Source organism: Haemaphysalis longicornis, unplaced genomic scaffold (assembly GCF_048455015.1).
Source record: "Haemaphysalis longicornis isolate Haplotype H1 unplaced genomic scaffold, Haemaphysalis longicornis Haplotype H1 scaffold_13, whole genome shotgun sequence".
Classification (NCBI taxonomy): Eukaryota; Metazoa; Arthropoda; class Arachnida; order Ixodida; family Ixodidae; genus Haemaphysalis; species Haemaphysalis longicornis.
Window position 1 is genome coordinate 53,466,704 of NW_027526233.1, and position 72,089 is coordinate 53,538,792.

General features: G+C 46.7%; 1 protein-coding gene across 1 annotated transcript; it reads left to right on the top strand.

Annotated features, from left to right (window-relative positions):
• The first annotated feature begins 4,692 nt into the window (after positions 1 to 4,692).
• Positions 4,693 to 53,832, top strand: LOC144163833 (uncharacterized). The gene is made up of 5 exons (XM_077694524.1): positions 4,693 to 4,858; positions 51,150 to 51,313; positions 51,797 to 51,920; positions 52,560 to 52,714; positions 53,324 to 53,832. Exons 1-5 carry the CDS (start codon positions 4,693 to 4,695, stop codon positions 53,783 to 53,785), a joined length of 1,071 nt encoding a protein of 356 aa, XP_077550650.1. The 3' UTR covers positions 53,786 to 53,832.
• Positions 53,833 to 72,089: the final 18,257 nt, after the last annotated feature.

Sequence of the window (72,089 nt, forward strand, 5' to 3'; positions counted from 1 at the left end):
TTCATTAGCGCAGACAAATTGAATACGTGCGGTTAAAAAAACGTGTATCCAGTCCAGTAGTAGCGGATCTATGTTAAGAACACTAATTTTATATAGATGTACAGATTGGTCCACTCTGTCAAACGCTTTAGCAAAATCAAGGAATATGCAATCAGTTACACAGCCAATATCTAGGTTATTGGGCAGATTGCTAGTAACTGAAAAAAGTTGTGTTTCACAGGAGAAGCATTTTCTGATCCCGTGCTACGCGGGAGGGAAAAAACTATTATCTTCTAGAAATTTTGTGAGGTGTGTGAAAATAATATGCTCCATAATTGTGCAGCACACAGAAGTAAGAGATGTTGGCCTGTAATTAGAGGGTGTTCGAGAATCTCCTGATTTATATACTGGTGTTACTTTGTTTGTTGTCCAATCTCGTGGCAATGCGTGGAGATGGTAAGATTGCAAAAATATGCATTCTACTATCATCGAACAATATTCACGAGCGTTTTTTAGAATTTTTGAATTGATTTCGTCCACACTGCAAGAAGATTTTGGTTTCAAGTTTTTTTATGATGGCTGAAATCCCAGTTGCGTTGAAAATAATAGGATCCATCGGAAAGTAATTTTTTGACCGAAACTCGGGAGACTCAGGTAGGGTTCCTGAAGATAAAAATGCCGTGACAAACGTGTCGTTTATTACCGACGCCCACAGACGGCTGGGCACGGGGTCACCTTTAGAGGTAGTTAATGCAATGGTGCTCGTATTCTGTGTCCTAACGATATTCCAAAATTGCTTTGGGTTACTTTTTAGTAATGTAGGCAGAGTGGCATTAAAAAACGTGAACTTAGTGGATTTGAGGGCGGACGAATATCTCGAGTTCGCGGCTTTATATATTGACCAGTGCGTAGGATCGAAGGATCGTTTTGCTTTTTTAAAGAGTCTTCGTTCTGTTAGCAAGTCGTTTGAGATAGCAGTTATACGAGGGGGCGTTGCATTTAAAGAAAACTCGACGTAAAGGAATAAATTTGTTCACAAGATCCAGTAGCTTATTTTTAAACAGCCGCCAGTTATCCTCAACCTTTCTTTCAAGGTAATGAGGCAGAAAAGTTTCAATAAACAGGGAAAGTTCGTTATTTATTGCTTCATAATTACCTTTACTGTAGTCTCTAATTTTTTTCAAACGTTTGCGCAAGGATGTTTTCGGTACGGTCAGCTCAAAATGTAATCGTCATGATCGCTAAGACCGGGCAAGTGAAAAATTCTTGCCATAGTATCTGGTGATTGCGTAAGAACTAAATCTAAAAGAGATGACGATTGCTGTGTGACCCGCGTCGGCGAAGTTACAACTTGTGACAAACCAACGTCAGAACAAAGTGTAACAAAATGACTAGATTCAGTGGGTGAGGCGCAAGTTAGCGAGGATACGTGCAACCAGTCTATGCTAGAAAAATTGAAATCCCCTAAAAGAATAATACTTGCTCCAGGATACCGTACAGCTACCTGATTCAAGCAATCATGCAGCTACTCACAAAAAGATGCTGGGCTTGATGGTGATCGATAACACACGCCAACAACTATTTTTTTCAAGGTCACATTTAAACAAGACCATACTGATTCGAAATCAGAGACAACTGGCAAAAACGAACACTCGATACATTGATTATTAGCAAGTAGAACACCACCTCCGCATCTTTCAGCGCGGTCTTTACGAAACACATCATAGTGTTTGTCGCTGTAGAACAACTCTGAATTTTTCACTTTACTCGAAGCCAAGTTTCTGTTAGGGCAATAATATCGCAGTCACTATCATTGATTAGTGCACAAAAATTATCTCTATTGGGCATGAGGCTGCGTATGTTTGTTAAGCGAACAGAAAATTTCGACGCGTTTGCATTTTGACTACTACTCCTCACGTGGTCCTAGCTACTGTCTTTGTGCCTGACACGTACAGACCGGAGGGTTGAAGGAGATGTTTGATGTGCATTGCCGACGGGGACTTCGTAACAGCATCGTCATCCGCATTGTAAACATAATGCTTGCCGTTGACAACCAGCTTGTTGCGTGGAAGTTTGAATGGTACCTTCAGCTGCTTTCTATATTCGAATAATTTTTTCTGGCTTGGCGCGTCGCAGGACAGAAGTCCTGGCTCAAGTTAATGTCGCTATGATTAAGTTCAGATTTCTTAGAAAAGACCAGTTCTCTAGTTTTATAGTTAGCGAATTTGACGATCAATGGACGTTGCTTGGCTGGATTAAAGTGATCAATTCTATGCGCACGGGATATGCCTAACCAGATACTTTGGGCTTAAGCGTATTGTTAAGAACATGTAATTTTTTTTCTTCCGATTCGATCCCGGTTTCTGTTTTAGTATCCAGAATATTATAAAAGAGCAGGTTATCGCGGCGCGCACGATCTTCTGCTTCATCAAGCGTAGAACGAAGTGCGCATGTGTCAGTGTCGATTCGGGACGCTTGTTCACGTAATTCGTCTATCTCTTCTTTCCACCTGTCCAGTACTGAGGTTTGATTTTCGACTTTTGCTATTCTTTCATTCATTTCCGATATTTCCTTGGAATCATTTAGCTGCTGTTGCTTTAATTCTTCTATAGCAGAAGACACTTCATTCTCCTGCGATTCCATGCGGATTGTGCGTGCGTTTACCTTGCTGACCGTCTCCAAGACTTCTGAGAGTAGATCATCGTCAGGACCCGGGTTAGCTTCGACGTCACCGCATTGTATCAAACACAATAAGCAAAATGGTTCACACAATGCTTCAGGGCATGGAAGCACTCTAATGAACACATCATTTAATTTGAAACAATAACGTGGCAGCTTAGAGTAGTAACTGACCTGCATAACGAAGTAAATGGGGTGTGAGCGTCCCATCTGTACAGTGCATCCATGACCACTGATCGGTGCTCGTTGCAGACTCGGCTTTATGTGCTCTGCAACCGCCGTAATCGATGACGTCAGGGTCCCAGGAAGCCAGTCAGAAGTCACGCGCACCAGTTTCAGCATCGTTGGGCTTGCAAGCAAGTCCGGTGTTGGAGCACATACGCAGTTGGCAGTTGCGCAGACCCGGTCATGGCATTGCGTGTAGTCGGTGGCCTCGCTATGGTGATCCGCCGTAGCTGGGCTCATCCAAGTATTCGCCAAGCCACTGAAAAGCTGCATAATGAAGAAAATGGGGTGTGAGCGTCCCATCTTTTCAGTGCTTCCATGCCCAGTGATCGGTGCTCGTTGCAGAATCGGCTTTATGTGATCTGCAACCGCCGTAATCGATGACATTGAAACCAAGCTACAAGCGGCAGTAACGGAAATCGAGTTACAACTACAAGATACGGGCTTCGTATGCTCCCCATTCAATCGGAGCTGCTCGTCATACCTCCAAGACGGACCGCGCAAAGGCTTCGGCACCGGCTAACATCATCATACGCACGACGAACGGCAGCAGGATCCCCCACGTCAAGACTCGGCGAGTCCTGGGCCTGCTCCTCGACAGTCAACGAAGCAACTGCGCCACGGTCACCAAGATCACTACCAAGGTAGCGGCGGCCATGCGACTCATCAGACGAGTGTCCACCCGAGGGCAGGCATGAAGGAAGACAGTCTCACCAGACTCGTCCAGTCCTTCCCCGTTAGTCACATCGCCTATGTAGCAGCGTTTCACAACTGGACAGCCGCAGAACGCTCCAAGCTGGATGCGGCCATTCGGAAAGCCTACAAGGCAGCGCTCGGCTTGCTACAGTGTACAAGCACCGACAAGCTCTTCGAGCTAGGCATCCACCACACCTTGGAAGAGATTAGAGAAGCCCAGAATACAGCACAACACGAACGCTTTTCCCAAACACGCACCGAACGGTCTATCCTAAGAGCAATCGGCGCGACTCCCTTCGCCACCCTCCCAACAGACACCGTTCCACTACCACAGGCAACAACGAGACGGCTTACCGTAAGCCCGATCCCGAAGCAGATGCATCCGGAACACAAAAGTGAACGGCGGCTGCAAGGGCCCGAGCCCTCACGACCCTATACGCACACGACAACGGAGCCACATACGTCGACGCAGCGGTCTACCCACATCGACCAGAGACCTATGGAGCGGTAGTGGTGGATGCCATCACTAGCGACGCTCGCAGTGCGGGCAGCTTCACCGCAGAAGACTCAAACCAAGCAGAAGAAATGGCCATCGCCTTGGCCATAACAGGCCCCAAGTGTACTACAGTGATCAGTGATTCGCGAACCGTAGTGCTCCGTTACGCCAGAAACAAAGTGTGTGCCAGTGCAGTGAAAGTGATCTGTACCGCGAAATTTACGGACACCCCAGTAACTCTCCGATGGTTCCCCGCGCACATGGGGTCCCTACATCTTGGAACGAGTCTCGCCAAACGCAACGAGACGGCCGATGCCGCGGCGCGCGCGCTCATACACCGCGCGGCGGCCAACGCCTCGGCCACGTCCCGAGAACGGCACGAGCCTCCCGAGTGCACCCCCCTCACGAGCTAGGGGGACATTCTGCTGTGGTATAGAACTAGTCGAAGACGGCGACCCCCGCCTCATCCGAAACTCTCACGCGCGGAAGCGGTGATATATCGACAGTTACAGACAGGGTCCCTTCTAAGCCCGGTGCTAGGTGTACATTTGGGCCCCGAAGTACACTAGACAGATGTGTGCCGATTGTGCGCGAGTGCCAAAGCAACTACAGCCCACATGCTGTGGAACTGTGAACTGAACCCGCGGGAGGCTGCCACACAAACGCAGCTTCCCCCAATCATTACGAATGCGATGACCTCATCGGACGACAGCACCCAACACCTGGCCGTCCAGCAAGTGCAGGCGGCTCTCGAACGCCAGCTGCCTAGGATCGCACCCACGGGTACGGGACGCCTCCCGGAACTCGGGGCGTGCGGTCTGGCAGCTGCAGAAAGAGCACGCCAACACGACGTCGTGACTGCGTCTTAGAGGCTCGCCCCTACGGGGCTCGCTCCTAATGGCAGGCTTTCAATAAATGTTTTTCTCTCTCTCTCTTTCTCTCTTAGGCATTAACATTCAAACTTATTTTTTTTCCATCATCCGCCTTCAAGAACGAGCATTACGTATTATGACCCTTTCTAGCTTTTGTGTTCGCAGCTGTCGGTTATTCTCTAAGTTTCAAAAACTTCCATTCTTGTTTGTCCATGAAATGAAGGTCTGTTTATTGGTCAACAAAATTATTCTCCTTTGCCATCCTTTTTCAATAAAGGTTCTTCTGTGACCTACAAGGAACCCTACGGGTGCTCGTAACGCGAATTTTCAATATTAAGGAGCAAATATTACTTCAATATTACTTCAATATTAAGGAGCAAAAGTTAAAAACAAATTACCTATAGGAATAAAAAAAGCTAATAACTCTGTATTTACACTATAAAAGTACCATCTGTGTAACTTCACATGAACTCCGGTTCATTTTTTATTCTGTTCAATTTTGTGTAATTATTTGGTTTTCGTGCATTGTTTTGTAATCAGTATCTTCTGAGTCACCGGTTTGATGTTTGCTGATATACTTTGCAATTATGTAATGGACATAAAGTAGCTTCGGGTATATGCCCAAAAGTTTGTGTTATGTATTTTGAACATGTTGGTGAATAAAAAAAACAATTAAAACAAATAAATAAATAAATGTATCCAGCTAGCCTATGGTCATAAATGACACAAAATGCCGTACGTTCATATCCTTACCTTCTTGGAGTTATATTTGACCGATCGCTTTCTTGGGCCCCTCATAACCGTCACATTAGAGAACGACTGAACCTATTTATGCCCATATTTAAGTTGCTGAACGTAAAACATAGGGCGGCTAAGTGCCTTCACTATTGTGACTTTATAAGGCACTATTTCATGGCATTCTGCCGTACAGCCTTCAAGAGCTGATTGATTTTTCTAAGACAAACTTGGGAGTGCTAGAGTGTGCACAGGCTCAAGTTCTGCGCATCTGCCTAGACCTTCCCAAGTGCACATCTGCGAATTCAACTGTCTGCGATGCAAGGTGTATGTCAGCCCATACACTCCAAGCTCAACAGTTCCTCCGCACCAGCCTCCTCACGTAACATGGTGGGCTTACCATCCTCTAGCACAGATGTCTTATTCGCATCTACGGAGCCGCTTACTGGCCAACTTCGAATGCCCAAGCAAGCCTGCCTTTCAACCATGTAAAATTGTACCATGGGATATATGCCTCATCATACCAAGTATAGGCAAGAAATCCTCTCTGCCTGAGGCATGCTTGCAATACTACAGGCTGGAGCATATCAGCTCGCGTCATCTTGGCCCCGTTCAGCTATATACAGACAGGTTCTTGACGTCTGACTCGACAGCCATTTGGTTTTAGATTCCGTATGTGGGACTAACTGCGAAAGAGAAACTCTGTCACACGACGTCGTCCACCCTCACTATGTTAACTGCTGTCAGGCTGCACTCATTCACATCACCAATACTCGCGCTCAGCAATGGGTGATCTTTAACCAATCGCGACATTCCTTGTAAGAACTGATGAAGCCATCCCACTGCTGCAGCCAATATCTGCGTGAGGTACAGGCATTACACACACTAGGACTACGATATGGGCACCACATATCGCTTCAATGTCTTGGCACCCAGCGGAACGTCGTCGCTGACGCTGCAGTGAAAGAGGCGCATAGTCTGCTTGTATTTTGGAATTCCGTATTTCGGACAAGACGTAAGTACGGCCGTGAATGCATTAGGATGGGAACTGCAGTTGTCAGCTTGGCAGGGCCCTCTAATGATACCCTTGCCTCTGTACGCCCTTGACCCTCAGTGCAATTTCCAGCTTCCGCGAGGTCTACAAAGGCACACTAAGGTTGTCCTTCACCGACTACACCTAAATGTTCCCTTCACTGGTAATTTTTCTTTTAAAATAGGCTGCGCGGCCATTGTGCTGCGTGTGCTCTGTAAGAGAAGGCATAGGGCATGTGTTGTGTTACTGCCTGCAGCATACAACTCAACGTGAAACAGCGGAAAGAACTCTTGTGCGTCTGTTGCGCGAAAGCTCCTTAGAGTTCCATAACTTTCTTGGTTCATAGCAAATTCACACTAACGCGGCGAGAGACAAAGGCTCTCTTTATTCTTGGTCATACGCAGGAATTATTGAGATTCTTTACCTTTGGCATCCTCAAAAATTTTCTCTTTGTGTTGTTAATTTTTTTACGTTCCGAACTGATTCTATTTTCTTATTATTCATTGTTGCTGTCCAAGTCTTCCCTTTTCATTTCTTTTTCCCACGATTATGCTCATCCCTATCTGAAGTACGAAGCCCCGCCATTTGTCGGACTCAACTGTTGAGCATTTTTTAAAGCTTTCTCTCTCTCTCTTTCTAATGGTGGCCCTCTACCCAGCCGTCTCTGAGAGTGGGTGTTAAACAACACATTTGTTACGGCCTTTTTACTTTCATGAACTTTGCCTGTGTCTCAGGAACTTCGGTCAAAGGATTGTGTCTCAAGAATGCATGTCTCATAAAATTCGGTAATGAACTTCGGTCAAAGGAGAAAAATTGTTAAACTATCCCACTATAAAATGAAGGAAAACATTTTGAGCTGCGGTCGCATGCTTAAAGACGCAGACTTCACCATTAGGGAGGACATCACAGCTGCCACCCGCATTGCGCGGTCACAGCTGTTGCAGCTCATCCACCTCTAAAAATGCGCATCTAAACTGAGTCTCGACAGACTTCACGTAGACAAAAAGTGCTACATTGCGACAAAACAGATTGTGCGTGCCATAGCTGGTGAATCGTCAGGTGTGAGCAGCAAAACCACCGAATGATGCCTCTCTTTTCATTGTACATCTAACCATCGACCAAGTTGATCACCAACGCTGAATATAATTGTTTTCTTCACTAATATACAAAGCGTAGTGCCTAAACGCGAAAGACTACACAGTTTTATCGAAAATGTAGAAGCCGACATACCCGTGGTAACCGAAATGTGGTAACACGAAGATGTATTCGACAACGAAATCTTCCCGTCTAACATGGGCTTCACTTCATATCGCCATGGTTGCACTAATCGTCGGGGTGGAGGCATGCTCATAGCTATTAATACAATGTATCATGTTCTCTTATCACTCATGACGACACATTAGTATTAACCTGGGGGCGGGTGTCAAACGCTGCCTTAAGGTGATTCTGGCATCTGCTACCGGCCGCATTACTCTGAACCTGGCTTTTCCATCCTCCTTTCAAATTCACTCACCCGGACTAAAGACAAGTTCTGGGAAGCCCCTATTTTTTCGGTAATTGTATTTCCCTCAAATAAACTGGCTTTTACTCTCCACCCGTAGTGCATCCCCGTCTAACGAATCCAAGCATTTCCTAGTTCTGACGCTAATTTTAACCTACACCAAGCTATAACCTGCCCCACAAGATGCGAAAAACTTTAAATCTTCGCATAACATCAAGCCCGGACGACATAAAGCGCACAACAGTACTCCCCGAGTTCTGCGACCATAATCTTATCCACAACTGGATATCTCTACCTCTGATTAGAAGGTCGCCAACTGAAAAATTCATATCTGATTACAAACGAAGAAATATGGCGCTATCGTAGATTCACGTGGTTCTTTTTTTCACAGTTTTCGCGGATAATATCAAGCCCATTCAGTAAATGCAACCTGGCAGATATTCAAAAACACGATACTAAACTTTAAAAAAACAATACATTCGAACCATTTGCGTACAATTGGATTCCAATAATCATTGCTTCAACAAGCAGTTAAAAAGTCTTTTAAATAAGAAAAGACATCTTTACAGGACAACCAGTCATTGCAATAACCCTTTAACAGTAGAAAAATATCACCTGTGCACAAAATTATGTATTAAAAAAATACAAAATAACAAAGATCAATATTTTTATGTAACCTAATATCTATCCTCCGCTCAAATCCTACTAAATTCTGGCGGATGCTCTTTCACAAAAATTAAAGTACCAACATATATCTTTTAGAGCAAGACGGGGAATCAATAGACAGAAAACACGCTGCCACCGCCTTAAATGCCTATTTTCATCTGTATTTTCTAACCCTAACACTTCCCAGTCAACACCAATGCTTATAGAACCATGGTCAGTTTTAAAACTCTCCGCCTTCGACTAACCAGCAATACGGCGCCCAAGCGACCCACAGCGCCAGGTGGCGCCGCCGTCGCAACCAGCTCACTGCAGCCATTGTGGATGCACGAGCGAAAGTAGCGCGGGCCGCTGTTGTAGTGCCGTTGCGACCGTAATCGCGAAATATGCCGATCACCGTGTTTATACACTTTTATTTACTTCTGTAAGCGGTAAGTCTAGCCACATGTCACCAAAGATACGGAGCTCAGTCGGCGACAACAATTGCGAAGTGGCCGCTTGCACTTGCAAGGCTGCGACTTTGTGGCTGCACTTACGCATTTGTTTGGAGCATTGTCTGCTGTTCCCCATTATATAATTACGTTTCTTGCTGAGGCGGCTGCATATTCTAACCGCCGAGGCAGGGAACGTGACTGGTGCGCCACGTATAGACATAAATGAAGGCTGGCAAACATTGTCATCATTTCGTAAAAAAGCTTTATCGGTATAATGAAAGAACTAACAAGTGGATATTTTTGTTATTTACAAGCTACGGAGATATGGTCACGGGATGTCACTCTTTGCGAAGAATAGGCGGTCAACTATCAGCTTCGCGTGGGGATGAGGCTGAGAACGGATAAGAGGAAGACGGTGATCGCAGTGCGCCCGGCACAAACAGTATCTCTCTGTCTCCGCTGCAGTGCAAATACCACTGTTATAATCTCGTCTACTTTGTGTCATTACCTTGTATCGGTAAATCATATTATAGTAACGGTAGTTGCGCTATTGACAGAGCTTCTACGCACTGCAGCGGAGACAGCAGCTGACCGAAATTGTTAGTTCTTCCCGATTGAAACACTTTTAGACAAAAAGAAGCTATCTCTCTATTTTCTCAACAACAACAACAAACAAATACCGTAACTTCTATCGTAATCACTGCCAACAATCTATCGCCAGGTCGGCAATGGAAAACGAACTCCTTCCATAGTGCTCGCTGCAGCACGTCTAAATTTGCTGCACTTTCTTCGGCTGCACCATTAGCGCTTGTTTTGGCTTTGTGGGCAGACGACGTCTGTGCAGCAAGCTGCATGTCTCGGCGTAACAATTTCTTTCCATTTGTCGGCAGTTTGGGTAGCTAAATTAGTAAATATTTGCGTGACGGCTCCTTCGGCCATGCTCCTCTTTCCTCACTCAGTTTCTACTTTTTCACCGTTATTTAAGTGCCTATAGCCCTTTGCTATGCCCTCACGGTAAACATGCAGGTCCCACACGTGCCATTTGGCTCAGAGGTTTCGGTCGAGACACGCATTTGCGCGGCACAATCCTACACGAAGGCTGCGATAAATTAGAGCGCGAGAAAAGCGCTTTGGGTTTGGTTTTCCCTGTAACCGCCCGTGCAACGGGGGAAACCACACGCCGGCATGGTGCTTACCGAAACATCTACAGCTGGAGAGCACACCAGACGCACACGCACACGCACACACATACACGCACGCATGCACGCACGCACACACAGGCGCACGCACAGCGACGCTTGCCACACAACTGCAGGTGCATCCTTAGAACTTACTGATCTCAGCCACCCGGTGCCGGGTGCGACTGTAGCGCCATCAATGCGGTTTGGTGCGGCAGCGCTGGGAAACACGTTGGAGTTTTACAACTGACCTTGGTTCTATGAACGTTGGTCAACACGACTACCTACCCTTTCCCCCGGCGCTGTATCCCAACCAATAACAACCGATGAAGTGGTTTCCGTCATCCCGGTCGCTGTTGGTGCAGTCCCGCGAGATGTGGCCAAGCGTGCCACACAGGTAGCACTGGGGAAACATGCCCAAACCACTCGTTCACTCGCCTTTTTTTGCAGTCCATGGAGAGGTGGCCCTGCTTGTTGCAGATGTAGCATGTCTTATCTTTCTCCTTGCTCCCCCTTCCGCTTCCCCCCCTACTCGGGCGATGGGAGATCTTGATGTCCAGCCCCGACCTGTCGACGCAGCAAGAGCTCGCGTCCAGGGGCCAGGAGCTATTGGACTCATATGGGACTCGTGACTAGGGTTCCACCCTGTCTGACGCCTGCGAGCGTCACCTGAAATGGGCTCAGCGAAAGTTGTTTCTCTCTCTCTCTCTGACGCTTGATGTGGCCCATTTTGCTGCAGTTGTAGTAAGGCATCTCCTCCGGTCTGTGCTTGCAGTCCTTGGATATGTGGCCGGTGCCGTTGCACTTGTAACATCTGTCCTAAACTCAATGCAGTCCCTCACAAAGTGGTCTATCCGGTTGCACTTGTAAAACTTCTCTCAGATGTGTGGCGTGTAATTTAGGCGGCCACCACGGCAGCCTCCACCCCGTAACACGCCGCGTGAGCCCAGCTCCCTTCCCCAGCATCCTCTGTCGGTACCGTCTTAGAACCACTCGCGGGCAAAGTGTCCCATCTTGTGGCACTCCGTCGTCGTCGTGTTCCGCCACCGGCTTTGTCTGCTGGAAACTAGCTTAAATGGGGCTTAGAAAAGCACAGGCTCAAACAAGACGTATTCAGTCATGTTTTCTTGTACTTCCGCTTCTACCCTAGTCACTGGCATTGGCGGAAAACCAGTGCTAACAGCTGCTCACGCTCCGATGTTATATCTGTGTACCCCCAGTGTGGCAAACCCCCCGAAGACACGATTATCAAGAGCTCTTCAGCTTGCCCGCATCCGCAGCACGACACGTACGGGGAAAGCAAACATTGGTACATGTAAGCAGGACCAATTACAAGCTGTAGAACGTGTGGGAATGTCTTCACGCGGGATGCACCTAGGCTTTGGCGAAAATGTTATTTCGATAACAGCCTGGTGACGCGAGCCACATCCGACTATTCGTGGGAACCTTCTCAGAACCCTCACATCCAGAGGAACAAAACCAATCGGTTTTATCTTTGCTCCGTTGTACGCAAGCACAACATGGTGGCGCCTTCTTAGAACCCTCACTTCCAGAGGCACATAACCAATCGGTTGTATCTTTGCTCCATTGTAAGCAAGCAAGCATGTGGCGGGAGCGGACTGGATTAAGTAAAGAACATGGGTGACAGCAGAACGGTCCAAGATCTTTACGACCGCACCTTTGTCTAGGAAAGCCTTTAGTGATTGGCCCATTTCGCCAACGTCGATACATACGTAAGGTGTACCATGGGAATCCTTCGCCCGGACTGTGGCGTTGTCCGGCAATCCCGCAGCCAGATTGGGCGGAGACAAAGCTACATGGTTTAGCTTCTGTGTAGTTGTTTTGGTTGCTTTGGGCACTTCTGCACTTCGCACATCCAATTTCGTAGGGGTTGAAGACAACTCTGGCAACTGGCAAGGGGCTTGATAAGTTAGGCAGGTTCCGGCCCTCAATGGCCAGCGTTGGTGTTTCCCCGTCGACTACACAGAACATCTGCTTGGCGGTCACAATCAAACACTTAGTGACCAGAGCCACAACAAGGCTAACAGCCCCGGCGTGGAGGAGGCTGTTGATTCCAGCCTTAAGATACCCTAGAGTTGGAAGACAAAGAGCCGGCCTCCACTTGCTGTACTACAGGCAATTCCACAACTGAAGCTTCGAGCGGCAATCCAAGAGCCCCAAGCTCAGTCGTCGGCCGAGTAAGACGCACAAAACGCTGAAGGTTGGGGTTATTCAGGGTGTCAACAAATGCTCCGCTACCATGACATCTTTTGAGGCGTTCGGAGAAACCGCGAGTGCCTTGTGCGCAAGTCGCTTCACTCGATTTACGAGGTCTTCTAAAGTTATACGTTGCTGTCGCACACGCTTCAGCTCAACAAAATGTAGCTGCTAAAAGCGGGCCTCGGCAACGAGGTCTTCCATATCCCTCATAATGCTGGGTTAGTCTAGTCTCGTGTGCTCCAGCAGGTATTCCAGAACATCAGAGGCAGGAGGGCGCAGCTAAGCCACCCTAATACGAGCCTGGTCCGTAAGAGACTAGCCTATAGCTCTCAGAAACCGACACGAACTGAATACGGAAGGCTACCCACGAGGTGGAGCCATCACAAACATGTGGACGAAGTGGCACACACTGGTTTTGTGTTGCCAACTGCGGTGCAACAGGCGGGCGAGGTACAACAGGCACAGACAGGTCCTGGGCAACCGAACGGCACGACGATTACATGACTGCCATATACGATTGTACAGGTCAGCTAGGCGTATCCTTGCACAATCATTATCAGAGGCGCTGCGGACGGGGCATGGACGCGGGACATCCCCCCGAGCGAGAGATGCATCGCATCTAAAATTATATGGACAATTATTCGCAAGGACACATCGGTTAACAGGAACACAGTAACTGGTTTATTAACCCGCTTGAACCAGACACTCTCGCGATCTCCTTCTTCGTCTGCATCTTCCTCTTTCCCATCCCATCTCTGCCTAACTAGCTCGCAGCCCTAAGGAGATTGTCCGTCTTCTCAGGTTTCTGCATCGTTCATCCACAATATTAACATGGAAAACACACGATCGAGAGCCACCACTTCAAGAGAATACATCATAGTAAAAGGCATTCTGATTAGTGGTAAAACGCCCTTGTACACTTGAGCTAGATGAGATGCGTTTAAGGTAAAAACTTGCAATTACACTTCTAGGAAACAGGAACCAAAGAATGTGTCTTTTTATAATTTACGGAGGAATACAACCACCTATTCAGAATGATACAGTAAATGGCACGAGATGCATGCACTAAATTTTGGACTCTTGAATATATGTTATTTTCAAATACTCTTTTAGGGAACGAAGGTTTCAGTTGCGCCTGGACCAAGCATTAGCGATCCCAAAGGAAACAGTAAACACCACGGGAAAAAATGAGCCCGGGTCGACTTTGAACCGTTACGGTTTAAATGTGATGCAGGCGCAGAGTACCGACAACCGCAACGTGCCGACACCGTCATTCAGAACTCTAAGCACTATCGTGATCGGCAGAAGTAAATCAAAAACGGGCTTTCTAAGAATAAGTTACACCCTCTGTAACCGGACCGTCCAACAAAAGTGATGGCGAAGTTTTTTGACCATCAGACCAAAAAGACTCAAAGAACGACTTCATCCACCTTGTTTTACTCTTTGCTTAGAGGTTGGGTACACGGCACCAGAATTTGTCACCTGCATTACGGAAACAGGATATTCGGCCTTTCCGGGCCACGGCAACAGCTGCTTCCGAAAAAAATCAGTACAAAGTTCTGTGTTTCTTTTTAAATTAGGTATCGGTCATAAAAGCTGCTAAAGCATGACTTATAATTAGGGAACCCGGAATGAAAAGTTGCCCTGTGGACCGAAACGAGAAAGTAACTCTAAAGAAGACTACCTCATTAAACGCTCGCACAAGAGTCAAGTAACAACGAATGGTGTTTCCCGTCAATTTTTTCCGCTGAAATTGTTCAAAGCCTATGTGCAGCTAGGAGGCTACACGGAGGCCCCCTCCTGGCAAAATCTAAGACCCATTTCGGACACCGCCGAAAGAGGAGAGACGTAATATTGTTGGCGCTGTTGTTTGAAAGGTGCTTGACAATATGCAATTCACCTCGTGTACCATCCTGGCGGTGATGCCGGATAATGTAGTAACATAAAAAAATGACAGCGCTTTCAATATATCTAAGATGGCAGACTAGCGAACTGTATCTGTGAAGCATTATACTGATGCATGTATGCGGCCTGGCTCTATAAATGTATTGGTAGCTTGCGTAACAGTCTTCTGTGCAATTTCGTCGTTTTTAGAAAACACAGGAGCGCGTTTGTCGCCTTGTCCGTAGGTGACGGAGAAGTCCAGTGGCCCAGTGTTCTGTCCTCAGAAAACTGGCGCCGAGAGTCTAGCTTCCGTAGAGTCGAAGAGTGGACACTCGCATAGGTCATGTCATATGGTCTTTATTGTGTCGCAGGCTTCGCACGCTTCACTGGCTGCCATTCCAATCAAATATGAGTAAGCATTTGTGGATGCGACTCCAAGCCAGACACAACAAAGAATGGTTGCATCACATTGTGGGAGGGAAGGGTTCCCTAAAAATGCGAGACGAAGGCATGAATTCGAGCGGTTGTGGACTATTTGGTAGCTGATTTCGATATCGTAGTGTCCCCAGCAAGTTTGCGGATAGTCATAGCTGCGTCCGTCCTGGATAACGTAGTTAATATGGTCTCCGTTTTTTGATGTGCCAAGCGGGCGGCAGCGTCCATACTTTCGTTTCCGAAAATACCTAAATAACTGGGAAGCCACTGAAAGGCAATGTCGTGACCCGCGTAGGTAGCACCGCCATACACAAGTCTTATATCGGCAGCAGAGTTTCATGAGCACGGTACAGGGCTCACTGCAGCGATTGAAGCGTGAGCGTTGTTTCGCAGAAGGTCGTCCATCTTCAGCATAAACTTTGTTTATTGGTGTGAAGGGCTCAAAGTAGGGCGGTAAGTTCTGCAGCAGGGGAAGTGGTAAGATGGGTTATTTTCAATTCTGTAAAGGTGGGCATTCGTGGTATAACCACGAATGTTCTTGATATTGGTGTTGTTCTGCGGCTACGCGTTTTTCAATGCCTTCTGTTCCTGCAGAATTGGTGACCACGGACATTGTAACTTGCAGAGGACAATCACAATGCTTGGGATGCCCAGTTCGGAACAACCACTGCAGAAGACAGCCATCGAACATCCTCCGCCGATCAGGGTGACGTGGCTGCGCTTTCGCTGAAGCTTTACTGGCCTGATCACCCACAGCTCTGTCTCGCCCATACAACCGGTTCACCATAGCTCACATCCCGCCGCAGAGACAAAACTTAATCACTTCGTGTCTGCGCTGCCTCTTAATATCGCCACCGAGTTTGGCGACCTCATTCTTTCACCACCAGCGACCGAACCGTTTGACACCCTTGCCAGTGAAGACTTCACTCCGACGACAATGTTGGAACAGTGATGGTTGCAGCTTCTGCAATCTGAAGAACTCGGTGATGGCAAACTTTCACAGCTACTGCATCGCTTTCAACAGCTTCTTGGAGGAAAGGAAGCCACCTTCGATCAAACTTTGCTTCAGAGCTTTTTCAGCGCCTCCCCACCTCCGTCCGCATGGTTCTGGCGCGAGCAGTTTGTCCATTTCCTAGCTCGCCAAGCTTGCAGACTCCCTCATGAACGTTTTCAATCCTGTCGTTTTATCACTCCAGGAACGCTTCGGGCCCACTAAAGCAGCACCCACAACGCCGTCTCCACGTGCGCTGCAGAGCCTGCGCGAGGAATTCAATGGTGAGATCACCAAGCTATCAGGTGAAATCGCCGCTCTCTCAACCCGCCACCAGCACTCTCTTTTGCGCATCCGCTCCTTCTCGCAACGCTGTTCTGCAGGCAATTGAGAATAAACTGGTAAAACTAGGAGTATTTGTAGATTTTTCTAAAGCGTTCGATCGACTTAACCATGCCATATTACTAAAAAACTCGACCATTATGGGTGTAGAGGTGAATATCTCACTTTGCTAGAAAGCTACCTTAAATTCCGATGCCAGGCTGTGCTGAAAGCCAATGAAATATCTGATTATAAGGCAGTTAAATTAGGCGTACCCCAGGGGAGCATCCTCGGGCCACTATTATTCTTAATTTATAATAATGACTTGGTAAATATCCACAACTCTTGCAGGTTTGTTATTTGTGCAGATGACACCACCTTACTTATTTCTGGTAAAGATGCTACTAGATTGCTGTATGACGCAAACAATGTGCTACGTAAACTGGATAAATGGAGCACAGTTAATTCTTTAACGATGAACACTTCCAAAACAAAGGCAGTTCTCTTTAAACCAATAAATTCTAAAGCATGTATTAGAAACAGCCTATGCATTGGTACTTCCAGCATCGAAATTTTCCCTTTAGTGAAAAGCCTCGGCGTTTTTTTCGACGAACACTTAACATGAAACAAACACGTCGATAGTATTGCCAGCAAACTTGCACGCGTCGTTGGGGTCCTCACAAGGTTACGGTTCTTTCTCCCGCAGAAAATTAAATTGCTCATTAACTATTCTCTTTATTTCTCTCACCTTAACTACTGCCTCTTAGTCTGGGGACGTAGGACCGCTACTAATAATACTAAACTACATCTACTAAAAAAGAAAGCCGTGCGAGCCGTCTCTAATTTTGCTGATGATGCTCACACACAACCAATTTTCGTAAGCCTTGGGGTTCGCCCCATTCAAGGTCTGCATGAGGAAAAACTCTTTGAGAGCTACAATAGTGAAACAAGAACAAATTGTAATTTTATTAGAAAACTGTCGAACCTGACTCCACATCATAGCATTTATAACATACGACATCCAGAAGCATGGTTTGTGCCACGCCCACGTACAAATCACGGAAAACAATTATTGTGCTACACGGTACCATGTCTGTTGAATTCACGTAATCAATAATCAATGAACAATGTTGTGTTTGTATTTTCGGTTTTCGTAGTTCGTAATTAGCTTGATTGATTCTGTGCAAGCATCTTGTGTCAGTGTGTATTAAGTTTTGATTTATTATATTGCTGCCAAGGAATGTGAATTATCGTTTTACTACCCTGAGTTATGTATGTATTTTGGTTTGCATAAGTATACACAATTGTTTTATAAATACTTTGGGGTGCACGGACCCCGTCAAGCCGCTTCTGTTGGCTTTTTGTCCACGCTCCTGACATCTGAATATATGGTCCGTAGTAATATCTGTAGTTCGATGTCGAATAAACTTGACTTGACTTGACTTGATTTGTCTTCAAGGCAAGATGTATGCTGGCATCATCGCAAGTTTGGAAAAGCAGTGCGGAAGTGCGCAGCATCCTGCGCGTTTCAGAAAAACTCCCGGCGCACTGCTAGAGGTGTCAGTTCCAAAGTACGCCGCTTGTTGTTTGCGACGGACAAAACCACTGAACTGTGTTTACTCGTACACGCCGGTCCGAAGGTCAGCGCCATAACGTCTTCAGCCGTTTTCCGCAAGAGCAGGCGAACCACAAGCAGCTTACAAGCCACCAAAAAGATTTCCAACACCCCCTACGGAGACCAATCGCTGTCCTTCAACAGTGGCCTCGGAAGAACATTTCGATGAATTTTTCTAATCCCTGATGTAGCTTACTCCAAATTTAGCGCAGACTTTCGGTGTCACTACAACCTGTTAGTTGTCATGCACCGCAAGCGCATAACTGAGGCTATAAAACACCTCACTCTGCTTGGTATAGCATCAAAGAAACCACTCTTCTCGAGAAGCCTGGAATGCTCTCCCAAGTAATCGAAACTACTGGTTCAGAAGTACCGAAAATTGACCTAAGAAACGCCAAGGGAACATGAGATGATCACGCTCACCCTACAAAACAGACCCATTCCACCGGTGAACGCTACCAAAACATTAGGCCTCAGAATTCAAGAAAATGGCTGAAACACCGAAGCGGTCAACGTCCTGGAGAGAAACGTAAACCAAACCATCAGGCTCATATCCAGGGTAACCAATTGACACCACGGCCTCAAAGAAAGCAATATAATAAGACTCATACAAGTATTCATAACATCAAGAATTGCGTACACAACTCCCTTCCTGAAATTGAAAACCGAAGAAAAGACCAAGCTCAACAACCTGATTGAAAGAGCGTACAAAAGGGCCATAGGAACACCGATCAGCACCTCAAATGAGAAGCTGGAGGCCCTTGGCCTGCACAACACGCTGGATGAGATAATCGAAGCCAAAAAAATAGCAAAGCACGAGAGACTCTCAAGGAGCAAAACAGGCAGATACATCCTAGACAAACTAAACATCACAACCAGAACCAGGAGGGCCCCAAACAAGAAATGGACGCAAGAATCAGAGAAACGTTCATCATAGCCAGCATCCCAAGGAACATGCACCGAAATTACAACCAAGAAAGAAGACAGGAGAGAGCGAAGGCTCTCCACAAGAAATATGATAAACTAGAAGGTACCTTATACACAGATACGGAATTAAAATAAGGACTAAAAGAAAATTTATGCTCTGTGTAGTCGTTGACAATACGGGATCTTGGGTTCCAGCCTGAACGGTTGACCAAATACCCGCAGATCGGAGAGGAGGCGGCAATAGCCCTCGCCATGGCTACCGGAAAGGCAAAAAGAATAATTAGCAATTCGAAGACAGCAATCCTAAACTTCTCATGAGGCTACATCTCGACAACAGCATACAGTATTAATAAAGACATAAAACGAGACCCCGAAGCCAAAACCGCACTAATATGTACTCCAGCGCACTCCGTAATGCCGGGCAATGAAGTCGCACATGAGGCTGCTCGAGATCGAGTCTACCGAGCCCCCCAACCCCTTGCGGACACACTGCCAGGTGAAACAGCGGATATCAGAGACCCACTCACAACATATAGAGAAATCTTGTACCATTATAGATCATGCAGGACAAGTACCCAGAGGCACACGGCAATCCGAATACATCCCAGGCCACCGCTTGGGAACAAATACAGACAGGAACTTTCCCTAACCCACTTATGTATAGCTACTACTACCCTGGGACAGTCAGCGACCTTTGCAAAGCATGCGGCCAAAGGGCAGACCTCAAACACATAATATGGACATGCAGAGAAAAGCAAAAACGCACACAAAGAATAAACATCTTTAATGAGGAGCAATGAGATACGGCGCTGCTCAGCTCCAAAGAACTGCTACAGCAACTACCGATCTAAGAAGCTGAATAAGCCACCAGGGGTCAAGGACTCCTGGCCGACGACAGAAAAGAAGGGCAGGGAAATCCCACTCCTTCCCCAACTGGCTTTCTGGGAAAAAAATAAAGTTGTTTCCCTACCTCTCTCTCTTGTCACTGGTAAGCACCTCGTCGAAGTCGGTCTACGACAACCTTCTTCATGAATTTTCCTCTCTTCTGCGCCCTGCCAACTTCGTCTTTCGCGACCTACATGGCATCAAACACCACATTGTCACTACTGGCGCACCTATTGACGCTTGAACTCGTCGCTTATCGTGGGATCACTACATGATCACACGTGGCGAGTTTGAACATGTGCTTGAGCTCGGAATCGTTCGACCGTCGTCAAGCCCTTATGAATCCCGGCTGCACATGTTGCCAAAGCCATCACCGGGAGATTGGCATCCCTGCCGATACTACCGTTGCTTAACAACGTCAATGTTCCCGATCGTTTCCCCTTCCGCACACCGCAGACTTCTCAGCACCGCTTCATGGGGCCATGGTTTTCTCTGGGATCGACCTTGTTAAGACCTACCAACAGATTTCTGTGGAGCTGGCGGATATTCCGAAGACGGCAGTCATCACGCCATTCGAACTTTTGCAGTACGTGGTCATGCCTTTCGGCCTTCGCAATACTGCACGAACTTTCCAATGGTTCGTCGACACCATGACCGGGGGATAACCTTTCTCATTCGCTTACATCGATTACCTGCTTGTGTTTAGTAGCAATGCAGAACAACACCTCCAGCATATTCGCCAACTCGTCAGTCCCCTTGCAGAATACGGACTCATGATCCATAGAGCCAAGTGCGAATTCGGTACTCAAAGCAGGACTTCGTAGGCCACCGTGTAGACAATAATGGCATTGGCCCCTTGCATTAAAAGTACAGGCAATACAAAACTTTCCGCAGTCACCTTCCCTAGGCAAACTTCGCGAGTTTCTTGGCCGCCTAAATTTTTTCCAACGTTTCATCCCCAACTGCGCCGCCGTCCTTCGGCCGCTGACTGACATGCTCAAGGGAAGCAAATCAAACGTATCTTCACTAACTTGGTCTCCAGAAGCACTAACCGCTTTCGAGAATGTCAAGACCAAGCTGCCACAAGCAACCTTTCTCGTCCATCTGGGACCGGCAGTTTCGGTTTTCCTAATGACTGATGCATTTGACGCTGCAGTCGGAGCTGCCCTGCAACAGTTTGTGGACAAAGCCTGGCAACCTTTTTCTTTCGTTTCGCGCACGTTGTCACGGTTGGGGTCACGCTAAAGCTCTTTTGGACGATAACTCCGAGCAATGTACACGGCTGTACGTCACTCCCGGCACTTCTTCCAAGGTCGAGCCATCCATATCTAGACGGACCACAAACCTCTGACTATCACCAGCTGGTCAAACTCCACCAAATTATCCCCTCGTAAAGCCCGCCATCTGTCTTTGATCGCGCAAAGCACAACGAACCTACGGCACATGCAAGGGCAGGACAACGTTACTGCTGATGCGCTCTCATGTGTCGCCGCTTCAATCTCTAGCTCCTATAATTCTGTCGAGATCGACTTTACCGTACCCGCATAAGCGCAGGAAGGTGACGCCGAAAAATAGCCCTTCGCGAAAATTCTCGCGCGCTGCAGCTTCGTCAAGTAAAACGGTGAACTGAAGGGCTTGTTGGTACATCATATCGTTTGAAAACAGCGCGGAAGACGAGACTGAGCAAGTAATGTCGTCTGGTGTCGTCTATTACTTGCTCAGTCCCGTATTCCACGCTGTTTTCAAACGATTCGTCAAGTACCCCTTCCCTCCTGTGTTGTCCTGGTGCTTTGCGATGCTTCCACGCCCACTGCGCGTCCACTCGTACCGGTGAATCTCCGACGCAATGTTATAGATGTCTTTCCATACAACCCTGGAATACGAGCCACGCAACACCTGCTGAAGCAGTTGTTTCCTTTGGCGAGGCATCAACAAGGACGAATGCCAGTGGACTGGCTGCTGTCTCGTAAGCCAGCTGTGAAATGTTAACCGGCACACCACGGTCCCTTTAGGCTTGGTTACGGCACCAACTAAGAGTTTCGAGAAGGTTCACGTGCACATTTCACGGTTCTGGCCTCCTTCAAAAAAGAACACATACCTACTAACTTGCGTGGATCGGTTCACGCGTTGGCCAAAGGCGCTCCCTCTACCCGACATCCGCAGTGAAACCATCACCAAAGCATTCGCTGCAACCTTGGTTTGCTGCTATGGTGACCCATCAACTATCATCCCCGACCTAGATCGCCAGTTTTAGTCGGCACTCTTGAAGAACCTTCTGACTCTTCTTGACACTTCCCGCATGATCACCACAGCGTACCCCCAAATTGCCAACGGGCTCGTTGACCGTTTTTACCGCTACCTCAAGAGCATACTCATGGCACAGCCGGGCGCTACCGATTAGTCCACCTCCGTTCCGTTGGTTCTGCAGAGTCGTCGGGCTACATTGAAACAGCACCTGCTATGCACTCCCGCAGAGATGGCCTTTGGTGCACCGTCATGCCTGCCGGGAGAGTTTTTAGCTCATTCTGAATCGTCACCATCCCCTGACCCCACCGACACCATGACCAAACTACGAGGTTCGTTTCGCTGACTTCGTCAGTCCGCACCACGCTGCCAGAAGAGTGGGAATGCCCATGCATCCGTAGGGCTGGCGACGGCTTCCCTACATTTTAGTGCGCGTGACGCCATAAGGAAACCACTTCAGAGCCATTACGACAGAGACTACCGCGTCATTCATCATGGTGGTGAGATTTCCACCGTAGATTTTGAGGGGAGACAGGACACTATTTTTGTTGATCATGTCAAACCAGCCTTAATTGATGAGACGCTCTTTGCACATCCAGACGAATTCACAATACTTATTCCAGAGCACCCTCCCTAGGCGCTCCAGTCACAACAGACACCAAAACCCTCAAGACGGCCTATAAAAGTATCCTTCCGGCATATTCTTTGGCTCCGCCACGAGAGGGGCCCCCTATAGCAGCATTGACGAAGACGAAAAAGACGAAGCACCCCTCTGAGGCTCACTGCGCGAGCCTTGTGACGCAAGCGGTCAGTGATCCTAAGAACTCTGAGCGTTAGGCTGGGCTGTCAGCTGCTAACGTGTCCTTAATTATGTGTTGACTCGGCGTTTTCAGTGCCTGGTGTTGCAACACCTTCGATACAATCAGTGGTACAGCCACTTCCTCTAAGGGTAGCTTGTTCGTGGGCGGCCATTTTATTGACACCAGATTGAACGAAATTGTGCAACGTTTAAAGTTTTGTATGAGGTAACTAACAATGCCACTAAATAAAGTCACTTTAAGGAGAAAGGCTTTTGAAAGCCAATTGTCATTTAAATTTTCTGTGATAGTTTTGATAACTCCATAATTACAACCGTTATATGTCCTCTGCAGATAGACACGTACAGTCAACGGTCGAGCATTTTACAACGTGTACCGTCGCGCTGTAAACTAATCACTTTTTACACCTAAATGAAACTCAAAGTAATCATAAAGTCGCCTTAGCAAACCATTTCGGCACAGGATTTTCAACATATCTACTTTAAAATGTACTATACAGAGCATTTCGCTCTGGCTCTGCAACAAGCACATGCAACTATTTGTTGTCTCAGTCCGATTGACCAAGGCGATTTTGCTCGTAACCAAGCGCACGACATCCTCGCTGTAACTAATGCAAAGGGTATAAACACTTGCATCAATCAGCATAAGTGGATGACTCAAAGGTGATTTCGGTTTTATATTGAAAAAAATACGCTGGTATCAAATACGGCTCTGAGCGTGGAATAGGATTATCAACTGAGAACCAGTTGGGCTTGTTGGTACATAATTAAAATGGTTGCAGCGCAAAAGCGACGATGGATGAGTGAGGAACAAACGGGACGAGCGCTAACTTTCAACTACTTTATCTGAGAAAAAACACAAGACATATACACCGGTCAAGGAATGAAAAAACCCATAGGCAAGTAATCGCTAAAAGTGCACACACGCAAGTAAACAAAACACACGTAGCACTAGGTAATCATCGCCGACTGAAAAGTCATGCAGGAAGGCCAATTCTTTATGCGTCAGAGCCACTGAAGGCACACTTACACAGTGTTCCCTCAGCCTGGCTATCTCGGCAGCTTCAATAATCTCCCGAACCGTCTTGTCTTTATACCTGGCCAAAATGCGGGTCCATGTAAAATGGGGAAAGCGGCCACAATCACGGCAGTGGATACCGAGGTGGCCACTCACAGCACGAGTCACATTGTAATCATGCTCGCGGAGCCTGTCGTTAGTGCAGCGGCTCGTCTGGCCCACATACTCCTTATCGCAGACCACCGACCCCTTATCGCGGACCAAGGGTATCGAGTAGACGACGCCCTGGTTGCACTCGACAAACCTATTCTTGTGATTAAGAGAGCATGATTGGGGTTCCCTCGTGCCTCCATTGACGCGTTTGCATAGCGCCCCCAATTTGTTAGGCGCGGAGAACACTACGTTGACGTTCCCACGTCTTCCTACCTTTTTGAGGCGGTGGGACACGTCATAAATGTATGCGATGACCACTACCGTATTCCTATCTTTTTCGGTTAGGTCCCCCTGACTCGGCACTTTGCTCAAGTGCTTCTTCAAGCGCTCGGCAACAGACACGACCAGATTTGTAGGGTACCCCGCTGACGACAAGCGGTCCACTTGCTGATACAGGCTGGTACGCATAGCATGGTGGCAGGATTTTTTCAAAGCATTACCTAAACAGAAGTTAGCAACACCCCTCTTAACAAGTTTGGAGTGCGCAGACTTGTAAAGCAGTAACGGTTCGTTTGCCCTAGGCTCGTACTTCCAGCAGACGTGGCCTCTGCAAAACGTGAGCGTCAGATCCCGGAACCTAATCGAGCCATTCTCAGGCACATCGTGGGTAACCTCCAAAGGCTCAAGGCTCTGCCGAAAGCTCCTGAGCACATCAAGTACGATGTCATGTGGAGGGTGTAGCCCAGTGTCAGAGAATAAGATAGTCATCCAGGTAGCGAAACACTTTCCGAACATAAGTGCCCTCCAAAGTGCGCGCGAGAACTCTGTCCTCTGCTAGAAACAGGTCGCTCAAGACTGGCGCTAGGCATGAGCCGATGCAAACGCCTGTTTTCTGAGGGTAGACGCACCCATCATACATTACACACGTGGATTTCAGGTACAGGCCCAGCAGCTCCAGAAAGCCCTGGACTGACACACCGCACGCATTCTGGAAAGCGATTGCACCATATGAGTCGATGCTATTCTCGACGCACTCCAACAACTCTCGTTGAGGTATAGAGTAGTACAGATCTTTAGCGTCTATAGAGGCACCTACAAGGTCGAAATTAGGATTGTCACGCAAAACCTCAATTACTTCGTCAGAAGACCTCACCAGGAACGGATCGTCAATTGCCAGCAGCTTCAGTTTTCTTTGTAGGAAAAGAGCAATTGCCTTCTGATATGTACCGTTCTCCGAAATTATCACCCGAAAGGGGCACTCCGGTTAATGGGTCTTAGCAGTGAAGGAAATGTCGAGGTAAGGTTTCGTGCTAGACTGAATCGAACGAACAAGGGAATCAAGCCCTCACCTCGTACAAAGTTTCTTGGCGGCGGCTTTCGCCTTTGAAATGAAGGAATGGTCATGGCAATCAAATAGCGCGTGTACAGACTCCAGCGCCTTGGACTTGTGCAATTCAGCGGGAAGCACAACAAAGCCGCCCTCTTTATCAGCAGTGAGCAGTGAAAGTGAGTGGCTCCTCAAATACGATACAGCGCGACCTACTGGCAAAACACTCTGTCTGGCACGAAAACGCGACACACAATCAACACCCTCAGACACGCACCTGTCTCTTTCAGCGTCCGTCATTGGTTTAGCCACCTTATGCACCAGGGCTAGAAGTTCTGGAGCTGTCTTCTTTGGCTCAACGGCAAATTTTGGTCCGTAGCTAAGCACTTCTTGCACCGGCGGGGGTAGAGACTGCACTCCCAAGGTGTGCACACGGATTCGAGGAGCCTCGTCAAGAAGTGTTTAGCTAGGGACCAAAATTCGCCGTTGAGCCAAAGAAGACAGCCCCAGAACTTCTAGCCTTGGTGCATAAGGTGGCTAAACCAATGACGGACGCTGAAAGAGTCAGGTGCGTGTCTGAGGGTGTTGATTGTGTGTCGCGTTTTCGTGCCAGACAGAGTGTTTTGCCAGTAGGTCGCGCTGTATCGTATTCGAGGAGCCACTCACTTTCACTGCTCACTGCTGATAAAGAGGGCGGTTTTGTTGTGCTTCCCGCTGAATTGCACAAGTCCAAGGCGCTGGAGTCTGTACACGCGCTATTTGATTGCCATGACCGTTCCTTCATTTCAAAGGGGAAGGCCGCCGCCAAGAAACTTTGTACGAGGTTAGGGCTTGATTCCCTTGTTCGTCTATTCAGTCTAGCACGAAACCTTACCTCGACATTTTCTTCACTGCTAAGACCCATAAACCAGAGTGCCCCTTTCGGGTGATAATTTCGGAGAACGGTACATATCAGAAGGCAATTGCTCTTTTCCTACAAGGAAAACTGAAGCTCCTGGCAGTTGACGATCCGTTCCTGGTGAGGTCTTCGGACGAAGTAATTGAGTTTTTGGGTGACAATCCTAATTCCGACCTTGTAGGTGCCTCTATAGACGCTAAAGATCTGTACTACTCTATACCTCAACGAGAGTTGTTGGAGTGCGTCGAGAATAGCATCGAGTCATATGGTGCAATCGCTTTCCAGAATGCGTGCGGTGTGTCAGTCCAGGGCTTTCTGGAGCTGCTGGGCCTGTACCTGAAATCCACGTGTGTAATGTATGATGGGTGCGTCTACCTTGAGAAAACAGGCGTTTGCATCGGCTCATGCCTAGCGCCAGTCTTGAGCGACCTGTTTCTAGCAGAGAAGGACAGAGTTCTCGCGCGCACTTTGGAGGGCACTTATGTTCGCAAAGTGTTTCGCTACGTGGATGACTATCTTATTCTGTGTGACACCAGGCTACACCCTCCACATGACATCGTACTTGATGTTCTCAGGAGCTTTCAGCAGTGCCTTGAGCCTTTGTAGGTTACCCACGAGGTGCCTGAGAATGGCTCGATTAGGTTCCTGGATCTGACGCTCACGTTTTGCAGAGGCCACGTCTGCTGGAAGTACGAGCCTAGGGAAAACAAACCGTTACTGCCTTACAAGTCTGCGCACTCCAAACTTGTTAAGAGGGGTGTTGCTAACTTGTATTTAGGTAATGCTTTGAAGAAATCCTGCCACCATGCTATGCGTACCAGCCTGTATCAGCAAGTGGACCGCTTGTCGTCAGCGGGGTACCCTACAAATCTGGTCGTGTCTGTTGCCGAGCGCTTGAAGAAGCAGTTGAGCGAAGTGCCGAGTAAGGGGGACCTAACCGAAAAAGATAGGAATAATGTAGTGGTCATCCCATACATTCATGACGTGTCCCACCACCTCAAAAAGGTAGGAAGACGTGGGAACGTCAACGTAGTGTTCTCCGCGCCTAACAAATTGGGGGCGCTATGCAAACGCGTCAATGGAGGCACGAGGGAACCCCAATCATGCTCTGTTAATCACAAGAATAAGTTTGTCGAGTGCAACCAGGGCGTCGTCTACTCGATACCCTCGGTACGCGATAAGGGGTCTGTGGTCTGCGATAAGGAGTATGTGGGCCAGACGGGCCGCTGCACTAACGACAGGCTCCGCGAGGATGATTACAATGTGACTCGTGGTGTGAGTGGCCACCTCGGTATTCACTGCCGTGATTGTGGCCACTTTCCCCATTTTACACGGACCCGCATTTTGGCCAGGCATAAAGACAAGACGGTTCGGGAGATTATTGAAGCTGCCGAGATAGCCAGGCTGAAGGAACACTGTGTAAGTGTGCCTTCAGTGGCTCTGACGCATAAAGAATTGGCCTTCCTGCATGACTTTTCATGTCAGCGATGATTACCTAGTGCCACGTGTGTTTTGTGTACTTGCGTGTGTGCACTTTTAGCGATTTCTTGCCTATGGGTTTTTTCATTCCTTGACCGGTGTATATTTCTTGTGTGTTTTCTCAGATAAAGTAGTTGAAAGTTAGCGCTCGTCCCGTTTGTTCCTCACTCGTTCGTCGTCATTTTTGCGCTGCAACCAGTTTAAGGATTATCTAGGAAGGTTTAAGCAACAAGAATAGACCAAAATTGCAAAAGTAGTTGCTGTGGCTGCTTTGAAAGGGAGACTCGTAATGGTAGGCAGTGTCATTACTAGAAAAATTAACTTAAGGCATGAAAAAGAAAGATTTTATGCGCCTAGAAGAGCGACTGAAAAGTTTCATTCAGGCACATAAAGGGACAGATTACTGCAGTTTAGGCACGTGTACCCTAAATACTTGTTTACTCGAGTAGTGTGTTTATAAGAAATTTAAGATTTGTAAAAACAGTGGACATGCCTTGGCTGTGGCAAAGTTGTTTTACTTTCTTCGTGAAAATGGCCTGAAACGAGTTGTTATTTTAAAATATTTACGTGCAATGCTGCGTGATTCAACAACAAAATTGCTTAAAATATGGCAAAACAGACCCATCCCAAAGATATGCTTCTCAGTAGATAATTGTGGACAAAAAAAAACTGGTCTGCCGATGAAGACGACTAGCAACGCTGCGGTAATAACATCATTCAGTCATCTATACAGCGATTATCAATATTAGCACATTTAATTCTTTGCAACTATGTCCCTCATCGCCAGGTTTCAGAATACCATTAAAAATTACCCGGTAGGGAAAATGACGGATGTCACGACTGCAGTACTTTAAACGTTCTGAGATGGTCATTATTCTAAGCTTTGTTTCTCGTTCCTTCTTCATCCTACACGTGGTGGATCTTGCTGGTTAATAGGGTCCCTATAATCGGTGGATGGCTGGTACATGTAATCTGTGGATCACTATGCACGTGTTTGTGCCGTCACCTTAAAAGTTTACCGAGTCATATTTCCACATGATTTTTGTCTCGCAGCAGTCTCTATCGTTGGGTGTTTTTGCGCGGCTGTGTCGCGGTCATTTTCTTCGTTTCTTCTTTGCTATTCTGTTATCAGTTCCTAGGCCACATCGGTAAAAGTTGTTTGCCGCTGGTCCGCGTACAGAGAGCGTCAAAATGACACAGAACAAAGCAGGTCGTTTGGATAGGGGTGCCGTCGGTGGGGTTTGGCGGCGGCGTCGCTGCGTACATGCCTCTGGAGAATCAGCCAATGTGCTGATGTCGAGGTGGTGGCAGCTCATGCACGGCTTGCGTTTCACGGCGTGTTTGTCACGGCGCGCGCATTTTCCTCCCAACCGGCATGCGAGAAAAGCCCAGTTTCTGGCTTTTATAGCAAACCAAGTGCTTGCAGGAAATCGACTCGAAAACCCAGGAAAGGAACATATACCAACAAAAGGCGCTTCCGCTAAAAAGCCCCACATAGATCCACGTCGTCAACATTGGTGCTAAAAAGGCCTATAGTAAACACCAGCACTTATAGGCAAAATGACGTATTGCTTAAAGTGCTCCTCTTCTCTCAATTCATGCTTATATGTCAAAGAGGCGTGATTCGTACTCAAGGCAAAAATGTGCATCATGCCCAATGTTTGGGTCTCCGGTCATTACTTAACATAAAATATCATTTCAATTCTGTTTTTTTAAGACCTGCTTTCCTAACACGCCAGCGATTTGGTTTGCATAGATATTCGGGACAACCCGAGTAAGGTAATTATCTTGTTTCTCTGATTCTATGGGCATAGAGTCGTGCCCTTTATCATAGGTGGAACATATTTTCTCCAGCAGAGTCCTTCAAAAATATCAGTCGTATTGCGTACCCCATACAGAACTGCACGATATCATCCTTACCTACAGAAAAGTCGTCTAAAGGAGATTGTATTGAATTCGACTAAACCATGACATTTTACAGTGCTTCTGGCGGTGGTGGCAAATTAGATATGGTTCAAGCAAAAAATAACAATTTCCTTCTCTTCTTCGAGCATAATCGAAGCCGTAAGTAATGATTATGCTGCAAGTGTAGGGCGGATGATTGAAAACTAGGCCTCGTCATGACTCTTTAATGCAGGTCAAAACCTTCGAAAAAAATTACAATCGTAGTGCAAACTTTAAAATTATAATTTTGGGCGTCTATAGCTTAGGCAGTTAGAAACTCAAAAATGGTGAAAGTGTTAAAAAGTTTTAGCAAAAATTGATATGAGTCAACATGCGAAAAATATGCCTGTTCCGCAAGCAGCCATAACTACAAAATGGTACGTGCAATTCAAGCAGGACTTGGCTGGAACGTGAGGAGAACAATAGATGAAGAGGTTCATTTGTACATCGAAGCAGATACATAACATGCCTCGATGGAACTATGCATCGCGGCTACCAAATACACATTACGAAAGGAAAACACACACAAAAACAACAATCCAAAAGTGGCTGCCGCTGGCCTACATACAAGTTGTAACACTTTGTACAACGCAGGGTACAACAAGACAGTGAAAAGTTGAGTTGTCGACAAACACGAACGGTAGCTTCAGAGAACAATAACCTGTGCATCTAGCCTCCACGGTTAGTACTTAAGGTAAGTTGCGTAATCATAAAAAGAGTGAAAAATTTAATTTACGGGATGTTTTTGCACCGCGTAACATTTCATACGAAAACATTTACTACAACCAAATTTTCCACTGTTCGCGTGACTATAGGAGGCAAAAAGGGAAGCTTCGAAAAAAATGCCTTTAAAAGTTTAGACGAATTGTACATGTAATCAAAAACAATAAACGGGCATAACCTCTTCCAGACTCATAGCTTTTCCGCTCATTGGAACCGTCGCAACCTCCTTTTGAGCGACCTGAAGAGCACATTTTTTTGTTCCCAGTTTAGCTTCTTGCACTAGACTCACGTTCGGCCTTCGTCATAAGGTGCCAGTCACTGGTCAGGCCCACAATCTTCATACTATAACCAAAACTGCGGACAATAAAGTACTGTAACTATGTCATTGCAAGACTTGAAATAAAACCAAGAGCTCAAAATGGCGTAAAAATAGCACAAAAACGAAGCGCAAATGCTCGCAATGTAAAGAAGAAAGTTCCACTGTGGCCCACCACCGTCTAGTAGGAGTTTTGAAATAAATCGAATATTTATTGTCCCACAAAATGCGCCCAAAAGTTCCTGAATGTACCTAAATAAATTAGCTATACGTAATATATATACGTAGTGACATATATGATGATAAGGGAGAAGCTATGAATCGGAAACCTTCAGTTTTTTGTTTCGGATGCGTCGAGAAGGGGTCATAAAAATGATCACTGCTGAACCGAATGAAATACCAGCATACTTTTTTGCCAGACTTTCTTGCATATTGAGGATGTTGAAATGCTAAATTTAAAGAAGGTTTTTTTTTTCAAAACATGCGTTTTTTTGAAGGTGGTGACATACCTTAACCATCTCACACCAACACTTTGCTGGTGGCAATTCCCGACGTAGCTAAACCAAAATACAACAAGACGATAATCCCATGAGAAATGTAGTTGGAGAAACAGTGCCCTCTACGTAATCGGCAGAGTTCTTCGCAAGGAGGCACGTACCACCCATACGAACAAAATTCCTGGAGAATTTGTGCAGCACAGAATTTATAAACTTGTGCTGTTTTGTTTCTGGATGGGACAAGTGCACTAACACATAGGACAACTTTGCAATAGAAACAGTAGCCGCGTACCAACATTCATCAGAGTACATACGAACTTTTGCGATGCTGTAAGAGTGAGCGACCTTAACCCTTGCAGGTTCGATGTGTCGTGAACAGTGTTCACTATCAGTGTTAATAAAACACTGAGAAAAACCAACCTCCTTTAACGTTGTTGGAAGAATTTGGCACCTTCACTGGTTGGTTTATATGCATGCTGTCTCGAATATTTATTTATTTATTTATTTAGTTTACCCTTAAGGCCAGGGGCATTACAGAGGGGAGTGGGGGTTCATGTAGTGGGAGCAATACAACAAAGAAATAAAACAAAGTGCAGCAGCAACAACAACTAATTATATATACTTAACATCTGTAACATTGTTAATAATGCAGTGCGGAAGCGTTCGTTATCTTGAATGCCAGCAGTTGGTCCGGGAAGGTGGTTCCATTCGTTTGATGTACGAGGAATGAATGACTGAAAACAAGTGTTAGTGAGGCATGTCATAATGCCTACTTTGTGAGGGTGGTCAGTGCGGGACGAAACATACGAAGGTGGGGAAATAAGAGCGGTGCGTAAAATGGAGTTGTGGTAATAAATTTTATGGAAGAAGGAAAGTCTACTGTATTTGCGACGAGTAGCCAGATGAGGTAATTGCAAGGAATTTTTCATAGATGTAACTCTAGCTGTTCTGCTGTAATTGTGAAGAATGAAACGAGCGGCGTTGTTCTGGACTAGTTCTAAAGATTTAATGAGAGTTTCACAGCTGGGGCCCCAAATAGAAGCTGCGTACTCAAGTTTTGACCTAACTAATGTTTTGTATAAGTGTTTTTAATGAGACCGGTGCGGAACGAAAGTTGCGGCGTAAGTAGCCTAACATGCGATTAGCGCTATTAATAAAATTCTCAACATGCAAAGACCAGGTTAGATTATCACAAATATTAACACCTAAGTACCAATACGATGTAAAGTTTTCGAGCGGCGCGTTATTGAGGTAGTAAGCAGGGGGAGAAAGCGTCGACCGGGAAACATGCAAAACTTTGCATTTAGTAGTATTAAGTTCTATTCGCCACTTCAAGCACCAATCTGATATGGCAGCGATATCATTTTGCAATAGGTGAGTGTCGTTAACATCCTTTATTTCGCGAAAAATAACACAGTCATCAGCAAATAGGTGGATGTTAGAGGAAACACGGTCTGGCAAATCATTAATATATCTAAGAAAAAGAAGAGGACCAAGAACGGAACCTTGGGGAACACCAGATAAAACGGGACTAAGTGAAGATTCATGTTTATTGCACGTTACAAACTGTGAACGGTTAAGAAGAAACTGCTTCAACCAGGCGAAAAGATTGCGATCGAGGTTTAGTTTGCTAAGCTTGAAAAGTAGCAGTTTATGGTTTACCTTATCGAAAGCTTTTGCGAAGTCTAGAAAAATGCAATCGGCACGAGAACGACGATCCAAAATGACATGAAGTTGATGGGTGAAGGTTAGCAACTGTGTCTCACAGGAAAATGTTTTGCGAAAACCATGTTGTGCACGCGAAAAAAATGAGTTAGAATCAAGAAACCTTACAAAATGAGAAAACAATACATGCTCTAGAATTTTACATGGGACACTTGTCAATGAGATGGGCCGATAATTATAAGGAGACTCTTTACTTCCAGACTTGTGCAGAGCGACCACCTTCCCGACCTTCCAGTCAGACGGTAATTCATGAGTATCCAGTGACTGTTGATAAAGTGTAGACTATATTATTGATGAGTAATTAAAGGGGCACTGACACAAAATTTTGAAGGCGAGATAACTTCGGAGATAGATTGGTTGGAACACATTTACATCATCTGCAAAATATCAACGGCGAATACAGCCTAGAACATATTTAAAATCAATATTTAAGTGTGCGAAACGCTACCGAACAGCCAGTAGAGGACCACGCGCAATCGACATCCCGAGGATATTGAGTAAATAAACAACATTCAAACACGTCACGAGTTTGTGCTTGCCGCTTCCGCACTGCCAGCACCGCCGCTCCAATCGGAGGGCCGGAGGGCGGAGCTTCTGCTCTCGAGAACGAACGACCCGATCGTTGACGGCGGAGGCGCCGTGATTTCGTCAGCTCATCGGGCAGCTGGCCGCGACCAAAGTTCTACAGCGATTCCAGGCACTCTGTTTCTATTACTGTTTATTACCATTGGATGCGAAAACGCGCCGGAGGCACGAAAAGCCCACTTAGCTAGCCGCACGGTCGCTCTGCAGGCGCCGGTCACGGCCGCGTAGTGGCCCAGGCTGGCGCAGGTAGCTCGAGTGATAGCTTGTTACCGCTGCACGAAATTGTCCCCAAGTCTCGACCATGGTGGCTTACATGAAAAAGGAGTTAATGATGCGATGGCGGGTTGCTTTAAAAATTGTCATTTGCACCGCTTACGAGAGCGGCACTCGAATATCCGCCGCAGTGCTAAGCCGAACACATCTGTAGGCGGACCTGTAGGCAGACCGGCCGGCTGCTCCCAGCGCGCGCCTTGCCACCCACCGTCTCGAGCGTCGCGCGTCGTTCTTTAGCCGCGATAGCATTTGCACTCGCAGCGCATGCGTCACATCCACGGTCGCTTTTTAATTAAGCGCCTCACGAGATCAGTACGTGCGGGCATTCGCAGATGCTGCCGTAGATGCGGATTCGACAGTGCTACGGCGGCTCTGCTCTGTGATATCCCTCCGACGATCACGTGGTCAGCTTTGTTCACACAAAATCCACAAAATCCATCGTTTTGCGGCACTCGCTGAAACCGAAACTGCGACTGGCCGCATTGAAAATGCCTCTAATTAAACAACCGTCGCACGCTGAAGCAAATGAGGTTTCTACAGGTTATAAGTAGGTCACTAGCTACTTATCGCAACAAAAAAAAACAAGATGCATAATTTTTGTGTCAGTGCCCCTTTAAGATTGCTTTTCAAAAACTTTGTAGTGATTAGATCGCTCCCGGGACAACATGAAGGTTTTAATGATTCAATTATTTTGGCAATGCCAGCTGAATCAATCATAATAAGATCCATGGGTAAATTATTATAGGAGGCTTCACTGGGCAATAAAAAATCACAGGGCGCGACAAAGTTCCGGTTGAAAACACCATTTAACACATGAGGACACTCAGCATCAGGGACAACACAACCATTACAATCAACTAGGCGAATAGAAGTATCTTTGTTAGGTCTGACGACACGCCAAAATTTCTTTGGGTCAGTGATAAGCATAGAAGGTAAGGTGTGCTGAAGGAAATTAAGTTTAGCGCTTTTTAGTGCACTTACGTAGCGGGAGTTAGCAACTTTATATGAAGTAATACAATTTTCGAACGGAAACCGCTTCATCGCCCGGTAGAGTCGTTTTTTGCGATTGGACAGTCTCTTAAGGTTAATGTTAAACCATGGCGTGTTAAGGTTCGAAGACAGCTTGCGTAAAGGGATGTATTTGTTTATCAGTTCATGAATTTTCGATTTGAACAAATTCCAATTTACATCGACCGTGCCGTTATTGAATTTATTCAAGAAAAGACTAGGAAATCTCGACAGTTCGTTATTAATAGCGTCGAAGTTAGCTTTATTGTAATCCCGAATCAGCTTAGTGGTATTAGCTGATTTTGATACTGTAATGTTAATATCGAAAGAAAGTAGCAAATGGTCGCTTATGCCAGGTAGGTAAGAAACTTTTGGCACAAGCTCCGGAAGAGTAGTTCGAAAAAGGTCAAGAGTATTAACACTATCATTAGTAATTCTTGTTAGTTGAGTTACCATCTGCGACAAGGAAAAAATTGAACAAAGATCAAGAAATTCCTTGCCCTCGGAATAATGAGCGAGAGATAAAAGAGGGCCTTGAGACCAGCATATACTCGGGAAATTGAAATCGCCTGAGAGCAGAATAGGTGCGCATAGGTGTCGTGTAGAGACATGGTGAAGTGCATCATGTAGCTCGGATACATAGCTAGAAGGATAGGAGGGCGGGCGGTAACAAACACCAAATACAAATTTGCGGTGGCCAATCTCTACGCATGACCACACGGCTTCTAGTACACTTTAAAAATGAATAGCAGTGGATGGTATAGATTTCTTATTGGCAAGCAAGACACCACCCCCTTTGCGTTGGGTGCGATCACACCGGTAAATTTTGAAGCAGGAAAAGTTATCAAATATTTCGCTGTTGTGAATGTTAGAATGTAACCAGGTTTCAGACAGATCAACTACATCTGCACAACAGGCGTCGATGAAAGAATTGAGTAGTTCACGTTTGTTAATAACACTTCTGGTGTTGGCTAGCAAAAAAGATACATTCGACGTTGATAGCAATGGTTGCGCTAAAGAAGATACACCACTACCCCTCGCTGATTCCTATTTGTTCTCAATTGGATGCCACGCCTGGGCGAGAAGCGCTGAAGCCGTGCGCCTTATTTCATTGATCTTATCGTTCACAGCGTCATACATGTAACACATGCCATCAATATCTAGTTTATTGTGTTTTAGTTGATAGCGAAGAGACTGTGGCTGGCTTTTGGCAAATTCTAACAGCTTTTTCTTGCAAGCCTTGTTGCAGGAGAAAAATCTTCAGACACAGAGACGTCATTTTCCTTTAGTTTAGGACGTAGTGAAAGTATTTGTTCTTTTACTTTAAAGTTGTTAAGCTTCATGATGATTGATTGACTGATTGACTGTGGGGTTTAACGCGCCGACGCAACGAAGGCGATAAGGCGCGCCGTAGTGGAGGGCTCCGGATTAATTTTGGCCACCTGGGGATCTTTAACGTGCGCCGAAATCTCGTACACACGGGCGTTTTTGCTTTTTGCCTCCATCAGAAAAGCGGCCGCCGCAAGCTTCATGATGACAGGCCGGCATTTACCTTCAGAGAGGGCGCCGATTCGATGCGTACGTTCTACTGCATCCCGGAATGTGGAACTTGTTTTAACAAGACTTCTCGTAGATGGCGTAGTCGTCCAAAAAGAGCAGTGCTCGTGTTTCCAACAGAAATTTTCTTACCTCGGTAACAGAATAACCTCACAGCCTTTCGACAGCGACTGACAAGGTTGACGCACACATTGAGGTTCCAGCCCCCACTGAAAAGCAGCGTCTGAAGTCGCTCCGGCGTCTTCAACTTCTATGGCAAGTTCCATCTGAATCTAGCAGCGTTAGCGCCACCATTTTTCGGGATGCTACGTAAACCGCCTTGTGGTGCTGGGATGAGCGTTGCCACGATAGGTCTGCCATGATTAGAGCTTGCTACCTTCTCCGCCGTCTTGGGCTTACTACTACCAGTGTCAACCTTTGCAGCTATCACACGACGGATAGCAGTACGGTCAACGGAAAGCCGTTTCTCAAGGTTTGGATAATGGAAGCACAAAACCGTTTGCGTTGACATCGCGCACGTCGTTCGATACCGCAACAAATACATACGCCTTTGGAGAGAGCCCGTAACATTTCGCGTAACAAGTTTCCCTTCTATGTTTAGCGTCGCTCATTCACGTTGTTCACCGACCATAAACCATTTCAACAACTATTGGGCCCGAAAACCCTATTTACGAATATTGATTCCGGGTGTTTGCACGATAGGCCGTCGTGCTGTCGGATGACCGTTATTCGCTTATCTGGAAGACCAACCGAGAGCGGCGAAGATGATTACTGTTTGTGCCTCCCGCTGTTGGATGTGAAAGGAAGAACAAATAAATGTCGGGAAACTTTTTATTTATTGGGGTTTCAACAATTGGCAGTTTTAAGCAGGGCATTGTCAGAAAAACAGCTATGGACACTTTCTTTGCCAATGAAGGTATTGGTAAGCGTGGGGTGGTCATCACCTGTGTCTAAAAATATTTTATGTGTTTCTTCGACCGACGCAACAGTCTAACTCTTCACCAAGGCCGCAGGTTGTTTTCCAAGCGGCTGATCGTGCAGCAAAACCTTTGGAACTTCCTGCTGGACTAACTCCATGAGGGGGACCCAGGTATTGTGCGCAGCGAGCAACTGAGCGAAGGTACGTGTGCTGGCCGTCCGCCCAAGCGGGCCTCGACCATAGTGTTCACACCGGCGTAGGTTGTCAAAAGCACAGTTTCGAGCCATGCAAAGCCCTCTACATCCTTGGCACTTTTACAGCACCATGCCAGCGCGTTCATATAAATGATACTGTGCCGTTTTTGCATCCAATGCTTATTGTAATCGTGAACGCGAACAGCAAATTGGTGGGAGTGTTTATTATGCACTCAAATACTGAGGATTCGGCAGTGGGACAGTTTGAGGGAGCTGTTTGCGTGATTTGGTTTCAAAGGAGTCCTTATCACTTCACTTTCGAAGAATTTAAGCTTTGTGTAAAAAAATCCAGCTGTCGTTACGAGCTTATATCACCGTGTCATTCCAGCTCAGACGTCTCTGCAGAGCGTTTTAGTAATGCGCCCAAAAACTGACGAACGTACACTCACGTCCACGAACACTGCATCAAAAGCTTGAAAAGGTTTTGATTGCCCATCATAACTCAGCTAGCGTGGCAACAAATATGTGGAATTAGTTCCTAGCAAACTTGTTCCTAGGACGACGGCTGTGAAACCCACTTCATTATGCCAAGCCAGCGGTGACAGGAAGGCTTGCGTATAACCTGTTCAACCAAACCATGGCTCACCAGGTCGTGATCGCGGCCTAAGAGTCCTGGACATAATGATGGTTCGCAAATATTGAGGCAAACCATACTTTGCTCCCTGCGACGTTTGCAAGGCGATCCGGCCCTTTGTATTTGGCTGTTCGTGCTACCAGATGGCCGTCACAAAGACCAGCTGCTAACGCGGAAAATGGATGCGGACCGCGAGGAACCTGGCCACGAAGAAGACGAAGAAGACATATGAAGTCTCATATGTGAAGTGCCAAGCTCACCACACTCTCGCAGAAGCACACGAAGCACGGCTCTCAACAAGAAATGTCGCATCGAAAACAAGAGGCAGTAATTAACAGAAACCAGTTCAGATCAGCACAAGCGCCCTGGACACTAAGGCAACCACAGTAGCGTCATCGAATTGTACCATACAGCACAGCTGTACAGGCCTTCTGCAAATAAACTATCACAGAAACAATTCAAAAATTAAACTAAATAAAATGACAGTCTCCCCTCCTATCTGTAAGTACCTGAGGCTGGGTAGTAAGAACGCTTTCAAAGTACACACAAAACATAAACGAGTTCAGGTAAAACAGTTTATATTGACTTCCAAATTATGTAATATGCTTTCGCAACACAACCACTTTAATTTTCATTCCTATCTTCCCTGGCCCAAAGGGTACACATTGTACAAATACAAGAATAGTACAGATATTCATGACTATAAATAAGTCACACAGCGGAAAGTTTGACAAAAAATAGGAACAAAAGCAAACATGTACACCCAGGGTAGTAGCACAAGATTGTTATCCAACTTGAAATATCGCACAATAAAATAATTGGGCGAAAAACAACACAATAAAAGTGCGAAAACAAAGAAATGAGTGAACTGTGGTTTTAAAAACACAGCAAATTTACGGAACTAAATAGTTCACATGTAGTGAAAAGTTTGTGGAACAATAAAAAAACGCACCTAGGAAACACAGAAGTGCTGTTGAGTGGGGGTTGTGGGTGCCATTCAAATTCAAGCTACTTTAAACAAACCAACATCTAGGGAAATGGTTATGATCTAAAAAAACGGTGTGTATGAAGAAATGACTGCGGCGGTTACAAGAGCAGTAGAAATTTACGTGATGAACTGATTCACACTTAGTCAAATGGCAGGACAACAATAAAACAACAAAAATCTTTAGAAACAACTTATTGAATTCTGGTTAGGAAAATAAAAGGTTACACTATTTCAATATTTCACACAAAGTGATATGATTTTGGAACAAACAAAAAAACGGGGAACACGGAAATGATTGAATATTTGTTACAAGAAGACAGATTTACTTGACTACGTGATTCACACCAAGTGATACACTCAAAGAACAATCACACAAAATAAAAACGCATGGAAGCACGGAAATGATTGAATGGTGGTTCACTGGTACATGCCTCCATCATCAGTTATGGTAGGGATTCTTGCACAGTTTGCCTTCTTCGTTGTGGTGCCAGAAACTGCCAATAGAGTTGCAGACCGGATTGGTTGGAAAGTGAGTAAAAATTTTATGGTGCAAAGGCTGAAAGAAATTTAATACCGGCTCTAGCAATAAAAACTAAGAAGCCGCAGGTTTTCTACAAAGCTGATATTCGCGCAGGATGTGACTGACAATATATATCTGGGCCCTATACATTGTCTGGTGAAAGAATTTGATGTCTGTCACAACTCGAAGATATCTAGTTACACACAATGCAGTATGCCACTCGCAGGTGGAACAAAGCGTGTTCCCTGTTTCCCAAACCAGGAGAAGTCTTGCGCCAAGTTGACCGTCAACAGTAGCTTGACAAGGCGCCTTGTGCAGACTGTTGCAGTAGCACTTCCGTCGCAAGCCAGTCCATTCATCTAGGCATGGTTACAAGAAAATCTGTGCTGTTAGTACAGATTTTTAAGACTGGTATAATACAGAATGGCCGCTTACATTGTCCCTGAAAAAGACAGTGTATGACAGCTGCATCCTACCGGTACTCGCCTACGAGGCAGAAACTTCCAGGCTAACTAAAAGGGTCTAACTTAAATTAAGCACTACTGAGCAGGCAATAGAAGGCTAGAAGATGGGTGTAACATTAAGGGACAGGAAGAGAGCGGAGTGGATATACTTTAATATAAGCATTGGCACTACTAAGGCACCTTTAACACTAACTATGACAGGTATTGTGAGGTACCACTAAATATAAGAACTATATTTCGTGAATGGGGACTCTGAGGACATTTTAGCCAGCTACAGGTCTCATCTGAACTTGCAAAATATTTATTTGTGTCTATTCTAACCGCTTGGTGGATTGAAGTGACAACATATACACGGATGAAGCTATGTCCACAAAATGTGGCAAAAGGAAACATGCACAAACAAGGACTGCGTCACTGCCATGAACGTATACTTCGTGCAGCAGGATGGCGAAGTGGGCTAGCTAGTATATATGCATAACTAAACCTTCAGAAACCACATCACTGAAATACTCGTCATGTTGTCCTGTTCGCTTGTCCTGCTAGGCCTACATTTTTAGTTGATGTATACGTTGTACAGCGGGAAGCATCAAAGTTGTGCAAGAAATTTTTACAGCCTAATCACATTCACACATAGTCTAAGTAGCACCAGTCAGCAGCCTGCAACATGTAAGTTATTAGAAAACGACAGGCCACACACCAGAATCATACTCTGCCTTAAACCTGCGAAATCCCAAATGCTGTGTTACTCTGATCACCAAGTTGTGTTCCACACTAAATTCATTAAGCTGAAAATTCCATAAGTGACAGAAATTTAACAGCCATTTTTAGATATTTTTACTAGGGTCTGAAAGGTTAATTTATGTTTGCGATGCTGCAGTAAGAGTACGAAGCACAACCAGCGCTGCTCATACTACTGTACCAGTTACGACATGGGTATAGTTCTGACGCTACAAATAAATTCGGGTTGCATACACGTTGTTCATTCCAACATTTCACGACCAAACTGAATGTTCGAAAAGTTCGAACACTCAATCAAAACGCGAAAAAAGCATCCAGATGGCATTTTAATCTAATGCTGTACTCCCAGAATTAACTCGATTATTTATTTTATTTTAATGCTACACGCACGCAATCATTCAATTTATTGGGCACGTTTTTTTAACCGAAAACTATTTTGACGAAAAAGAAACGGCATCGGCAGAAACGAAACAAAAACCAGTATCACGCTAAAAGTACATAATGTGCGTGTAACCTATACACGCTTATATTCGCACACGCACCTATATTCTCACTCTCCAGGTTCCCTTATTTCATTTCATATCAAAACATTCGCCTAGCAAAACAAGACAGAACACAAACACTTCACCAAACACAGGGCTAGAAATTGCGCGAGAATTGATTCTGTTTACAAACGCAGCAGCCAGGTACAAAGGTCTACCGACAAATCTCCGCAACGCACAAAGCGAGTCCCTTAAATCGTTAGGGCTTACCGCTTACGGGTACCGAACCGCTTACGCGTTCGAGAGCAACTCTGCTACGATAAATACATATGACAAGAAAACAAGGCTCACTAGTACTCACTTACCTCCACTACTGGGCAGTATTTCTTCGTCCGGTAGATAAATCCATAGTAGTCAAATCACCGAAACAACGAAAGTTGAAGGCGTGCACACCCGTGCCGTCACCGGCCTGCAGCACGCGTATCGATACGGAGTGCCGTTAATACACTGTCGGACGTTCGGACTTGCCGCAGAGCGACTTCCTGTCTCGTGTTCATGCGAGGGAAAAACTAGTTCCTGAAAGACACCCACCTTGATAAAAACGAGTTCCGAAATATATGCCCAAGTTATTGGTAAATACGGATATTAGTTTCCAATTAAATACAAGAAACGCTTGAGCGTGGGTATCTCTTAATGAAAAAAGTAATTGTACCGGCAATCTAGATTACGGCATTTAAGTAAATTTCAGGGTCTGCGGTGGAAATACAGCTGCCGTGGGGTTGTGGGCGACGTAAATTTACGGTTTATTCTGAGGCCGCAACCACTTGCAGCGTATTTTCCGCGCTTTCGTGCGTCGACTTCGCCCCGCGTTTGCGGCGTCGGCAAAATGCACTGCGACGTGAACTGACGCGGGAGGAGGACGAGAAAGGAGAAAACTTTATTGAACAGGTAGATCGAGCTTGGAAGTGGGCGGGGTAATCAGTCCAAGACTCCGTTGGTGCGGCCTGCCGTCTTCGCCCTTTCAACGAGCCAAAGCTGCTTACTTAGGTCCGAGCTGGCAAGTTCAGTCTCACACTGCTCCTATGTAGCTACGCCAATGTCTATGCTGTTCGCCAGATATCAGCGTCGACGCAGGGCCAGAAAGCATCCGAAAGCACGCGACGCGACATCGTCCGGATTCTATGTCGATCTCCTGGTTTGGGGTCATTACGTTCGCAGAAAACAATCCTTTTTTTTAACGTACGGTAATTTCGTGCATTGAGGCAAATTACAAGCTATTTCTGTTCGAAAGTGCGCATTCCTCCGTGCCTAGCTTAGCTTTCATCAGGGAGATCGGGGGTCTGGGAGAGCTTTTTGCGAGTTAAATACGAGAGCTCTGGCTACATCGCGTGTAGTGTTAGCATGATGGGCTTGACTGCAAGATGGGTGCGTAACGAACAAAGTTTATCAACGCCATAAATCTAGCGTTGCATTCAATTTCATTCGCGGCTAACGTAGCTTGCATAGGGCGAACGATGAAGCGCGATAGCTTTTCTTGGCTTAAAGGGACCCTGCAACACTCTTTGAGCAGTGCAAGTAAACCTGCGCGACGTTTAGATTACAACCAGGAATACCTGAGCGAAATATTACACGTGCACGTGAAGCGGTGAGCGCGCACATCACTGTGAAAGACGCGGAAAAACCAACCACTCTCTCTTCAGTTGTACTCATTATGCAACCCCTGTCATGGCCTACGGGACGTCACATATGCCATGGCTGCCCGGTCAGCTGTCATTGGTCAAGTTCAAGGCTAGATTCTCCCATTTCCGTCGTCGTCATCGCTGTGTACGATCCTTTTCTATGCCTGAACCTTCAGGCACAGTTTTGCCGTTTTTTTTGTGTTTTGAGTGGCCGCGGAGTTTGAGTGATGAGCTCAATACTTCCCTTTCAACGGGACCACTCGACTACAAACGTTTATAGCTTCAAAAACGCCCTACCAGCCCGAGGGTGCACTTGCGAGCAGGCACCCATGCCTGCTTTTTTGTGGCACTAGACCGGAAATAGGCCTCTCCGCGTTAAGGAGAAAAGGACAGAACTACCCGGCATGTGATATATCGAAGCTCGCCTAAGAGAACGCCGCGAGCCGCCCCCCTCTGCGGGAGAGAGCGCGCAGCTTTCGTCGCGTTGTCCGCGGTCGAGTTGATAGGGAACGACTATGCGCTATCTCTCATCGCGCGTAGTTTCGGTAATTGTGCACGAATTTTCATATTTCTTGCGGGAGGAGATTTCTCCGACAATAGACTTTATCCCAAAATACGTTGCTACTAGTCGATGGCAAGTGTTGAAGGGTCCCTTTAAATAAGGGAGCTTTGGTTACATCAATTGCAGTATTAGCATAATTGACCTCGCCTCCAAGATCGGTGCGGAAGAAACAAGCGTTAGCACCCGCGAAATTTGTAAAATGCGGCCAAAACGATTCACCCAACAATATTCGCTGGCAGCCTCTGTTAGGGTACCAAATTCTTGGGTGCGCGCATTCTTTTCCGTCGTGTTCCAGTGGATTGGAGCTTAGGTGCTGGTGTTGTGTTTTTAAAGTCTATGGTTTGAATCTTGGCAAGACCTCACGGATTTTTTTAGTTTTCTTTTGCAATGAGGGTGTCATCGAAATTTTTGTCAAGGCAAAAAAAGGCAGAGTACCTTGCCCTTTAACCTACAAGTGACGTTTGACGGTAACCTCAGTATCAAGGCAGCCCCGAAATGTGCTTTGCTCACACTTTTAATTCATGAAGCTGCCGCCGGGACGTAACATCAAGGTTAAATCACGTAGCAAGTAAAGTTATGCTAATTGCGTCTTCGTTCATCATCCTATCTTATTTTGTTCAAATTTGACGGCAATGACCCCCGCCCCCTCCTTCTCCCTCCAAAAAAACACCTTAGGAGGCTCGTTGGCAACGTCGCTTGTAAACGAATTCTGCAGTAAGTCCCTGCCTCTCTCCGTGAGGTTCGGTATTCGGTTACTCTTTTGAAGGTCAAAGGTTCAAAGCAATAGTGGTGGATAACAATACTTGCACAAAACCCCTCGGTACAAATCCCTTACAAAACACATACAACACCCCTTGGTAACTTCAATACTGTATGCCTGCGGAGAGTTTGAAAATAAGTATAGCAGATATATAGCTAAAATAAATGTAACTGCGATAGACATGTTCGAAGTAAAAAACGGACATACCAGCAACATCTGAACAACGTCAGCATAATGTGTCTAAATATCGTCCCCAAATGAGGCAGTAGCAACATCTAGAGTACGTCTTTAGCAAAGTTGAAAGAACGTCCGACATTAGGGTACCAGCAACGTTATCGCAACATCCAAAAATTTTCATTAAGATATTGCATGTTGTACGGATGTATAATAGAGATACTGCTGGGACACAGATGTTCGGATCTTTTTGGGACGTCGCAGGGATGTTAGTGGTTTCCTGGGAACTAAGCGTCGAAGAAGTCACATCGTCAACGCCTACCACCAGTGGTCCGGGCACTTGGCGAGACATCCAGGCAGCGGGTGCAAGACGCTACCTGATTAGAGACCGTCGACCACTGGACAAATTTAAACCTGGCCTTTAGCTTGTTGTTAGCGAATATAACATGGAAGCGCCTAGCGGCGCAGGGCCCAAACCGCCCAGCGTCCCAGTTTGTTGTAAGATCGATTATGCCGATCAGCACGTCACAAATAAAAGGAGGGCGCCATCGACCAGCAGAGCTCCTACAAACATACGGAAATAAACGTGACTCGTCCCTGGGACGTGTCTGCTCTCTTGAATAAACCAGCCATCACGACAACCGGTTTCGGCCCACGCTAGAGGAGACGACAGGTGGCAGCATTTGTTGCCGCAGCTCACCGCTACTGGGACGATTGTGAATAACAAGGGGGTTATTCTATTTATCACAGCGGTGCTAATTTCTTTTAATACCGGGTGTGGTTTCAAAACGCACTAAAATACAACGCTGTGATCAATTACATCTGATAAAAGTTTTATGCATCTAGAATGCCAAAAGCACTACGATGACGAAAACCCACAGGTTTTTTAATGTCAGTGCAGTCTCATTCTGTTTTAATTATTTTCAAAGTTCAAGAGCCGACTCCGCATGAAGCCTATCAACATGTCTATATATGAACTGTATGATAACGTCAGCTGCAGACGAAATAAAGGTCAATGAGGAATGGTGGTCTTTTGCAGAAACCACGTTTCTGCAACCACCGAACCTGTAATGAGCATTCAATATAACTTTCAGCAGGATGTCCTCCATAATAAACCAAAACCGGTCTGCAACATTTGCAGGGCAGCTGTGGTATTTGACAAGACAGCTCGAGTGCTTCAGCCGAAATGCTTTTATAACTGCCTAACAGGTAGTTTTATGCAGTCTGGAGGGTAACGTAACTGTCTGGAGACTGAAGACGAGAGATAAACGTAACTAATGCATGTTAGAAAGTACGCTTTTTATGAGTAGTTTTGGCTCGACGTGGATGGCACTATCCCCTGCCTTCCAGAACATCGCTTCATGTACGCCTCAAACAGTTCGGTTGTCTTCACCTCATACTAAATGTATTGAAATTGTATAGAATCCTTCTTTTTCGTAAATACATAGCGACATGAGAGCACGGTTGCTCTCTGGGGTGAAAGCATCCTGCGCGAAGCGTTTAAACAAGGAGGGAGCTTTCAAGACAGCGACCCCACTTCTGTGATCCTGTGAGCGGGTCCTGTGGCCCTAGGTAATGTAGGAACAAAGTTCTACGAATCAAGAGGAATAAAAGCTCTTTTAAACCTAAAGAAATCAAAAGAAATTTAAAGTCTAAAAAATAACACATGTTCGTGCAGATGTCTCCACGGCCCCACTTTCTGTGACAAATCTTGTCACGGTGTTTCTGAACTTACATTGCACCAACTGCAGATTCGTTAAAAACATAAACGACACGATGGAACGCCCTTTGCTCTTTTGTTTTGCTAGGCCCCGGAAATTTTAAAATTTATGGAAGAAAAAATCTATGCGCAGGCCAACCTCAATCTGAAAGAAATAAAATTTTCAGCCCAATACCCGGGATTTTTAACATGCCATTTTGAGGTACATTGTGCGTAAAGAAATAGAGATATATACCTCATCTATATGTTCACCTGCCTGCTTCTTGCACTCTCAGATACGGCACAATAAACGAGGCAGGAGGCTTTCTCAGATTTATGCAAGAGAACTGCTTTGTCGAGGCGTCATCCGAGATGCCGCAAACCCGTTGATATGTCTGATAATATGTAGCACTTTTTGCTACCAAGAATATAAGTAAATTACCCCTTCGAATTTCTTTAAAAGCTACGTTCTTTCCGTTTTTCACCTTTTCCCTATTCCGTTGAATAAACAGAGTAGGATTTAATTTTCCGTCGCATAATGCAAACCAAATGGCAACGGGAAGCACAGCGAACGTTTTGGCAAGAAAAACGCTTGTATTGCAAACGGCTTAAGATGCAAGTCAAACCACTCGAACTTTTGAAACCATACATTCTTAATAGCGTACCTATAAAATATACGTTCATAAAGTTACAATTTTTATTTCCTTTTATTGTTAATTTACACACCGCCACACAAAGTTTATTTGTTAACAAAGTTGTGGTGTTGTTACGTGCAAAAAGTGTGAATTATTAGTGTTATTAGCACTATTATAAACATCATGACAAGAACACGACTTCGAAAAACGCGAGGTGGGCATACACCGAACTAACGCTAGCAATAAATTAGCTCAGAAAATTTTGCGGAGGTCAGTCTTTGTTGGTAGGAGGACATTTTGAACCGCCGTGATTACCGTAAATACCCGCGTATAATACGAGGTTTTTTTTCCAAATTTTACTATGTCAAATTTGTGCCTCGTATTATATGTGGATCCCAACGTTTTCAGCCGAATATTTGCACTTTTGGTTTCGGTTTCAGCGGAGGGTGCGCCATCTTGCGGTGCTGTTAGCTGGCTGCTGTTTCTCTCAGCCGGCGCCATTTTGATTGTTTTGACCACGCGAATGATCGGCACGTTCACCGCAAGTCTATCACGATGTCGGGTGCACGAAGGCAGTATTCGGCTGCAATTAAAAAGAAAGTTATTTTATGTGCCGAGACCATCAGGAATCGCGCCGCAGGACGACAGTTCGGCGTCACCGAAGGCAGCATTCACGGGTGGAGGAAGCAACTGGTCCTTGACAGGATAAAATCTTTGTGGTGTCGGCGGCCTGGAGCACTGTTGGGGTTCCCGTCAGTGCTCGGGTTGGACGCGTTTTGCTGCCACCTGGCTGATTCCGTGAAGAAGTTGTTGCGCGCACCCCGCACCGAACTCATTGTCATTCCAGGATGAATGACATCCCAGCTGCAACCGCTAGACGTTTGCATCAACAAGCCTTTCAAAGACTGCATCAGGTCCTGCTACCAAGAGGGGATGAGGTCAGGAGAACCGTAAGTGACAGATACCGGACGGCTGACGCGGGCATCTCCAGTGGTGCTTTGTGGCTGGATCGCGGATGCGTGGGCCAGCATCCCAGAGGAGCTCGTCAGTCGCTCTTTTAAGAAATGCGGCATCTCGAACGCCCTTGATGGCACTGAGGACCATTTTCTGTGGGAAGACAAGGCGACTTCAGGAGACAGCGCCAGCGAACCTGACGACTACTGAACGGACTTTGGGAGACAGTGCGAGCGAAAACTGACAATGCCTGAACGGTAACTGCAGTGCAAATAAATGTTTTCTGTGCTCTTTACCTCGCATTATATGCGGATGAAAATTTTTTTCTGATTTTGATGGCCCCGAATTACACCTCGTATTATACGCGGGTTTTTACGGTAGCTCTGTTCACTATTCGCTACGGGGAACATCTTCGGCAGCAGTTCGAAAAGCACACACTCCAAATACTGCGCTTTAGGGTTGCGTTTTATGTTAACCTTTCTTTAATAAGTGTGAACCTACACAGGAATTTCTGCTTGCAATTTTTTATTTATTCTTGTGCTTGCTTGCAAGCGTACAGCAATTTCTGTTCGGTCCTCGAAACGTGCAATACATAAAAGTACAAGCCTCAGACCCATGAGGTTGCTCTTTTCTAGGAAACCTTATAAAAAAATGGTTGCCGACCTCAGCCCCATAGATAGACAATATTTCGGTATCAATATCTGGACCAGGTCTAAGGGCACAGTAAAATTCGATACATAGCCCATTCTTATCTTTCGGCAACCCCAGCTCGCTAAACGAAAACAGCGAGCGCAGGCTCCAAGGAAGCACATGTCATATATTCTAAACCCCAAAGCATATTTTCAATCACATCGCGAAAATAGGAAAATAGACTAGGAGTAGGCTAGTGTCACGTATACTTTCTTAAAATGGTTCCTACAATTTTGATTAACTATCTCATTCACGTCCTGATAATACTAGGCCTATGACGACAAGGGCGTTGGGCCTCCAACTATGGAAAACAAGCCGAGCAAATGTGGGCAGGTCGTTTCGCGGTAGCCGTTCGGCGCCCTCATTATCACACATCCATCTATATGTGTCCAGGAATTGAATTGCCGCAAAATGTTTAGGTTGTGAGTGCACTATTTGTAGTCGTTGGATGTTGACTAGGCACTAGCAGACTGACTCCTACTGCTGTGGTAGATCCGCAATTTCTCGTGGTTGAACCTGTGCCTTATGTCTGCCAGGTTTTTGTGTAACTATACTGCAGCCGTGCACATTCCTTGCTCCTACAGAAATCGGCAAAGCGAAGGTAGTGCTAGTGGCGTGTAATAAAATATGTTTATTAAAACAGGTTTTCTGAAAAACGCCCTAAAAGAGGAGCGTTTATCTTTGTTTCAAAAATTGAATAGCAAAACTCACTATTTTATTAGTGAACTGTAAATTTCTATTCGGTGATGATAGGAATTTGTAAACATGAAGACACCAAAAATTTACATTCCGTTTCCTGCTCAGTAGAAAATTACTATGTCTCAAAAGAACAAAGATCTAAACATGATTGAGTTTTAATACAAACAAACAACGCGATATGTAGGAAACCGAACGTAGACATGGAAAGAGTGTACTGACTGTACAATGCATTTTTATTCTACCGCTCTCAAATATACTTACTGTTGTCAGATGGTGGAGGGTTTGGCACATGAGTGCCGCACCCCAGGGCTACAGAACCCAGCCAACCATCATCACTCAACTACGCACTCAGTGTAAGCACCCCCCCGAAGGGGAGTATCTTTTTTTTCTGAGTGGCGGCCCTTACCCCTGGGCATAGGGGGGCGATGGTCTGCCGTCTCTTCATTCCTGTACGAAAGGGAGAAAACCATTACTATCGTGATACTTACGTGCTGACAATCTGCAAAAAAGTAGAAGCATTAGTAAGTGACAGAAATTTTCCCCCAGCCTCCTCGAAAATTACTGCCGGTGAACACCAAGTGGAGATGAAGCCCTGGGCCCCAAGCCGCCGCTGCTCTCTTTGCAGGTGAAACCAGACCTCTTTCCGCACTTTTGCAAGTACTTCATGGAGGCCTGGTCGCCGCTCAGAGTGAGTGACAGCGCAGCGGGCCAGCCATACTTGATATGAACATTCTACCACGAGCAAAACGAACTGATTGACTGCTGTGCGCGGGAGTGGGTTGAGGAACCGCACTGTCTTTTATGGGATACCAGGAAGATCAAATGTTTGGGCTGTTTTGCGTACGAGCGCTTGCGGAATTGCGCACTCCAAAAAAATGTGCTTCATGGACTCGGCCGCCCCACAGAACAAAGTGCCCTGCAGTGCGCCGGAACCAATCCTACAGGTGCACGAGTACGTCTAGTGTAGAGAAGGAGGCTCCCGCGCGCAAAACGACATTGGAGAGATGCCCTGCGGGGTTTGAGTTTGAGTTTGAGTTTATTTTGTTAAAATAGTACATAAACAGGCAAGGAAATGTTGGGCCAATAGCCGAAGCTAGTGGAGGCCCATATACAAATGCGTTTGCAGCAAAAAACATCAACACAAGGTTTACGCTAGTAAATTTGAAAAGAGTAAATACACATCAGCATATATGCACTTGAATTCATTCTGCAGATTATACATACAAAAAAAAAAAGTTCCTGCGATTTTGCAGCCGTCCCATTCCATAGGGGCGATTTCCCGTGCAAGCCGGCTGAACTTCCCAAGCGTTGTAGTCCCACACAAGGGCCGACCGCCAGGCCGGGGAGTCGCTTGTACCTATTTTACCGGTAGGTGCCCGGCGCCACCAAGGAACACGAATTCACATGGTGCCTTCCACAGCCACGATGGACGCTCAACTCGCAACCGCCTGTGGCTGGACAAGCCGCCAGACTCTTTCACCCCCGGCAATGGCGCAACGCGGCATGATGGCTGGGGGCCCCGCCAGATGGACAAGGGTCAGGGGCCCCTCGATAGGGTAAAGGCAGCTTTCCAGACGTGGATTCCCCTTTCAAGGGTCCGCACTCGACCAGGGACGCCTGTACCCATTAAAGAAACCGGTGGGTGTCCGGCGGCACCAGGATTCGAACCCAGTACCTTCCGCATACGAGGCGAGTGCTGTACCTCTGAGCCACCGCTGCGGTTCAAAGTAGATATAGAAAACGAAGGGTAGATATAGAAAACGAAGGGTGACGTAACAGGTCACGTGATTAACACAAAAGGGACGGTGACGTCAGAGCGACTCAGCCGTGCTACAAAAGTGCGCCAAGCAAAAGTGCGCCTTCGGCTTTCAGCAAATGATAGGGTGGTCCCCGAAACATTTTACATCGTAGAGCAAAGTGTGCCAGTAACTTTGAGCGGTTCAGCGGCCGAACGCCTTGGATTTATCGTCCGGGTTCAGCACATCCAGGTCGATCAACTTTACCCGCCAGCACAACCTTTTGCAGAGATCTTCACTGGACTGGGAGAACTCAAGGACTACGAGTATGAAATAAAGCTCAAGCCCGGCGCAGTGGGTGTCGTCGTACCAGCCCGAAGAGTCCCCGTGGCCCTGGAGAACAGGACTAGAGCAGAACTGCAGCGGATGGAGGACCAAGGCGTCATAACAAAGGTAACTGAGCCCACCGAATGGTCCAGTCACATGGTTACCGTTGTTAAAGGAGACAAAGTTCGAGTCTGCCTGGATCCAACATCGCTCAACCAAGCCATACTCCGGGAGAACTATCCCATGCCGACTTTAGACGATGTCGCTCCCAGGCTTGCCGGAGCAAAATTCTTTTCCACGCTCGATGCAGCTTCGGGGTTTTGGCAAATTCGGCTTAGCGAGTCAAGCTCCAAACTTTGCACGATTAGCACGCCGTATGGACGCTATCGGTTCGTACGAATGCCTTTTGGAATAGCCTCTGCCCCCGAAATTTTCCAGGCAGCAATGCACCGCGTTTTGGAAGGTTTGCCCTGTGTGGCGGTTGTTATGGATGACGTGCTAGTATGGGGAAAAACTAAAGACGAACATGACCGTAACTTGCAACTTGTGTTGTCCCGATGTCAACAGCATAACCTTCGGCTTAACCCCAAGAAGTGTACGTTTCTGCAGCCGGAGGTCCGGTACTTGGGACACATCCTCACTACAGAAGGCCTACGCCTGGACCCGGAGAGGGTACAAGACATACTTTCAATGTCTGAACCGAAGAACAAGAAAGAACTGCAAGTATTTCTCGGTACGATGAATTTCGTCCAGCGCTTCATTCCCAATATGTCTGTTGCAACCGCACCTTTACGAACACTGTTGCGTAAAGATATTGCATGGGTTTGGACGGAGGCGCAACAAAAAAGTTTCGACGCATTACGCCAATCCTTGACTCAAGCACCTGTTTTGGCTTTCTTTAACCCTAAGCAGCCTTTCACACTCTCAGTCGACGCAAGCCAATTAGGAGTAGGCGCAGTTCTAATGCAAGACGGCCGCCCTGTCGCTTTTTCGTCCCGGTCGCTCACAGATGCGCAGCAAAGCTATGCGCAAATCGAGAAAGAAATGCTAGCGATAGTGCATGGTTGCACTAAGTTTCATGACTACGTGTTTGGGCAGGCCGAAGTGATTGTAGAGACTGACCACAGGCCCTTGGTACCAATACTTAACAAGCCGCTGCATCAGTGCCCCCTCCGCTTGCAGCGCATGAGGCTGACCTTGCAGCGCTACCCGATCAAACTGGTATACAAGCCAGGCAAAGAACTGTTTCTTGCGGATGCTTTATCGCGTTTTCCGAGCGAAGTGAGCATGCGTGAGGAAACGGAGCAGTTTCAAGTCAATGTGCTAGAATTTCTTTCTGCCTCGGAACCCCGTCTAAAAAGCATTCTTGCAGCAACAAACAACGATCCCGTTCTCGTCAAGCTGCGGGAATATGCGGTGACCAGTTGGCCTGACAACAAGCACGAGGTTCCAGAAGCCGTCCGCACCTACTGGTCTTATCAGGAGGAGATACACGCGCAAGACGGTCTTCTGTTTCGCAGCAACAAGGTAATCGTACCAAGCTCGATGAAAACAGAAATTTTGGCTCTTCTGCACGTAGCACATCCTGGGGCCGATAAGATGAAGGCGCGGGCGCGAAGCGTCATGTTCTGGCCCTGCATGGCGAGCGACATTGAACAGTTCTGTCGAAACTGCAAAATATGCCAAAAGCATCAGCCGCGAAACGCAAAGATGCCGCTTTTGAGCCATGAGGTTCCAACCTTACCCTGGGAGGCTGTAGGAATGGGCCTATTCTTTTACGAGGGCCGACAGTTTGCTATAATAGTTGACTTCGATTCCTTCTTTTTTGAAATCAAGGAATTTCGCTATACCACTGCAAACCTGCTCAAGTCCTGGTGCGCCGAGATTTTTGCAGTTCATGGATTACCGCTTAATTGTGTAGCGATAACGGGCCGCCATTCAACAGTACCGAATTCAAAGAATTTTTACATGGACTCGGTGTTAGCCACGTAACGTCAAGCCCGTATCATCCACGCTCAAATGGTATGACGGAGAGGGGAGTGCAAGAAGCAAAAAAGCTACTAAAAAAGTGCTCGCTTAGAACGCCCTACTTCCACATGGCTATGCTTGAATGGCGTAATACACCTCGAGATGCAGTCCCCAGTGCAGAGACTGATGGGAAGGCAGACGAGGACCCTGCTGCCCGTACCCACAAGCCACCTGGTGCCGGAGGTCGTGCCCAACCGAGCCGTCCAGAACCGTCTACAGGAGATCCGCCAAAGCCAGAGGATCTACTACAACCGCGGCTCCAGGAACCTGCCACCTCTGTCGCCTGGGCAACGAGTGACTACATACGACACCCACGAAAAGACCTGGACACCTGCGGTCTTTCTGCGGCCTGCTGAGACGCCGCGATCCCTGGTGGTGAAAACGGAAGAGGGTCAGGAACTTCAACGCACTCGCGAGCATCTGCGAGAAGCCCCTACACCACATCGCGAAGAGAGTCCTCCTGCTGGGTCCGAGCAGCAAGACGACGCCCAGCCCGCTCAAGAGCTACGCAGAAGCACAAGGGCACGCCGGGAGCCCTGCCGCTACCCCCAACCTGAAAGACAATTGTAATTTGTTGGCTCCCTAAGAAAGGGGAGATGTAGCACGGCTGAGTCGCTCTGACGTTCTAGAAAGTCTGCCAGAATTAATTTTCATTTTGTATTCCAGTTTACGAGCGTGTACTGCTTCAAGTGAGGCGGAGACGCGAATAAGTTGATATCGGGAACCGCTTGTTGGAGGCGAAACAGGGCATTAGCTGCCCCGTTATAAAACAGCGAAGGAGTACCAGCACGAACGACGTTATTGCGGACGGAGCTCTGCATAAACAAACCGAGACGAGTGCTAAGAAAATAGGACGCGAGACAACTGGTTAGTGGAATGTCGCAGCCCAGTGCCACCTGTGTCCACTTCACGTGCAGCGCTGTCGCTAGAACTGCCACATCGGTGATGCCGAGGCCTCCCTTGCTTCTGGGCAGCTGTACTATCTGCCTCTTGACCCTGACCGGCTTGCCGCTCCAGAGGAAACGGAACACGATGCGCTCCGCCTCCAGTTTGGTTCGCGTGGGCACGTTCATGACTGAGGCGATGTAGCTTAACAGCGTAAACAGCAAAGTCCGCGCGATCGTGGCGCGAGCGGTTACTGGGCACCGCAGGTTTTCAACATTACGAGCCTTCATTTGTAGTTTCGTTAACGCACCATACCAGTTGCTGGGGGCGGGGCCAGAAGCGGAGAAGCGAAAACCAGGGATCTTAACTTCCGAAGCCACCGGTAGCCCATGTTTTGGTTGCGGTGGTGCATCCCGAAGGTACATCACCGCACACTTGGCGGTGCTGAGCCGCACCCCACTGGCCCGGCCGTACCCTTCGATCACGTCCAGCGCGGAGCAAGAGAAGCTCTCGTCTGGAACGACGATCGTCAGGTCATCAGCGTAGGCGAAAATGGGGACGCGCGGGGAACCCGGCCGCAGCGGAAATTTACCTATGCGTGGATCGGACGCGACTCTCTGTAGAAGCGGTTCAATAGCCAAAACATACAAGACAGGGCTCAGGCGACAGCCCTGCCTTACCCCGCGATTAATCGAAAAACTATCCCAGACGCGCCCGTTAATGGAAAGCGCCGAGGTTGGCCCATTGTATAGAGCGCGAACTTTTCACATATAGCAAAGGAATTTTTATTTTTCTCTTGTAACAAAAGGAAGTACAAAACACTCGTGGTTACGCTTTTCCACGTTTACATACTCGGTCCGTGCGTTACATTGCAGGACGGCATCTCTCCTTGCTATTAACAAAGCAGATACGAAATGAGTGAAAAACTAACATTGCATGAACACGAATGCAAATGACGGACACTTCTTGGTACATAAATTGTGCACTGAGAGGACAGCCTGTGTCCTGGGAGGGACACAGGCTGTGTCTCCCCCCAAGGTGTCTCCCCCACCCCAAGCACCAGCTCCCTTTACACAAGACGTTTCTTTTACTCGGGTCTTCCTTGCTACATACGCAACTTCAAAACATTCAAATGCAAAAACAAATACAAAAGAAACCGACCATTTGTTTGTTGACTGTACCGCATACACTTATTTGGCCCACCTTCCCATTTGGGGCCACAAAACTTATTGGATACTCTGAACATGACCTGTGTTTACATAATGCAATTGGAACTGCCTTTGGAAGTAGCAACACAATCACGCGGTTTACATCCGCAACACATGCCTTACACCTCTAAAAACGCAAGTACGCGGCTTACATTTGCGAGCCCGCTCACTTTGTAGTAGAGTGAGGCGCCAAGTGCACAGGTGCGGGAGGAGAGTCTCCCCCGCCCGAGGCGCTTGCGCCTTTTAAAAGCCTCCCGTTATGTTCCCGTAAACTTGACCCGTACGTTATTGGAGTGCAACTCAAGTGCACTCACCTTTATGATCCTCCCGTTATTTCCCTGAAATGTAGCCCATGTATTGGAGTGCGGCTCAGGCACACCCGCTTTTATAAGCCTCCTTTTATGTTCCCGTGAAGCGTAACCAGTGTATTGGAGTGCAGCTCAAGTGCACTCGCCCGTTTTGAACGTCAATGAAAGGACAAGACCATTTTCTCAAGAATTCTTCTTCCCCTAAGAAGAAGAGCTCTGCTTCCAGGTTTTCGGTTAGTTTTGTGTGCATGTGGATCAGTAAGTTGCACTGGTTACGTCGGGGACGTGATTGCTTGACAGCAGTATACCTGTTTATCCAGAGTACATAAAGACCAATCCTTATGATAAGCACAGCTAGAGGGTTTCTTGGGCACCGTCTGCCCTCCAGGAAGTCCCGAATGCGGAGTTGTCTATATGCCCTACTCACTATGAGCCAACATGTTTTGGCGACTGTACATTGGACCATTGCGTGTTCATTTGTCTCCCTCTGATTACAGTGCACACACTTGTCTGTTGTTGTTGTACCCCATCTCCTTAAGACCGTTCTCGTCTGCAAGACTGACCACCCATACTTCCATGTTACGTCTTGAGCTTCACCCGGTACATTTGCATTGATCAGCGTGCGCCAAGGAAAGTTCTTTTGTTTCTCTTCTAGGTTTTCAGGACTCGTCTCATCTAATGTCTGAGCCAGTTTTATGTTCCTCATATCTTTTTCTTCTCTTTGTGAGTTATGTGTGGTTAGTTTCTTATATGCTGCTATTACTTTCCCGTAAAAGAGGGGTGGCTGAGTTGCCTTGGGCCCATCCGGAGTATGCTGGGGAAATAACCTAGCTTGCGCTCCCAAGAAGTATACACAGAGCTGCCTTGCTGGATGCCCCGTCGGCAGATCAAGGACCCTAAGAACACTTTTCAAAGCATAGGTCACGGTATAATTGGTTACGGAGGGGATGTTCCACCCCCCCCCCCCCCCATTGTCTTGGCAGGCCCAGTTTGCCGGTTTTGACCAGGCCGTTTTATCCGACCAGAACAGGAGCAATACTTGAGATGTTATTTTAACCGCTATGTATCGAGGAAGGGCAGCTGTCCCGGCTATATACCATACTTTCCCAGTAAAAACATTCAATGCCAGATACCTTCTAACCGCGTATGGAAAGGCGTAAGCTAAGGCTTCGTTTACATCCTCCCTGAGTTGTTTAAGTGTCTGGTGCATTGTCTTAAGTGATACCCCGCTTGACGTGTAAGTACCTCCGAGGATTTCTACATGTGTGACTACTGGGATGCCATATATGTGTTGTTTTTCTAATAGACTTAGGCTTAAGGCTTTACTTTTTGTGCAATTTAGTCTTGCACCAGCTAACTCGGAATACTCCTCAAAACAATGAAGTGCATGCACTAAACTATCTTCGTCCCTTAGATACAAAGTAACATCATCGGTATACGCCGTTACTTTAACTGTCTGACTCCCTGGAAGCTGTAAGCCTAGGATATGCGAGTTATTTTCAACTTTTTTTAAGAACGGTTCTATTGCTAGAACAAAAAGTAATGGGGAAAGTGGGCACCCTTGTCGTACCCTTCTTGTTACGCTCAGAGTAGTTGTTACCTGCTTGTTTACTACTAGATCACTCTGCATGTTTTCATAAAGGATTACTAATATATTAATAAACTGTTGTGGATATCCGAAGGCTGTTAAAGTTGCGAATATGTAGTTGTGTTCTACACTGTCAAACGCTTGTGCTTGATCTAAATAGATGAGCCAGCCTCTAGCCTGTCTTGTTTTGGTGTACTCTATTATGTCTCTGTTTAACATGTTTAAGGTTTGACAGTTCCTGTCTGTAACTGAGCAGGCTTGCCACGATGTTATCACTTCCGGCAAAGTAAGTTGTATTCGTCTTGTTAGCACTGATGCGAGTAATTTTTAATCCGTCCCCAGTAACGTGATGGGGCGCCAGCTTGTAGGTTCGTTCCAAACCCCGCCATTTTTTGGTATTAGGATAATCCTACCTCGTTTAAAACTGCGGGGTACTGTGTGCGTTGTGAGAACGTCATTTAGTACTGCACATAGGAAGGGTCCAAGAAGGTCACAAAATGTGCTGTAAAATTCGACTGGCAATCCATCCACTCCTGGCGCCTTGCCTTTGTGGAGTTGCTTCATTGACTCTGTTAATTCTTTTAATGTAATCGGAGCGACTGAGCGTACAAAGTCCTCATCTGGTAATTGTGGAAGACTTGCTAAGTAGGGGCTAGAGGTAATGCTACCGATGTCTCTGGTTGTCTCACTAGAGGTCATTTCCTGAAAGTAGGAAATGAACCTGTCGATGTCCCCCGGTGTGAGATTTGCTTGGTTTGACCTGTTTGCTTCTGCTTTCAGCTGCCTGTTTCGTTCGTACCTCAAGACTTCAGGGTTGGCACTGGGAGATTGTCTGGCTCTATGAACATCGGCAGCGGTGGAGTAAAGCCTGCTTAATCTGGAGTGTCTCAGTTTTAAATCTTTAAGGTAGGTTTGCATTAGCAGTGTTGCAGGGTTGCCTCGTTGTATTATTCTTATTCGTTTTAAGATATTTGTTAACTCATCTGACTGCCTGTGTCTGAGCTTTTTCCCCTCATCAATGCAGAGGGTCTTCCATTCCACTTTTAACGAGTTCCAGTCGTCAACTTGCCTCCCTTCGATTAACGCTGCTATTCTGTTTCTTAGGCTGGCTTTGCATGTCCTGTCGTATAGTATGCGAGTGTCCAGCTGCCAGGCTTGATTATTGCTTCGGTTTCCTTTGCTAGCTATTTTAATTCCCACAGGGCTGTGGTCCGAGATTTGCGGAAGCGATGCTGCAGCTTCCACTATTTCGCACTATGTGACAATGTCTGCCAGAACCGAGCTAACGTAGACTCTGTCTAGTCTACTTTTCGTCCTTCCTTGTTGCCATGTGTACTGCACCGTTGTTCCGTGAAGAAGTACGTGTGCGTCAATTAAATTAAAATGAAGTATTAACTTGTTTAAATCCGGTCCTTGGTAATCTACTCTATGTGAGGGCCCTATCCTGTCATCCTTGTTTAATACACAATTAAAATCTCCGAGGCATATGACATGCCGGTTTTCGAGAAACAGATATTCTATATTTTTCAAAAGGTTTTTCCCAGTGAAAGGGTATGGGGGAGCATAAATATTAATTAGGCGGTATCGGTCACCACTCCAGTTGAAGTCCAAAACGGTTATTCTACCTTCTGTATCAAAGGTGAAGGGGCTATGTGCCCGCAAGGATGTATTAAGGACTATTATGCCAACTCCACAAGAGTTCTGCATTGGAAAAGAAAAGATGCCCTTAAGGCCATGCGGAGTCTCAATTTTTTGGACATCCTGAATAGATTTAATATTTGTTTCCTGTATGCACAGTATGTCACATCTGTTTTGTTTCGCGAGGTCTATTATTTGCTGCTGTTTGGACGGCGATCTAAAACCCCGAACTTTCCAAGTCCAAATGTTCAACATTTTATAGATGGATTGTCAAGGTTCGCGCATTCACACACCGACGGCGACACCAAGGCATTCGTTAAAAAAAACGAACAACAACACTTTTGACATTGGATTAAAAGGCCAGTTACACACTTGCACCTGCTGCTATTTTTTACTAGTACTGAATTGACAAGAACGGTTGTACACTTGCTGTGGCTACAGTGTCGGAACCACTTTACAGCAGGAGGTGGGGGCATTGCCCTGACTACCTTGGCAGGCGCATCGCACACAACACATGACCTTTTTCCCATCATTGAATATTTGCGGGCACGCTTCTCCATCGACACCCTTTCAGGCGCAACAATTCTCTGGGGTAAGCCCCGTTCGTTGGGCGTGTCCGCAGTTCCAGCAGGACGCTCAACAGTGCGAGACGAGAAAAGATGCCTGAGAAATGCAGGGTCCCCAACAGGTGCTTTGTCTGACTGCGTTGTCTTCAGGGCGGGCCGTGCACCGCACTCAGCCTGCAAGCTCCAGCTCTCTCTAAAACCGTAAACCAAGTAAAAGGAGTACGCTTTCCCTGCCCTGCATTTCGTTACAGCTGTTAGCCACCTGATACTGTGTTTTTTGGAGTCGGCGTGCCCGCCGCTTGTCACTCACAACTCCCAGTCGTGGCCCCGATTGAAGGCACGTCTGTTTGCTCATCAAGGGGTTCACATGATCTGCGGGTGCCAATGGGCACCGGAACACACGAAAACAATGTTGTCCTTTCCACCGGCCTTTACTATACGCTCGGGGCCGTGCCTACGCGATTGCCTATTTTCTATTTTTCCCATTTGTACTAGCGACAGACTATAATATGGGGGCGCACACCTCCTCTCCCTCCGGCCGCATTGAAAAAAACAGAAAACCATCCATTATGAACGAAGACGCGAGGAAGAACGAACGAAAAAACTTGGAAAAAGAAAAGAAAAAAAAACTTGTAAAATACCTTATTACAAAGTTTTAGAAACATACGTCATCATCGTCATGATCCTCAAAATTTTCGCTACTCGTTCATTCCTCTGAGTTAAACAGTTGCTCACCCTGTTTTTCCGTGCTCTTGAGCTTCTTTTTCACCTTGCTTGTCGAAGCGTCGCTGTCAGTTTGTCGGCTTGCTCTTTTTAGCTCGTCACGTGCTCTATTACACTCACTCACTCTGCCCCCCTCCCTGTCCGTCCGTTTCGTCCGTGCTGGTTGCACTGTCCCCACTGTTTGTGGAGGTTATCCGCTCGTCTATGACGAGCCTGTCGTCGTCAGTTGTAGTTCCCGAAGCAGCCCCGTCGTCCTTTGCTACGGTCGGCAGCGCAACGTGCGCCGCGGCCCGCAGCGCGGCGTGCGCCGCCACCTTCCGCACGGCCGTCGGGTCGCTTCCGTCGTCTACTTGCTGCGCGCCCGGCCCGCCGGGACGGAAGTCGGAGTGGGTGTCTGTCTCGTTTTCTCCATCGTCGCGATGCAAGCTCGGCTTTCCTCGCCCTTTTGGTGCCCATCTGCTCCTTTGGCTTTGTTTGATGCTGTCGCCGCCTCCGCGGCCGTATCTGTCGTCATCATGGCAGCCGTCATCTCCTCCGCCGCCATCATGTCTTCCCTCCTCCCCGGGCCGCGCCCGGCTGCTGTCGTCATGGCGGCCATCTTCTCCATCGCCATCTTGTCTCCTTTCCGCCCCGAGCACTGCCCGGTTGCTGCTGTCATGGCGGCCGTCTTCTCCTCTGCCGCCATCTTGTTCCCCTCCCGCTCCGGCTGGCGCCTCGCTGCTGTCTTCGCTTCCTGCTCCCTTTGCTTCCACCGTTACGACCATTTGATGTTGCGTCTCCTCTTCGTTGCTGTCACTGTGAGCTACCTGTGTATTTTGAGACTGAGTGTCTTCGCTCCTGGTGTCGTCGGTGGTTTCAGGGGTTGCTTCGTCCTCGTGCACCTCCATCGCCTGACTTCGCTCCTGGTCGCCATTCTTTCGCCGTTCCTGCAGCGGGGGAAAAGCCGCCGAAGATCCTCCGGCCGTCACCATCGAGTACGACTTGCGCGCAGCGCAGTCGGCCATAACGTGCGTCCCGCCGCACCGCGAACAACCTCGCACACAACCTTGCGTCGCGTGCCCGAACACTACACACCAGTCACACCGCGGGGTGGCACACTTGGCCTTGAAGTGCGCTTCCAGGCCGCACCGCCGGCACGATTTTCGCACCCCTCGATGGTCAAAAGTGGCCCTTTGCCCGCTGACTCTCAAGAAGTTCGGCACTGGGTTGTCCATGCGCATTTCCATCTTGACGTACCGCAACCCCGTCCTTAGGTGCGGCTTGTCACGAAAGCAGTTCGAGTTAATGTTCACGACTTTACCGTAAGGTTCCAGAGCTTTCACCAGTTCGGCGTCCGTAACAAAGGTGGGCAAAAAAAAAGACGGCGATGCTAACGTATTGTTTGTTCGCTGGCACGAGGGTGACTAGGTTGCTTCCAATGCGTAGAAAGTTTGCGTCCAAAAGTTTCCTTACCGCTGCCTGGGTGTTGACTCCGATTTGAAAATCCAATCCGCCCATGTGCTGCACGCTGTACAGGTCGGACGTTGGGACAATGGCCTCCACCGCATCGATAATGGCGTCGACCGCCGTGCCCGAAGGCACCCTGACATTGAAGTAGTGGTGGCGTGGCGGCGGCATCCCGCCTGAAGGATGAGCAGCTCGGTGACGAGAGCCTCCCGGCCCCCTCGCGCGGACGACGAAAACGCTTCTCGCCCTTGGATGCGACAGCGCCTCTGTTGGCACAGTAACGCAAATAATTAAAGCTAAATAGAACGTTCCATATAACCGTGACTTTTACGAGTGTATATGAATTCTAAGAAATAGAAGCGAATAAAGGCAGTAACATTAGAGACTTGTATGTGGTACCGAAGTCCTGCGCTTACATGAAACCTCTTTTTTTTATTTAACGCTTACAAATATAAACGCCTGTATTTTAAGCAACTTTACAATATTCTCTTATATGCTGTAGTAGGGATAATGCATAATTTGTGGAAAATGTTATTGGCGTTTCATATATTACCGCAATACGCAGTCAACTACTTTGCGCTAAAACGTGCTTCCAAACCAACAACTCTATAACCTTGCTCCGCCGGCCCTCTATCATTGTTTTGGCATTTTGTGTTTTATTACTCTGTATGCGCCCATACTGAAGGGTGCCATTCACGCAGAAACACACTGCAAATGAAACTCTGTTTTCTTTGTCTTATCCGAGCTTGAACCTCTACATCTAATTTAGTTAGTTCTACATAGTACAGCCCTTGTTTTATGCTTTTGTCCATAGTCACTTAAATTAGGGCATATCCTCCTGGTGCCGTACGTAACATACCTCCATAACACTGTTATTAACAATGCTGGAGCAAGCTGTTTGCATTATCACATTGTCCTAGATATAACCAGAATCTTTCCCATTATTGTATCAGCTCCGTGTTTTGCATCTGCATCTAATTTATTGCTACAGCGTCGTATTTTCGATTTTAGCACTTTTTATAGTCACCTTGCTTTTGAGTATTTTCCTTTATAGCATTCCTTGTAATTCCAATTCACAGCGCTTTGCTTCACGACAGAATCTGCTACTTCCATGTATACACATAGATGTGGTAACATTTTGACACGGGGGTAGGGGATGAGATCGCCTTTATTAAAGATGAGACGGACGGTGTGCAGGCCAGGGGAGGAGCGGTCAGCACAGAGCCAGTAACGTGCAGCACCAATGTTTTCCTCCGGTTGTAGCACGCGCGGCTGGTCCGTTCATTGCCGTTGTCTTCTCGACAAGTTTCCTTGCCTAATTTTCCGTTGTAACATTTCCCCCCTGGACACACGATGCTCGCCGAGCTAGTTAAAGGGTGTGAGAGTGGCTGTGTTTCACCCGAGCTACATGCACGACCTGGGTCCTGCTCAAGCGGCGACCGTTTAACGTGACTTTGGCGATGCCATATTTACCATCGTTGAAGCAATAGAGCACCACCAACGGTCAGTATAGCCAGTAATTTCGTATTTAGTGGTATTGTAACTGTACGTCATGTATGGCATCACACTTTCCCAATTGTTTTGGTCAGAATTGCACACATTGATACCATTTTGGTCAGCAAGCGTATTGTTCGATCTATCAGTTTGCGGATGGTATTTGGTGCTATGGTCAGAGAGTCACAAAGTCTCAAAAGTTCTGCAAGGTGTGACGCAAGCTCTCCCTCGCGGTCAGTGATGATAACGCGCGGAGCGCATTGACGAAGGACAACAGAATACAGGGGAAGGCTGATGATTAGAGCTTGCTACCTTCTCCGACGACCTGGGCTTACTACTACCAGTGTATCATGCAACGTATATGCAACTAGCATGCAACGTATAGCAGTACGGTCAACGCAAAGCCGTTTCTCATGGTTTGGATGATGGAAACACAAACCCGTTTGCTTTTGCATCGCGCACGTTGTTCGATTCCGCAACAAACACATCCGGCTCTTGAGAGAGGCTGTAACATTTCGCGTAATAAGTTTCCCTTCTACGTTTACCGTCGCTCAGTCACGTTGTTCACCGATAATAAACCGTTTCAAAAACTATTCGGCCCGAAAACCGTAATTACGACTATTAAGTCGGGGTGTTTGCACGATAAGCCGTCCTGCTGTCGGATGACCGTTATTCGCTTATCTGGAAGACCAACCGAGAGCGGCGAAGATGATTTCTGTTTGTGCTACCCGCTTTTGGTTGTGAAAGCAAGAACAAATGAAAGTCGGGAAACTTTTTATTTATTGGGGTTTCAATACTTGGCATTTTTAAGCAGGACATTGTCGGAAAAACAGGTATGAACACTTTCTTCGCCAATGAAGGTATTGGTAAGCGTGGGGTGGTCATCACCTGTGTCTGAAAATATTTATGCGTTTTTCGACCGACGCAACAATATAACTCGTCACCAAGGCTGCAGCTTGTTTTCGAAACGAGTGATCATGCAGCAAAAGCTATGGAACTTCCTGCTGGACCAACTCCACGAGGGGGACCCAGGTAATGTACGCAGCGAGCAACTGAGCGAAGGTACGTGTGCTGGCCGTCCGTCCAAGCTGGCCTCGACCATCCTGTTCACTCCTGCGTATGTTGTCAAAAGAATTGTTTCGATGCGAAGCCGTTTACATCCATTATACTTTTTACAGCACCATGCCAGCGCATTCATATAAATGGTGCTCTGCCGTTTTCGCATGCAATGCTTCTTGTATTCGTGAACGCGAACAGCAAATGGGTGGGGGTGTTTATTATGTGCTCACCTACTGATGATTCGGTAGTGGGACAGTTTGAGGGAGCTGTTTGCTTCATTTGGTTTCCCAAGAGTCCTTATCACTACACTTTCGAAGAATTTAGGCTTTGTGTAAATAAATCGAGGTGTCGTAACGAGCTTATATCACCGTATCATTCCAGCTCAGACGTCTCTGCAGAGCTTTTCAGTAATGCGCCCAAAAACTGACGAACGTAAACTCACGTCCACAAACACTGCATAAAAGGCTTCAAAAGTTTTTGGTTGCCCATCGTAACTCAGCTAGCGCGACAACGAATATGTGGAATGAGTTCCTAGCAAACTTGTTCTTAGGACGACGGCTGTGAAACCCACTTCATATTGCCAAGCAAGCGCTGGCAGGAGGGCTTGCGTATAGCCAGTTCAAGCAAACCATGGGTCGCCCGAGTCGTGATTGCGGCCTAAGAGTCCGGAACATAGTGATGGTTCGCAATTATTGAGGCAAACCATACTTGGCTCTCTGCGACGTTTGCAAGGCGGTCCGGCCCTTTGTATTTCGCCGTTCGTGCTACCAGATGGCCGTGACAAAGACCAGCTGCTAGCGTGGAAAATGGATGCGGACCGCGAGGAACCTGGGCATGAAGGAGACGAGTTCCTGCAGTTTCAACGAAGCGTCGAACTAGTCACATCGTCAACGCCTACCACCAGTGGTCCGGGCACTTGGCGAGACATCCAGACAGCGGGTGCAAGATGCTACCTGATTAGAGACCGTCGACCACTGGACAGATTTAAACGTGGCCTTTAGCTCGTTGTTAGCGAATATAACATTTACATAACATGATCATTTACATCTGATGAAAGTTTTATGCATCTAGAATGCCAAAAACACTACGGTGACGAAAACTCACCGGTTTTTAATGTCAGTGCATCTCATTCTGTTCCAATTATTTTCAAAGTACAAGAGCCGACTCCGCATGAAGCCTATCAACATGGCTTTATATCAACTGTATGATAACGTCTGCTGCAGACGAAATAAAGGTCAATGAGCAATGGTGGTCCTTTGCAGAAACCACGTTTTTAACACACCGAACCTCTAATGAGCATAGAATATAACTTTCAGCAGGATGTCCTCCATAATAAACCAAAACCGGTCTGCAACATTTGCAGGGCAGCTGTGGTATTTGACAAGACAGCTCGAGTGCATCAGCCGAAATCTTTTTATAACTGCTTACCAGGTAGTTTTATGCGGTCTGGAGGTTAACGTAGCTGACTGTAGACTGAAGACGGGAGATTAACCTAACTAATGTATGTTAAAACGTGCGCTTATTATGAGTAGTTTTGGCTCGATGCGGTTGGCACTATCCCCTGCCTTGCGGAACATCCCTTCATGTATGCCTCAAACAGTTTTGTTGTCTGCACCTCATTCTAAATGTATTTAAATTGTATAGATTCCTTCTTGTTCATAAATACATAGCGACATGAGAGCACGGTTGCTCTCTGGGGTGAAAGCATCCTGCGCGAAGCGCTAAAACAAGGAAGGAACTTTCAAGACAGCGACCCCACTTCTGTGATCCTATGAGCGGGTCCTGTCGCCCTAGGTTATGTAGGAACAAAGTTCTACGACTCAAGAGGAATAAAAGCTCCTTTAAACCTAAAGAAGTATAAAAAATAACACATGTTCGTGCAGATGTCTCCACGGCCCCAATTTCTGTGACAAATCTTGTCACGGTGTTTCTTAACTTACATTGCACCAACTGCAGATTCTTTAAAAACATAAACGACACGATGGAACGCCCTTTGCTCTTTTGATTTGCTAGGCCACAGAAATTTTAAAATTTATAGAAGAAAAAATCTATGCGCAGGCCAACCTGAATCTGCGAGAAATAAAATTTTCAGCCCAATACCCGGGATTTTTAACATGCCATTTTGAGGTACATTGTGCGTAAAGAAATAGAGATATATACCTCATCTATATGTTCACCTGCCTGCTTCTTGCACTCTCAGATACGGCACAATAAACGAGGCAGGAGGCTTTCTCAGATTTATGCAAGAGAACTGCTTTGTCGAGGCGTCATCCGAGATGCCGCAAACCCGTTTATATGTCTAATAGTATGTAGCACTTTTTGCTACCAAGAATATAAGTAAATTACCCCTTCGAATTTCTTTAAAAGCTACGTTCTTTCCGTTTTTCACCTTTTCCCTATTCTGTTGAATAAACAGAGTAGGATTTAATTTTCTGTCGCATAATGAAAACCAAATGGCAACGGGAAGCACAGCGAACGTTTTAAAAAGAAAAACGCTTGTATTGCAAACGGCTTAAGATGCAAGTCAAACCACTCGAACTTTTGAAACCATACATTCTTAATAGCGTACCTATAAAATATACGTGCATAAAGTTACAATTTTTATTTCCTTTTATTGTTAATTTAGACACCGCCACACAAAGTTTATTTGTTAACAAAGTTGTGGTGTTGTTACGTGCAAAAACTGGGAATTAGTGTTATTACCACTATTATAAACATTATGACAAGAACACGACTTCGAAAAACGCGAGGTGGGCATACACCGAACTAACGCTAGCAATAAATTAGCTCAGAAAATTTTGCGGAGGTCAGTCTTTGTTGGTAGGAGGACATTTTGAACCACCGTGATTAGCTCTGTTCACTATTCGCTACGGGGAACATCTTCGGCAGCAGTTCGAAAAGCACACACTCCAAATACTGCGCTTTAGGGTTGCGTTTTATGTTAACCTTTCTTTAATAAGTGTGAACCTACACAGGAATTTCTGCTTGCAATTTTTCATGTAATCTTGTGCTTGCTTGCAAGCGTACAGCAATTTCTGTGCGGTCCTCGAAACGTGCAATACATAAAAGCACAAGCCTCAGACCCATGAGGTTACTCTTTTCTAGGAAACCTTATGAAAAAAGAATGGTGGCCTGTCCTGTCTTGAGGAAATGACTGGACGAACTGTCGCATCCGCATGGGAAGGTGGAGCATATCAATTGGGCCCAGGTTAGCAGCGTGACTAATTTGTCATACGCGCTTTGGATGTTCATTGCCAACGTGGTTTGTACACCATGACTGCTGGTTGGCGCCAATGTTGACGCTCGTAAAACACTAAGCCCGTCCTCTGTACCAAGTGATGGGCTCCCCCAGCTCTTCCTGATTGAATCGAGGCTGCGGTGGCGGGTTCTGCAATTCGACTGGAAAAGCATTGGCACACTCGTAACGAGGTCTAGAATTATGCTAGGCTTCTAAAAAATGCGGTGGTCTGGGTGACCTCTCCTGTGTTTGGTGCCTTTACAACTTTACCATTAGCAGCGGAGTTCTTTTCACTGGCGAGGTAGCGCTTTATGAGAGCGCTGGAGTTTTTTTTCTTTACTAAAGCCACTGCGTATGCCGAGGACGCTAGACAGTCGGCGCGTGGTATGCAGTTATAACCACTAAGCAATTTCTTGATATTTTTTCTGCAACACCAAACCTACAACTTGTGGAAAAGCGCTGCTGCCAAAACTTCCTAATAAGCCCCTGCCATTTGTTGAAATTTTAACAGCAGTTTTATGAGCGTTTTTTTTGTGAATATAGGATTCATATCCCGTATTGTTATTAGATTGGGTTTTACACATTGCTGATTTTCAGCGTTCCAAATTATTATTGTAATATTTTTCTTTCCTTCTTGCTGCCACCTCTCTCGTTTTTATGCTGAGTGTTTATTTGAGTTTTTGGACATTTTTATCCTAGTGTTCATTGCGGTTTATTGATTATTTAAATATTTTCATGTGTTTTTACCTTGGGAACTATATATTGTCTGAACCCATTCAAATTTTAAATTCACGATTCTGAAAAAAAATGCCATTCGATTCATTGCCGTTGATCGATCTCTGGAGTGGGTGTGTACGAAAACGCCGGCAAATGCAAAAACACGTTTTGCGCAGTTCAATGAAGAGATATTCCACAACACAACTGTTTCGCGTAGCTTCGTGAAGATTATTAAAGCAGGTAATAAGAATACAGCCGACTGCATAAAATTGAACAAAATTTAACCGAAGACAATAACGTGAATTGTACGCTCTTTTTCCAATACAGCGAATTGAAGCTACCTGATACCAAACTTTGTTTTTTAGTGGCTCGAGGAGAAAAGTTGTACTTAAAAAGATTCGTATGTGATTGAAAGGGGGCAAGCTTAAGTTGCTGGCTATTTCTTACATACTGGTTGATCAGACGAAAAATATTTCTATAATGGGTAGCACGTAGTGGTGGCGAGAACATGAAGAAATTTAAGGCCTTCGCTTTAAAAGCGTTTACATAGGGGTTGTAATTGTAAGGTAGCAACGACAGAAGCCGGTGAAAAGCTCCAATCTAAGCGGCGGTAAATATGACGAGTGGCCCTCTTGTGAAAGTATTCAAGCGATTTGACTAGTGACACATTAAAATGGTCCCAGTCGTTGCAGTTCTATTCCACGTTATGTCGGAGGAGCGATTCATATGTTCGCAAATTTGTTTAGAGTTCATTTTCCCAAAATGTACTAATGGGGTAGCCCAATTTAGCTAGAGTTTTGTTGGGTGTGTATTCAGTTTAGTTTGACCCCAACATGGCAAGTGTGCAGATAACGCCTAACTACTTATGTTTAGGCACATACTGGACGGGAGACCAATTAAACGAATAATTAAACATCTTTATTGAACTGCTCCATTTTGATAGACAAAGTGAGCATTGCAAAGTTAAAATTTATTTTTGATTTGTGGCAGCATGGGCATAAATGTAAAAAGTAATTTTATAGTGAGATATTGTCACGAGGCCAAAGACGAAGGAAAACAAGTTTATTGGAGTGAACTTGCGCTCCTGTAACAACTCAAAGAATACAGGCGGCGAAGCAGCAGTCAACAAAGTGACGTGCGCAGGGGAGCTCCGGCGATTCGAATGCCGCGGCATCTGCTATGCAAGATTTTATCTTTCGGCGTGAGTGTTTCTGGAACCGTGGATTTACATCCAGAACGATGTAGATCAGAGAAGGTTATTCTGGGCGTGCGACGTTAAGAGGAAACTGTCTCCTTATCTGAATGAGACAGAATGTGCGGCATGAAAATAAACAATGGAAGACTCGCTTCGCTTGGGACACGGATAACAGAGCCGGGCGCGGCCACGAAGTAAGAACAAACAATAAAATAACAAAACCATACATAGTTCGCGGCATTGCCCCCTTTAAATGTGCATCGACCCGATGCTAAAACAAAATAAAATGCGAACAAACAACAAAAATGAGTCCATCATTTTGCATAGTAACGTTTCAAGCGAACCACCTGGACGACTTCCGGTTGCGTGTGTAGTCGGGATGTTTCGGAATCATCATCGGGGATCACCTCGTACGTAAGTTGGCCGACACGTCATAGAATCTAGTTGGGGCTGAAATACCATCGCAGAACCTTCTCACTGAGTCCGAGTCGCCGAATAGGACTCCAAACCCAAACACGATTCCCTGGGTGGTAACCGGCGCCTCGGCGTCGGAGGTTGTAGCGCCCGGCATCCACCACTTTCTGGTCCGTTGTACAAACTCGACTGAGCTGGCGGGCCTTCACCGCACGCTGAAGGTATCCTTGGATGTCGGTGTTGAGGTCGTATTTAAAATGCGGAAGCATGGCGTCAAGGATCGTATTCGGCCGTCTTCCGTAGACAAGCTCGAACGTTGTCATCTGCGTAGTTTCCTAGATAGCCGTGTTGTACGCAAACGTGACATGCGGAAGCACTTCGTCCCAAGTCTTATGTTCAACGTCGACGTACATTGAGAGAATATCTGCGATTGTCCTGTTCAGTCGTTCGGTTAGTCTGTTCGTTTGGGGGTGGCACGACGTCGTTCTTCGGTGATCCGTGTTTCTGTACCATAAGATTTCTTGCATCAGCTCCGAGTTAAAGGCCTTTCAGTGGTCCGTGATTAGGACTTCTCGGGCTCCATGTCAAAGCCCAACTTCGCTTATGAAGTACTTTGCGTCTTCTACTGCAGTCCCCCTCGGAAGTGCGGCTGTCTCTGAGTAGCGCGGCATGTAGTCTGCCGCTACGAAAATCTTGTTCTAAAATCGGGATGTAGGAAACGGGCCCAGAAGGTCATTTCCAATCTGCTGGAAGGGACTCGATGGGATGGCGATTGGCGGGAGAAGTCCGGCGGCTCTGGTGGAGCGTCTTTCGTCGCTGGCAGATACGTCAGCTCCGGACGTAGTGGGTGACGTTGGATGTAAAGCGGGGCCAGTAGTACTTCACCTTTATTTTTCCACTTGTGTGGGCTGTTCCGAGATGTCCCGAAGTCAGGTCGTCATGGCACGCTTCCAAAAGTTGTTCGCGGAGGTCTGCGGGGATGACGAGAAGATAATTCTTTCTGGTTCGAGGATTGAAATTCTTCTTCACGAGAATGGACTTTTTCAGGCTGAATGCTTGTATGTTGCGTTTGAAGGTCCTGGGCACGGCGACGTCGCATCCTTCGAAGTAGTGGAATATGATGCGTAAATGGGGGTCAGCACGCTGCTGGGCGGCTAGGCCGCCCCCGGTCACGACTCCCAAGAACGTGCGGTCTTCATCAGCGTCTTGTGCTGTTAGGTGGGCGGGAGCGCGGGACGGGCATTCAGCGTCGGACTGTTTCCTGTCGGATTTATATACGATTGTAACGTCGAACTCTTTCAGGCGCGTGCTCTACCGCCCAAGACAGCCTGAGCGGTACTTAAAATTGGCGAACCAACACGTCGCATGGTGGTCTGTCACAACCTTGAATGGTCTACCATACACGTATGGGCGAAATTTTCAAATCGCTCATATAATGGCGAGGCACTCTTATTCAGACGCTGCGTTGTTTTATCCTGGTTCGACATACCACGGCTGGGAAAGGCGAATGCTTTTTTTGCAACTGCTTTGCTTTTGGACGAGGATGGCACCAAAGCGTATATCACAGTCGTCCGTGTGCATTTCCGTTTCGGCGTCTTCGCCAAAATGAGCGAGCACGGGAAGACTTTGGAGGCGTTTCTGCAGCTGGCAAAATGTTTTTCTTGGTCGTTTTTCTAGTTAAAAGGGGTGCTATCTTTATTCAAACAAATTAGTGGCTCCGCAATGCATGCGAAGTTTGCGACGAAGCGCCGGTAGTATCCGTGCAGTCCAAAACATCTTCGCACGGCCTTCTTGTCTTTCGGACTAGGAAAATTAGCAATGCCTGAAGTTTTTGCCGGGTCAGGGAAGACTCGCGCGGCGTTGACGACGTGGCCCAGAAACTTGTGCTCCTCGTACGAGAAACTGCACTTTTCAGCCTTCAGTGTTAACCGCTACGTACGAAAGGCCTCGAGTACTTACTCCAACCTTTCAAGGTGTTTGCCGAAATTCTTGGCGAATACCACAACGTCCTCGAGGTATATGAGGCAGGTGCACCACTGCAGGATAGCTATCAAAATGTCTATGACTCTTTGAAACGTTGCTGGCGCCGTGCACAGCCCAAATGCCGTCACCCTGAACTCGTATAGGCCATCCGGGGTTATAAATGGGGTGTTCTCTCGGTCTCTCACGTGCACCCCAATTTGCAAGTAGCCGGTCTTCAGATCCATCGATGAGAAGTACTTCCCATGACAGGGGTGGTCGAGGCCGTCGTTGATTCGGGGCACAGGGCAGACGTCCTTTCTGGTGATTTTGCTCAGTCTCCGGTAGTGAACGCAAAACCTTATGTGCCGCCTTTTTTCTTCACCAGTACGACCGGTGCAGCCCAGGGGCTTTTCGATGGCTGTATAATGTCGTC

Coding starts and splice junctions, on each gene's coding strand:
- LOC144163833 (XM_077694524.1), top strand. CDS start 4,693: ATGCTGTGGAACTGTGAACTGAACCCGCGGGAGGCTGCCACACAAACG. Junction 4,859..51,149: donor GCCTAGGATCGCACCCACGG/GTACGGGACGCC, acceptor AACCTTTTGCAG/AGATCTTCACTGGACTGGGA. Junction 51,921..52,559: donor AGAACTGCAAGTATTTCTCG/GTACGATGAATT, acceptor GCATTCTTGCAG/CAACAAACAACGATCCCGTT.